The sequence below is a fragment of the Macrotis lagotis genome, chromosome 6 (genome assembly GCF_037893015.1).
Source record: "Macrotis lagotis isolate mMagLag1 chromosome 6, bilby.v1.9.chrom.fasta, whole genome shotgun sequence".
In the NCBI taxonomy this organism is placed as follows: domain Eukaryota; kingdom Metazoa; phylum Chordata; class Mammalia; order Peramelemorphia; family Peramelidae; genus Macrotis; species Macrotis lagotis.
The window spans coordinates 38,440,210-38,512,298 of record NC_133663.1 but is presented as its reverse complement, the minus strand read 5'-3'; the positions used below and the strand labels follow the sequence as shown (position 1 = coordinate 38,512,298).

The window sequence follows — 72,089 nt, the reverse complement described above, 5'->3', positions numbered from 1 at the left end:
AGAAAGGAGAAATGTTCATCAATGGGAATGATAATGGGGGAAAATGTTTCATAAAACAGTTAGAATCTTGTGACAATATCCCAACCAAGTTTCCACAGTCACTCATGACTTCACAACAGAATATTATTAAATGACTAGAAATCACTATTTATCTCCTTCCCATCAGAAATTTGGGAGACAAAGTAGTAGCATAGCTTTATAACAAATAAACTGTATTTTTGATCTTCTTTTTGTCTGGTTCCAATTTTTTATTTTAAAAGTATTTCTCTTGAAATAATCCTAACTCTGAATCCTGATGGACACCAGAGGACTAGATCTACATGAAATGTTTAAAAGAATATTTCATCCCATTGTTTCTACAACCAGATCTCATAATACTACCATAAGGCCCTGCCAGATAGAGAAAGATAAAAATCATTCATAATATGAAGTTATCTTCAGCTGCTACATCTATTGGGGCAAGGGGGTCTATGACACACTAAAATCCAAGACAAAATTTTTAAAGTAGTTAAAGATAGCAAAGTAGCTGGTGATATTTTCCCTTCTCTTATGCTATCATCACCACATCTCTGATTTGAAAGAACCTGAAGAGGCCATCTATCCCAACCCATCTCTAAACATGAATTAGTAATAATAATGATGATGATGATGATGATGATATTTGTATAGAATTTTTAAATTTACAAATCACCAAGCATTTATGCCAGTTTGTGACCTACAGGGATCCTACAAAGTCAGCTAGGTGGCACAGTGAATCAAGCACTGGCCTTGAAGTCAGGAGGGTAGGAGTTCGAATCCAGCCTTAGACAGTTGACTCTTAAAAGCTGTGTGTACTTGAGCAAGTCACTTCACTCTGATTGCCTCTCATCCAGGACCAGCTCCAGTCATCCAGATTTATCTCTGGCCACTAGACTCAGATGGCTCTGGAGGAGAAAGTAAAGGCTGGTGACTTACCACAGTCCTATTTCACCCAAATACAATTCACATGCTTGTCATGGCATCACCTCCTTGACATTGTGGTTTTCTTTGAAACTAAAGGATGAACAAGTGCTAAGTGCAAGGATCCTTTTGAAGCAGCTATTGCTGGGCTAGATTGCTATTTTACAATAGGGATAGCTAGGTGGTACAGTGGCTAAAGCATCGGTCCTGGAGTCAGGAGGATTTGAGTTCAGATTTGGTCTCAGTCACTTAATAATTACCTAGCTGGGTGACCTTAAGCAAGTCACTTAACCTCACTGCCTTTCAAAAACAAAAAAAATATATGTTCCAGATATCATATTTCCCACAACAAGATCTCCTCATTGAAGAAATCATAGATCTAGACTATATATATGTGTATATATATATATATTTATATATATATATATATATCATGTGTGCATATATAATATACTTATTTTATATGTAATATGTGTTAATCTATAGGTGCATATATACACATATAATATCACAGATTCATACAAAATCCAACCCCTATAAATGATTTATATTTATGTATATGTCTGGATTGATGATATATGACAGTGAAATACAGGAGCCTGACTAATGGAGAGTTGATTGTTAAATTTGTAATATGAACACTTATACCTCAGAAATCAGTAAACTATGGATTAGGACCTGACTTTCTGCTTTCTGATGTGTGTGTGTGTGTGTGTGTGTGTGTGTGTGTGTGTGTCTAGACTTAAGAAAGTGATGAAGATGTTAATGATGCAAATTAAATTTAAAAGTATACCACATATACATGCTTTCAGAGAATTCATTGTTCAACATTTACCAGAACTCCTCTGTGATAAATGTGCTTCTATAGGAATATATAATGTATGTACAGATTTATATAGGAATATATCGTGAAGCCAGGAAGTGTATAGTAGAATTTTTTTTCATCTGATGTGATGAAATGTAAAGTAAAAGTGGGGGAGGGGAAAGCATCTGGCTCCAAAGGGATAAATTTCAGTTATATGAAAAATAAATTCATCCAAGATAAACCATTTCCATCCTGTTCCAGATAAAAGGGGACACCCCTATATCAACTCTCCTGCAAAGAGTTTATTCTAAAGCATCTCGTTTTGAATGAAATGAAGACCTATTACTTTCAAGGAGTTGTGGTAATTTGCAGGAGATTACCTTAGTTTACCAACAAAAAGCCTTAGAGGAATAATTTTATGACTCAATAAGCATGATTTATAATTAGTGTGAGAGGAGTGTCCCATAATACTCAACTCCAATTAAAGTTAAGACCAAGACGATCTCTGCCTTGATGCCCTCATAGATGAGAATCTGGCTTTATTGAACTACAGAATCAAAAACTCAGTAAATTAACCGATCAAAGGTGTATCCTAACTCTTTCCAGGTAATCCCCTTTAATCTTCTGTCTAAGATTCCCATTCATTTACACTACTTATATCTTTGATGGATATTTTTATTTGCACATTGTTTCTCCCATTAAAATGAAATCTCTTGAGATCAGGACCAACTTTTTGTATTCTTGGCATGCCCAGTAAACATTGCTAAGCCAAAGAAAATGCTCAGTAAATATTTGTTAACAAACTGATTGACTACAATCCCTAGATATTCAATCAAAATGTAAACAGAGGGGAATAAATCCTTAATCAGTTTGGGAGGAGCAAAGCACTTTGAGTCACTAGATGAAACATGATTCTATAAGGGCACAAACCCCAAGAATCAAACAGAACAACACCTAAAATGAACTTCACCAAGTGCCACTAAAGACAAAAAGACTTTCATCCAATCATGAGCATCCCATTTGCTACAGCTATTCTCAAAGCTTAAACTCCCTTTCTTCTGAACCCTAAATGTACTTGTGAATTGTGGGGAGATGCTTCTACTCTAACTGTTCTTGCTGATCTCTGTACTTTCTAAAACATAATGTCTCTGGTTGGTCAACTGATAATTGATGAGAAGCATATTGGATGGAGAGAGAAGCAATGCTAGAAGCCTCAACCACCCCCTCAGTGTTATCCCCTATGACCTTGAGGAAGAAAATATTCAATCCCCTTTGGAACCCCTTAGCCCATCAAAGAGACTGGAGTTAGGAAAGCAGCCTTAGATTGGGTGGGGGGGGAGAGAGAGCAGGGTGCTAGTTGCTTTAACATATCTATTGTTTTTCCTCTGTAAAATTTTTAAGATGCTGAGAAAATCTTTTCTTTTTTTATCTCCTATCTAATTAATAGATTTACTTAAGAAGTCCCAATTTACAGCCAGAGAAATTGCACGTTTAAAATGGATGTAGATTAACTTATTTTTTTGAGTGTGGACATTTCTATAATTGTTTTGGTAGATGAGTCACATTAACTAGGGAGATGATTCAAAGAAGGTTATATACAAAGAACTAGTATGGTATAGTAAGATAAGGAATAATACTGAGTCAATAGATGTAAATTTGCAATCTTATTGTGAAATTTCTTTGCAGAGCCTGTCCCTGAGTCCTAGAATGCTCTTCTTCCTCCTCACCTTTACCTCTCTGTTTTTGTTGTTTAATTTTGTGTCCCTATGAACTGCTGTTTTGGCAAAAATACTGGCACGGCTGCCATTTCCATCTTCAATGACAAATGGAGATTAAGTGGCTTGCTCAAAATCACATAGCTAGGAAATTTTTGGGACTGGATTTGAACTCAGATTTTCCTGACTCCAAACCTAACCTTCTGCCCTAGGTCTTAGTAGCCCTAATAAATGCAAAACTCTGTTCTAATTCTTTCTCCAATATTAAGCCTTCTTTGACTGATCAGATTTTCAAGGGCCCCATGAATTATCTTATATTATTAAGAATTTATCTCATATATACTTTTTATCCATACATGATCTTCCTATAGAATGTAAACTCCATGAGAGCAGGGACTGTCTTCCTTTTGTTATTTGAATCCCCAGGTCCTACCACAGAATCTAGCAGAAGGCAAATAAAAATTCTTATTAATTAACTAATTATGAAATGACTCAAATGAATCTGATCTCCTTCCTATAGATATGCCCTTTAAGAATGCAGGTCACACCCCCATCTTTGCCTGCCCATCCTGTCCAACTCTTGTCCAAGTCTTTCCATAAGATAGTCTATTCAAAGGAGACCACCCTTACTTTTTCTAGCATTGGGAAAATAATACTAGAGGACTGATCATGAGTACTCATAAAAATAATGGTAATTCACCAGCTGTCAATATTATTCCTTTTTCCATCAGAGAACTGAGTCAAAAGATTTTTTATATTAAAGTTCCTAAACAAAGAAGCAGCTGATAAGGCCATTTTGTAAGATCTAGTAATTCCATCTTTGGAGATCCTGTGTCAAAAAGGACTGGTAAATTTAGGGTTAACTGTACCATTTGATTTTGCAAGCTGCTCTGAAAGCCCAAATATGTTTAGATTATGTTTAAACCATGAAGCAACGTGTGCACGTGCACACACACACACACACACACACACACGCACAGAACAAACATCCAGAAATGTTTTTGCTCCCATTTTACATGGCGCTTTTTATAGATCAATTTTCTTGTGAGGATTTCATTGTGAATGAAATGAATCAGGGATATTGCTTCCATGGAAACATGTTTCTTGGCGATTGGCTGAACAGTATCCAGGCACTCCAGCCATACCTTGGCAAGCCCAAGTCCTGTTAATATTTAACACAGCTTTGCCCAGACACATAGGCAGTAAAAACCTAGCAACCCCATGGTCGTTGTTATGTAATCCCCCATTAATAGCTCAGAGGGATTCAGAGTCTTCCTAACATTTTCTCACCCTCTAAATTTACCAGAAAGTTTTTTTTTCCTCCCTCTTGTTAATAGCCTGACACATGAACTGAAAAGCAAGAAATGGGGGTGCGGTTGGAGAGAAACCCTGAAAGTGCATATGGCATCAGCCTGTTTGTAACAGCAGGTACTCTGTTTCATTCTTCCTTTTGATGGGAACAGAAGCAAGGAGGTTTGCTCAGGGAGAACAAAAGCTGCTGTTGCTGCCATTTTCAATCTCATTAGTGAGAGAAGAAGTGTCCCTGCCTGGCTATTTATCCACCAATGTATATGCTGATGAAGCTAACTCAAAGCTAGAACCCAAAGGGATTACCCAATATTATTTGGATCTTTCCATAGGAAACCAGAGAGACCAAAAGGAGATAATGATAACATAGAAGTATTCTTTGGAAATTAGAATTTTTAGCAAAAGTTAAGGTTGGTGTTTAAGAATGGGGGAAAACCTGAGAGGTAAAAAGACCATTGGAAGAGAGTTAGAAGAAATTTCAGAACTCGTCTAGCCTAAATAATTTTGTCCTTCATTTTTGAAGAAGACCACAACATCAGAGAGGTGATGCCATGACAAACATATGAATTGGATTTGAGGGAGAGGGGCTGTGCTAAGTCACCAGTCTCACTTTTTTCCTCCAGAACCATTTGGATCCAGTGACCAGATATGAATCAGAATGACTAGAGATGGCCCTGGATGCAAGGCAATCAGGGTTAAGTGATTTGACTGAGTTCACAAAGTTAATAAGGAGTCGAATGTCTGAGGTTCGATTTGAACTGATGTCCTCTTGACTCCAAGGTCTGAGCTCTATCCACTGCACCACCTAGCTGCCACCTTGGAAGGGCCCAAAGATGCACAGGTATAAAGTCCCAGGGGTGAGATTTAAACTCAGGATTAACAGGACAAAATATCAGTGCTCTTTCTAATGTGCCATATCATTTAGTCCAAATTCCCCAATTTTCATATGGAGAAACTGAAGAACTATGCAATATTCTAGGCCACATAAAATGTCAAGCCTGGATGCCAACCTAGGTATGTCCTCTGACTCCAAATTTTGAGGTCTTTCCCTACCTCTAATATAGAGTTTAGACATTTGTGTGTCCATTGAAGGGGGAAAAGTGTGACAAAAATTTAAATTTATCAGAGAGAGAAATCTTTGGGTGACCATTGGCTTTACTCAATGATTCTTTACTGTTGGATCACTGCATGAAAGCTTTAAGTAGAATATTTCACTGAGGTATTTGAAAGACCTCTGCTCAGATGTCATATTATAGCATTCCCAGATCCTTGAAGACCATGTCAGCAGACTTAGACTTGGCCACTTTTAGTGAACTACAAGAACTGCAACTATGATCATCAGAATGTCTTTCCTCTGAAGCAGGAGGTAAGTCATTAACCCTGTTTACCTCAGTTTGGTAAACTGTAAAATGAGTTGGAGAAGGAAATGGTAAACCTCTGTAGTATCTTTGCCAAGAAAACTCCAAATGGGATCATAAAGAGTTGGCTGCAATTGGAATGACTGAACAAAAACAACAGTAATGTTTTGTGGGTCTCAATTCCCTATTGAGTGGACAAAAGCTTGATTTAGGAGTATGAGGGCCCTACTGAAATCACAGTCCTTCTGCTAACTAGGGAGTGAGTCACTTCACTTTTCTCAGCCTCAGTTTTTTTTCAACTGTAAAATGTAAGGTGAGGCAATTAAACTAGATGACTCACTCCCAAGAAGCCCCCTCCCAGTTCTAAGACCTAGGAGACATGAAAAAATGACTAGCCAGCTACTTCTTTAAAAATATTCAGAGATTCCTTGATAATGAATGACATAACACCATGGGTTTGTAGCTACATTTTATTTTCCAAATAGCTTTCATATCCATTATCTCACTCATTTCTCAAAATGTGCATCTTGATCCTTTTTCATATATAAGGAAACTAAGATCCAAAGCTATTAAGGAACTTATCCAAAGTTAGAACAATGTAATAGAAGGGGTAGAAATAGAAGCCACATCTTTTGAGTCCAGTGAAAAATTTTGAAATTCTAAGAATCATTGATTTAGGAAGGACCTAGAATTTTGGTTTTTTGAGTCTGGTTAGAAAAGAGCTCTTAAGATCATAGATTTAGAGTTGGAAGGAAGTTCAGAGGCCATCGTGTCCAAATCTTTCATTTTACAGAGGAGGAAACAGAACCAGAGAGGGAAAAAAAGGCTAAAAATGAAGAATTGGCAGAATCAGGAATCATACATGAGGCCCTCTGATTCTGAATTGCGCATCCATTCCATTTACATCATGGTACCTTATGGCTTAACATGCTGAATTCATAAATGTATAAATTACAATTTATAATGAATGACACATAGTAGGCTTGTTGACTCAGCACTTGTTAAATGATGGCTGGATCTCAAGGTACTCATGTCTTCATCTCACTAGACAAAGAATTAAATTTCCAGACTGGGCTAGAAACTCTTAATGGGTAAAGAAACTGTCTCTTATTTCTCATGTCTTCTTCCCTGGCACTTAATATTGTGCTCTTGACTTAGCAGTGTCTGGATAAATGCTTGCTAATTAACCCACTACAGTCAGAAAGTGCTCGTTAATATTGAACTTAAATCCTTCTGCTATAATTTGTGTGTTCCCTTTTGTGCTCTCATCTTAACTGAAAACATATTTTTTTTAATTTTCATTTGTGCTATATTTTTGTTCAGGAAGCAAGAGATTAGAATTGAGTTTCTATTCCAATATTTTCTTTCTTATCCATATTCCCCCAGAGTTTGGAGATTGGGGGTGGGAGATGCTTGGGGGGGAGGAAGCTGCCTTTCTAGGTTTCGGAGATATCTCAGGACCACTTTTAGACTAGGGGTAATAGCATTAGTGTTCATCTAAAGTCTTTGTCCATTTACTGAAATGGAGACTCCATGCCCTTTGCAGACTCTTGGGACTTTTCTTTCCTACTAGCATATGCAAATAAGAAAACCTCCCTTCATCTAAGTTTTTCTCTGATGTCTCATGCTGTGGGGGTGACACTGATTTCTTTGAGACTGTGCCCAGTTTTGCTGCTCCTACCAAACTGGAAAGACTTGAACTACAGTTCCAGCATGTTTTGTCTAAGCATCAATCTAATTAGTTTGGGAAAGGATAATTACTTTGTTGGCCATGAAGTTGGATTATTTTTGGCCATAGTGCATCTTGATGGCCATTTATTAAGACATATTAGGGTTAGTAGAATCCCTTGCATAAAAAAAATCTATTTTGTTTATTTTGCATATGTTAAGATACATATTTAAATATGACCCTATGGAAAATAAGTTCCATGGGGGCAGAGACTGTTCTATATTCGTCTTTCTGTTCCCAGTACCCGTGGGTTTTCACTAAATTCAGATGATCAATATCAATCTGAGTTGGTGAAGAAATAATAATAATAATAATAATAATAATAACAATAATGTTTGTCCTTCATTTTCGAAGAAGAACATGCCGTCAAGGAGGCGATGCCATGACAAGCAAGTCATAGTGTGGAGGGATGGGGATGGTGTGCTAAGTCACCAGGCTCACTTACTTCTGCAGAGCCATCTGTGATCCAGTGGCCAGATGTGATTCAGAATGACAGGAGATGGTCCTGAATGCAAGGCAATCAGGGTTAAGTGACCTGCCCATGGTCACACAGCCAGTAAGTGGCAAGTGTCGGAGGTCAGATTCGAATTCCCATCCTCCTGAATCCAAGGCTAGTGCTCTATCCACTGTGCTACCTAGCTTCCCTGAAGAGAGTATCCCTGCAGATGAAATCCCTTATCCTTAAACTTATCCGGGATAGGATGTATATCCTTAGAGGTTGAAATCCCTGGGTTTGAAGCCCACCTCTGCCATTTACTGATGGTGTAGACCTAAGAAAGTCCATTCCCTCTCAATGTTTCAAGCCCTTCCATAGAACCTCTCCACTAGATAATGTAAGTAGGTTGAATGAATCCTCAGGATTGGAAGGGAAAATCCCCCAAGTTAATGAAATCACATATTCATTGCATATTTAAATATTGTAATTATGAATTATCCTTTTGGGCATTTATTATATAGAGAGCCTAGGAGTCTTATTGAGACTTTCATTTCTGATAAAAAATAACCTAGTCAAGCAAATGACTTTGGAGAGCCCAGAAAGAGTTTGTCAAATGGAACCCATTTTGAAGCTTAAAATGTTAAAAAAAAAAAAAAAAATTTTAATATAGGAATGACTCTTTCTTGCCATTAATCCCTAAGTCTTCATTTTCTTACAAGACAATTAAATCTGTGCTCCCCTCATCTTCCTTATACTATAGACTTACAAATACACACAACTGCTTTGGACTCCTCTTTGTTTGCCAACAGTCCTCTTGAATTCCACCCAAAAGTTCTGTTAATTAGAATCCAGCAAAAACGCTAGCAGCAAAAAACAAAAGGAGACTTGGGTCTAAGTTTCTTAAGGATCCTGAAACTTGGCCCACGTTTGCTGGAGGTTCTGCCAAGGTTTGACATAGGTCAAGATACAAACCCACAGACTTGAACCTGACTTTAAATCCCAGGATTATGGATTGGCATTTGGGCTCATTGGCCATGAAAAACTGGAACAAGGGGTTGGTGCCTAAGAAAGTGAAAGAAAAATCTATAGTGCCCTATTTTCCAGGTCTTCAGTATGGAGTCTTCTGAGTGCACTTGAGAAACAGATCAGCCATCTGACAATTGACTGTGCAGCTGAATTGTTGATTGTGGTCTCTAGGGCAATGATAAGTTCTCTTTTTCTCAGACACTCTCTATGGTTTTCTCCTGCTGAGCTGGGAATTTGCCGAGAATCTATTTGTCTTATGGCTCAATAAATGAAGACTCCATTTGAAGGGCTCCCAGCTTGATACCACTAAAGATCCTAGAATGGTATGTCTACAGTTCCACAAGATTATGTTCCTGATAGAAAAAGAAATACTCTCATTTAGATATCATGTTACAGTTACAATTTTTTTCCCAATAACCCTGAGGAGGTAAATTCCTCAGAAATGCAAAGATTATTATCCCTATTTAACAGATGAGGAAACTGAGACTCAGAAAGGCAAAAGGCACTTGTTTGTGGTCACAGACATAGTAAGTCCTGAACCAATGATTTGAATGCATGGTGGTAAAATCAAAAACACATGAGATTTGGAGTCTGAAGACCTGAATTTGAATCTCAGTTCTGCCAGTGACATCCTCTGTGGGATACTGGCCAAGTTACTTGTTCGCTGAGCTTCAGTTTCCTCATCTACAAATGAGGGGGTTGGACCAGATGATCTCTATATTCCCATTTCCTTCCCTTTTTGTTCTCAGAACATAAAGAAAAATGCTCTTGAGCCCAAACACAAGTTCATTCATTGCAGTCAATGAACATGAACTCACTTTGGCCCTAGCCAGCAAAAGCTGAAGGATTGAGAAGCAATCTTTTGAAAGAAAAGTATTTTTCAGATTCTGTGGATACTACAGTTACAAGGTATAATGGAGAGAGAGAGAGAGAGAGAGAGTGTCAGTCAGGATTGGAGTCAGAATTAAACTGAATTCAAATCTTTCCTCTGACAGTTACTAGTTGTGTGAATCTGGAAAAGTCACTCAATGTCTCTCAGCCCCAATTTCCTAATCTCTGAAATAAGGATAATAACACCTTGTCACGAGGAGCAAATGAAATAATACATGGAAAGTGTTTCACCGATCTTATGTATGCTAATTCTTCTTATTAGAAAATAACAACAAATTATGGAGCTTTTCTTCTTGGGAGTTTCCTAAAAGAAATGTTGAAAATACTTTTCAGAAGCATTTTAATTTTATTCCAAAATAAAATCTTCAGTAGCTCCTTATTGCTTCTAAAAACAAAACAAAAAGAAAAAATAAACAAAAACAAGAAAACTGTAAGCTTTTCTGTTCCACTTTAAAAGTCCTTCCCATTCTCAGTTCAACCAGCCTTTCCATAGGTCGTATATTCCAATCAAAATGGGCTCTTTGCTGACCTTGAATTCAGTGTCTCATTGTCCATCTTGGGACTTCTACATGGCCAGACAGCTTGGATGTAATGCACTCTTTTCCTCACTCTAATTATCAGAATCCTTTAATATTCAGCTCAAATGACACTCCTGAAGGTAGCTTTTCTCCATTCCCCCAATTGCTAATGCTCCATTTATTCTGAAATTGTTTGGATAGTAAAACATAAACTCCTTGAAGAAAGAAATGTCTTCTTTTATTTGTCTCTGTTGAGAGGCAGCTGGGCTTAGATTGGACTGGCCCCTAACATTTGCTTGTTGTGTGACCATGAGCAAGTCGCTTAACCATCATTGCTTTAGGAACGCTACTATAAGCTATTTTGACAATAAAAAAACAATAAAAACAATTTTAATTATGTTTATAATATGGCTTACTAAAAACATACAAAGAGCAATTTTAAAAGAAGATAGAAATAAATAAATTAAAACTAAAATAAGAATGCTTCATTTATTTATTAATTGCACAAAACCATTTTTACTTTCAACAAAATATTCACATTTTAAGCATAGTGTGATTAAATATGTTTTATTTTTTAAATGTATGTGTATCCTGACAAACAGATCAGATTTATAAATAACAATTGTTTTATGAATTAGTTATTCAGTTAAATTGATTTTTATAATGAGCCAATCATGGAGATTTTTTAAGCTACTTTATTGAAAGATGCACAAGACAATAATCAATAAACGGGTCATAAGTCAATGAACATTTTTATATTAAATGGAGCGATTGTTTTTAGAATAGAGACTAGAAATGGGAGTTCATTGGAAATTCCCTGTATCAGTATAGACCTGATGGTTCTTTGAAATTTAGAGATTCAGAGAATTACCTGGCACACTTGGGAGGATTTAACTTGCTAGGGTCATGCAGCCTATTTTTGTCAGTTGAAATCCAGAGCTTCCTAGCTCCAAGGCCAACAGTCTATTTACTTTGTCTTTTTATTATACCACACTGCCTCTCATAAATGTCCTTGTTTTTTATATGGTTTCCTCAGTGGAATTAGTTCATTCTATTCTTTATTTGAAATTGTGTATTGTTACTATTACATTTGGTTTAGAGTTAGTTTTATACAATTATTTTCCCAGACAGGACTAGGAGTGATTCTTCATATTCTATCTGCTATCTCCTGCCTCGGTTTGTATAGTCTGCCCCCCCCCCACTCCTGACTTGCTCTCTCCATCTCAAACCTGTCAAAAGATTTCTTTTCATATCACATACTTTGACCCAGTAATATCACTACTAGATTTGTATCCTAAAGAGAAAAAAAGAAAAGGACACAGAAATATACATTTAAATACAAACATACACACACACACACACACACACACACACACACATAAACTTACACAAAGACATATATAACAGCTCTTTTTGTGATGGTAAAGATTTGGAAATTGAGGGGTGATGCTCACCAATTGGGAAATGGTTGAACAAATTGTGCCAAATGGTTGTGATGGAATATTGTTGTCCTGTAAGAACGGGCAAACAGAATGGTTTCAGAAAAGCCTGGGAAGACATACATGAACTAATGGAGAGCAGAACATTGTGCCCAATAATCAACAGAAAGGCTTAGCTACTCTCATCAATACAATGATCCAAGACAGCAAATTGCTATCCACCTTCAGAGAGAGCTGATGAACTCTCAATGCAGACTGAAACATAATTTTCTCACTTTTTTTTCTTTGCAATATGGCTAATATGGAAATATGCTTTGCATGACTTTCTATGTAGAATCAAAGTCAATTTGTTTGCCTTCTCAATAGTTGGAGGGGCTGAAGAGAGGGAATTTGGAATTCCACATTAAATTTTTTTTAAATAATCATTTTTTCAGCTTAGGCATTCTTTCCTGATCCTGTTAGCTATGTTTTCTCCCACCTAAATTTTTGAGCTTTTCGTATAACTGTCTGACTCTCATTATAACCCACCCTGCATTGTAATTATTTGTGTATAAATTATAATTTGCATGTTATTTGAGGGCAGGGACTGTCTATTTATCTTTGTAAAGTCATTGCCTAATCAATAAGAATGTGTTGAGTCTGCAATGCGCTATAGATGCAATATTCAAGAGAGACAGCTGTGTCTTCTAGCAACTCACTTTTCACTAGAGGGAGGCAGCATCTCCACTGATGAGTAAATACAAATTATAAACAAAACAAATAAGCAGTAATTTTGGAGAAAAACAAGGAATGAAGAAAGACCTCTTGTACGGGAGAGACTTTAACTGGAGCTTGAAGGGTTCAAAGATGTGACAGTAAGGAGGGAAGAGAGCAAAGACTCACAGAAAGAAGATGGGATGTCCTTTGTTATATTAAAATCTGGGAACATTTAACATTTTAATTAATAATTATAATATGATTAATGTTAATAATTAAATAGGGGCAGCTCGGTGCAGTAGAATAGAGCACTGGCCTTGGAGTCAGAAGGACCTGAGTTCAAATCTGTATTTGGACACATAGCTCATACCTACTTAGCTGTGTGACCATGGGAAAGTCACTTAACCCCATTACCTTGCCAAAATAAAAGATAATAATAATAATTAAATATTGCTCTTTGTAGCATAAACTCTTTTGTCTGAACACATCAGTTTTTATGTGTTCCTGTTTCTTAAAATTTGTCAACCATGGATCATTTAAAATTTCTGGTCATTTTATTGTGCATAAACATGTTAGCTCATCATATTGTGAAAGACCATGTTTTCTATTATGAAACATATTACAATCAAGACTGAATACTTTACATAAAAGCCAGAACATTTTAATTTTGTATTTTTGTGGTTTTTAAAACTGTAAAAAAAGGAATAGTGAAATTTTAAAATGAAAATATTGTTCCAAGCGTACTTCAATAATTGAAATCTAATTCACTTATAATTTTGATATTTTTTTATGTAAAGTCATTTTTATTTTAAGAAACCTTGCATCTGAGGTTTCAAAAAAGGCACTAATGAAATGTAAAGACAGTATAAACATTCTATTCTCTTATTTATATTGTCAATACCACAAATAATTTTTAAAATAACAATTAAATTTGTGATGAAACAAAATTATCTATTCTATGAAAATAAATGTTCTCAAAGTCTTCTATGAAAACTTTCTTTTCATGTAAAATATGCTGAAAGTTCTTTTCTATGAAAAAGACTATTCACTGTGGTATTCTTTGACACACATTCAAGCAAAAGGGACATTTGCAATATTTCTTGGGATGTATATTACAGGAGAATGACAGAAGTTTGTTGGATAGATAATCAGTTATCAAATAGTGCAGAAAACACTTCCTGCAAATAAAACTATGGATATCTGGTGGCTTACTGAGTACTGCAGGCAGCATTTCCTTGGAATAGTCAATGAAGAGCTGGAAGGGGAGGGAGATATTTGCAACTTAACCATCTGTGGTTAGAGCCAGAATTAAAACGTGAATGATCGTATGGCCCACAATAATAACCCCAATCAAGAAGTTATTTCAGCTCTACACAGTTCAGTGTTTTAAATCACACTACTTCTTATGAAAATGTGAATGTTGTAAACTAATGATACTAGTCATCAATAATACCTCACATGGGTCCATGAATTTTGTAATGCATTTTAATCATCATTTTTTGGAAGGAACTTTCTTTCTCTTGCCCTCTCCCCCATCAATCTAGCTATCGAGCTACAAACATATGTATTATATATACATGCATATTACATTGACTGTATATAAATATATGTGTGTGTGTGTGTATGTATATAGTTCTAATTTGCTTAGGGCTCCACCTCCCTTAGATTTTACCTTGCATGCATCCATTATACATATGTTTAGAGACATGAAGGGTTCCCCTAAAGTCTTATTACAGTTTTAAGAGATCACAGTGATTTTAGAAAAAATATATATATATGGACAAAATTTGCATAAACACAAATACACACACCTAAAACAATAGGTATCTATAAATGTATATATTAATATAGATGCATATAAATACATTGCATATGTATATATATCAGTATGCATTGTGTGATATATATAGCTATATATAGGTTTATAAATATAAAATATGTGTGCATATTTTATATATATATATATTATAATAATAATAGTAGCAGATATTTATATGGGACTTTAAGATTTTCCAAAAACTTTACTAATATTATCTCATTTGATAGAGTTATTATTATCCTCAGAAAATGAGGTAGATACCAGTTAAGTGACTTGCCCAGGTTCACATCATTAGTATCTGGAACAAGATTTGAACTCAGGTATCCTAAATGCCTAGCCAAGGGTTATATGGTTATATACATTATACCATCAGCTATCTCTGCTGCTAGTTTTAAAAACAATAGTCTTCACTCTCAAGGACCTTATATTCTACATAGAGATAAACTATATATATATATATATATATATATATATATATATATATATATATATATATATATATGGTAGTGGTAGTAGTAGTAGTAAGTAGTAGTGGTAGTGGTAGTATTAGTAGTAGTGGTAGTAATACAATGATTATAATGTTTTTAACATTTGCAAACCATTTCATTTATTCTCTTGTTTGATTATGTCCACAGTCTGGTGATATAGGTATTCATCTTATGTGAGAAGAAACAAATCAAGAGAGGTAAGTGGTCAAATGTGACAAAGCTAGGAAACCTCTGGAGTCAGATTTGAACACAGGTATTTCTGGCTCCAAGACTAGAAGCTCCTTTTACAGATAAAGAAACAGAAGGTTAGAGAGGATGAGGAATTTGCCTTAGTCCCCAGACTTCTCCAAACTATGTGTCCTCCCAAGTACAAAGTGATTCCAAAAAATCTATGGGACTATCTATGGGACTCAGGAAAGGATTAGTAATGGAAGCAGCACCTGACTTGCGTTTTGAAGGAAATAAGAATTATCTAGATATCTTCCCAAATTTCAAACAGATGTGAAGTTCTACTCCCAAAATAGATGTCAACAAATGCTAACCTAGAGTGTCTTCACTCCCCTGGATTCCCCCAAAAGACTGCACCATATTCTCATTCTACATGAAACTCTTAAGACCAGCCCCAGAGAAATGCTTGTTTCATTTTCACCAAAATAAAGTGGTAATTATCACAAAAATCAAAATTCATCTACTGTCATCACAACCCTGATTCATGTCTGCTGGGTTTGACTTTTTCAGGGTGTGAGAGGGAGAGAGAAGTTTCAAAAGAAAACAAAGTCTGGCCAACTTTCAAAATGCCATCCTCTAGACTTGATTTCTTTTCTTTTTTAACCCATGGCCTCAACCCATATAAATTAATAGCAGAACTTCTCTGTTTCTAGGCTACTTACGTTCATGTCAGACCACAACAAGCCTGTTGTGGAAACTCAATCAAGCTTGATTTCTTCACCAACTTTCCAAATTCCCATTGCTAGTGGGAGGAATGACAAGTTTTTTTTTTATCTGATGACCTAAGTTAGCCCTATATATTTGAAAAAAAGCAGAAATTGAAGAAAAAAAGAGAATGAACCCATGAGAAAAAATCCCTGACTAATCTCGCTCTTTGCAATTAAATTAACAATAAAGATTTTACAATTTTTTGAGCACGGCCAATGACACACCTCAATAACCACTGTGTGTGTTTACTAGACCTATGATTTCATTGGTGAGGGGAGCCCTCAGGGAAGGAACCCTCTATAAGGATAATAATGGTTACAATTTTGAAAATACTATACTTAATCTTCACAACAGCACTGGGAGATAGATGGCATTGCCATCCCTATTTTACAGAGGAGGAAACTAAGGCTGGGGGTGGTGCTGGTTCATTCTCCTAATAAATGTCTAAGATTATTTGAACTCAGGTCTTCCACATTCTGTCTACTTTACTACCTGGCTCCCTCTATCAGAAGAGACCTATACTAGTAATTTTTTGACTTAACAAGTTAACTGGGACACTTAAAGAGTAATGTGACTTGTTCACTTGCTCAGTCAGTATATGTGAGAATAGGAACCTGACCCTAGATCTTCCTGACCCTACAATCAATTCTCTATAAACTCTACCAGATTGGTTCTCTATATTTAAGAACAAAAAGACAAAAATTTCCTTTGAAATAGATCTAGGAGTTGTTCTGTCTTTACTGAATGTTTTTTTTCTTGGTTCTACTTCACTCTGCATCAGTTCTTGCAATTCTTTCTATATTTCTCTTTCTCCATTATACTAAGTCCCAACTAAAATCTCATATTCTAGAGATGCCTATCCCAACTCCTCTTAATTCTAGGATCTGACCTGTCTTAATTATTTCCCTTTATCCTGTATATGTCTTGTTGGTACATATTTGATAGATCCTTGTCTCTCTTATTAGATTATGAGTTCTTTGAAGGTAAGGGCTGTTTTTTTCTTCTTTTTGTATCCCCTCAGAGTTTAGCACCAGATGTTTAATAAATGTTTATTGACTGGCTGAAAGTTGCAAAATTATATAGAATGATCTTAGTCCTAAAGAAGATATAAGAAGTTATTCCTCCCTACTCCTTTGCAGAGATAGAGCATTCATGAGTGTGGACCTTGACATTTATTATCATAGTTTTTCTATTATATAGATCAATTTTCCTGTTTCTTTTTCATTTGTTCACTTTGCCTTTGTGTATAAAAAAAGCTTTCATCTTTGTTCTGCATGATGGCTTTTGTGGGAGGATTGGAGATACTAGGAGAAAATTAGATCATGTAAAAACAAAGACTATCGAAGTTATGTTTTAGAAAGAAATAGATTTGAGGGTGCTAATAGACTGAAGTTTAAAATGAATTGAATGAGACTGGACAAACTGGAGAGAGGTCCAAAGTTTTATGCCATATGAAAACTGGTTAAAGTAAGGATTCTTAACCTGGTATCTATGGATAGATTTCAAGGGGTTAATGGAACTGGATGGAGGTAATCCCTATTTTCAATAACTTCAAACCAAAATTTAGCATTTCTTTCCATTATGAATGTCAGCAAAAATCCACATAAAAGGGTTAAAAACGTGTCTCTTAAGGGGAAAAAGGGGTGGAGTTTTGTTGTGGTTTACTTGGTACCCTTGGTCTCCCTTTTGCCTAGGGTGAGCTCAGGTCCCTCCTTAGAAACCCAATCACAACAGAAGCAGGTTTTGGCACTCCCTGGGATGGACCCTGCAGGAGTTGAAGGTTGCTTTCCAAGGAGCTGAGGTAGGATCAACAGAAGAGACTGGCAACCTTAAAGCTGATTCTTCTCCCAAGCCATTCAGCTCTATGAGTTAAGGACAGGGAATGAAGCCAACTAGATGATGAAGATCTGGGACAGCCCAGCCCACAGGCCTTCCTAATTGGTCTGGAACGGCAACCTGAGGCAGAACTTGAAATTCAATAAATCTAGGAAATTTTTAAGGGAGAATTAATTAAATTATTAACCAAATATAGCAGGTTAATTTTTTGTATGACCCTCAAATGATGTTATTAAATATCCAAATGACCCTTGGAAGAAAAAAATATTCCCCACTCCTACTTTTAAAAACTAGTGATACTTAAACTGGAGGCAAGAAAAATTAAAGGGGATAGAAAAGCTAGATTAAAGCATTTGAAAGGCATTCCTGCAGAAGAAGGATTTAACTTTCTCTGTTAAGTCCAAAGAGTAAAACTAGAATTATTTGCAAGAAGAAAGATTTCAGTTTGATGATGGAACAGATTTCTAACAATTAAAGCCATCCCTTAGTAGAATAGACCACAATTGGTACCTCTCACTGGAGGTCTACATGTAAGGGCAGGTCAGACCCGCGTCAGACGTACCGCAACATGAGTTCTGGATTGGGCCTGGGTTAGAGACCACGTGGACTCTCCCAGCTCTGAGATTTTGTGAATTTGTAAGGTTATTCATCCAAGAAATTCTAATAATTAAAGAACAAGATGGAAACAAAGACTCAGTAATTTTGGAAGGTAAGTGCTTTTAGGGCAGGGACCATTTAATTTTTATCTGTTTCCCAGATACAGTCTGACTTGTTCAGCTGAATTGTAGGAAGGCTCATTGAGCCCAAATACCACCTAGGCAGCAGATAGGCCACAAAGAACAAACAAGTATTTTCCCAACTTGTTTCCAAAATAACCAAATTCCAAACTTGTTCTATCTGAGAGTGATCAAGAAAAAACAAAGATTATGGAATCCAAAAGTCTTGTTTATTAGTCATTCACCAGTCACATCTGATTCTTCCTTGTCCCATTTGAGATTTTCTTGGAAAAGATACTGGAATGGTTCCCATTTCCTTCTCCAGTTTATTTTAAAGATGAGAAAGCTGAGGCAAATAGAGTTAAGTGACTAAATCCAGGCGTCTAGGCTGAATTTGAACCTAGGACTTCCTGACTCCAAGGCTGGTCACTCTATCCACTGAGCTGCCTAACTGCCCAGATGCCCTAAAAAGTATTCACTGAAGCCAAATTATTTTTGGTAAATAATAAATAATAAAAAATAAAACATAAATAAACAATTATAGTCAATGTGACCCTTTCTGGTTTCTGATGGTATCTACAAAGTTGGGGATAAAGAAAAGGAATAGGCAAAAGGAGCCATTAGATACTCAATTGGGATCTTTGACTCTGCCTGTCTCTTTGTACACTGGATTAGAGACATATAACTGTCTCCTCAGTTTTTCACTCCTATTTATGAGCATTCCATAAACTATCCAGGGTGTCTCCACCCCATCCCTCTGAGTTCAGCAGGCCATCTACCAGAATATCATTTCTCAAGGGGCAAAGTTTGTTTAGTTTTTGTAACCCCAGAGCTTCCTAATTTCTACATATTCTCTCATGTTTATTTCTAATGTGATCTAATATGGACAGGATGATTTATAAAAGGAGATACTCAGAAGGAGATCTCAGGACACTGAAAAAAAACAGTTTTAAAAAAAGAGAAAAGAAAAAAACCAGGACAATGTGACAAAAATAGACCGCCTTGTCACCCAAACCCTCGGGCAGCTCTCACAAATGGTGCAGTTTTTAAAACTGAATAAATAGATTTTGTCTCCATGGCCTGGTTTTGGAAGACAACCTTTCCCAGAGAGCCCTTCTCTCCTGGTGGCTGCCTGTTCTGAGGCAAGGGAGCAGAGCCTTTACTAATTCACAAGCTGACATGATCGGCACATTGGAAGAAGTCATGGCTCACCTACAGTCTTCAAGAAGCCTCCAAAACCTCCCCCCTCCTCAGCTCCTTTGATCAAGTTACTGTAATAGGAACTGGGCATGTGAGAGAACTGGACTTGATTTGTCCTATGGCTGAGACTTAAACAACAGGATGGCCTAGAGGATTGGGAGCCATCCAGGAAACTGAGGGCCACAGAGGTGACCCAAGTTGCCAAATGCCACTCAGGTAAGTGGCAAAACCCAGTCTTGGACTCAAGCCTTCTGGCTCCATATCTGGTTTTGATCCCACCACATCCAATTGTTAGCAAGGAGGGGTCCTTCTTTTACCTCCTGCCACTAGCCAGGTATATACCAGGCTGTGGATGACCAAAGGCTGAAATCATAAACCAGAAGTAAAACTGTCCCTCCCCACAAGGAGTTTACAGTCTACAGCCATGTTTGCACATAAACACATAGATACCTGTATATAAGACTATGTTATTCATATTTATTTTTATTTATTTTTATGTTTATATATGTATATTTATTTATATATTTAATTGTTAGTATATTTAAATATATGTTTATATATTTACTTATTTGTTAATATATTTATATATTTGTTTATGTAGTTTTATGTTTTTATTTGTATGTTAATATATTTGTTTATATTTATTTATATATTTATATGTGTACTTATATGCTTATATATTTATTTATATTTATGTATATTTACATATATTTACTTGTGTGTTTATATATTTTTATATATTGACATTTATTTATATATACTTATTTGTATGTGAACAAGCATATATACATAAAAGCATAGACATGTTTATAATCATATGTACACAAATGTATATAGTCATAGATATTCATAGAGTCATACATATATTCATGAATGCATTATTACATACATGTCTGTCTGTCTATGTGCTATATATGTGTGCACACAAATATCCATTGTACATTCTAAGTTTATAAACACATATATGTATATACATGTGTGAATATGTATGTATCCTGCCATTGTTCATAAATCACTTTGTATCTATATACGCCAAAAGTTGTATGTGAAATATGTTCATCTATTGTATGCAAAATGATCTATGAGCAAAGACAAAATATGTGTCTTATATAACCACCTTGCATTCATTTTGCACATAGTATATAAAATTAGTATCACGTGCTATAACATATATGTACGTATCCTATACATATATATGGTAGAATATATGCATTTGTATAATATGCATGCAAACATATAAATATACATTTGTCATTCCATTGTTTCAGTTATGTCCAACTGACCCCATTTGGGATTCTCCTGGCAAAGACACTAGAATGGGTTACCATTTCCTTCTCCAGCTTATTTTACAGATGAGGGAAACTGAGGCAGACAGGGTGAAGCAAACCATCCACAGTGTCTGAGATCAGATTTGAACTCAGACAAATGAATCCTCCTGACTTCAGTTCTGGCTTTCTGTGCACTGCAACCACTTAATTGCAGATACACATATGCAGACACATACATATGTACATATATATGGATATATGCATATAGAGATGCCCTTGTATGTATGTGTAAAGATAGACATCTTTAAATGTATATATGTATGTAAAATTCCATTTGTGTGCATATGTATTTGTATGTATCATAGCATAAAAAATGATTACGAAATAGAAGGGAGGGGGACCAGGAGGCTTTAGGTAAAGAGGAACTACATGAAAAGTGTTGGCTTTGGAGTCAGGAAGAAGGGAACACAATCTTGCCTCACTCATTTGCTAACTGTGGGATTCTAAACAAGTTATTTAACCTTCTATGACTTGGTTTCCTTATCTAGGATTGTTGTGAGAATCACAATAAATCAAATGTAAATCACTCTATACATGCTTGCTCTAATAAAGAAGGTAGCTTTGGAGTCGAGGTTTGTTGGAAACTCGGAGCTCCAAATGATAGAGTGAGGAGGAATTACGTTCCACCATGTTAAGTCATGGAGAGTAGAACAGGAACCATCTAGCATGGCTGAATCCAGACAAAAAGGAAGAGAAGTGATGCATAAGAAGACTAGTGAAGGAGGACTGACTGGTTTGAAAAGAACTTGGAATGTCAGTTTATATTTTAACCTCAAGGTAACAGAGAATCAGCAAAGTTTGTTTATTTTTTTGTGAGAATGAGGTCAGAGTTCTACTTTAGGAAAATGGTTGGAATAACTGTATGGGGAATGACTTGGACAGAAGAGAGGTTGGAGACAAAGGAAAAAAATCTACGAGAATAGTAATGTAATGTGATAGAAAGTGATGTCTGTCAGTGTGAAATGGAGGGAAGTATATTGAAAATGGACTTTACTATCTGGGTGTTGAATTATTGTTCATTACTCTAATAGCAGCAAGATCCTGGATCCCTACCCTGCTTCTTCTCAGTTTGCTAAAAAAAAAAAAAAAAAAAAAAAAAAATCTAGCTCACTCAGATACCCATGTCTTATGGCTTCCCTAATTGTGGGAATGGGAAGTTTCTTTGCAAGTCTCGAGACAGGAGGCTATGATTCTGGACACTCTGTGACTACTATGCTTCTATGTCTTCACCTCTGACCTTAACCTAAAATGTTCCACTTATCTAGTGTCATTTATATATTACCCATGGCCTCTGGAAAACTTCCTCAGGCTTCACAAACTCCCTTACATTTCAAAGCTTTTCTGGGAGGCAAATCCCAGACAGCATAGATATGTCACAATAAAAATATTTTAAATTTCTTGGATCCCAATGGAGTATGCAAGCTGCCCAAGTATTGCCCTTTGTTCCCTTCTTGCAATTGAATCATTTCCTTTTCTGATGATGCATTTCCTTTCTTCTATTTTTTAAATTTCTTGTGAACAAGTCATTTTTGGCAATATGTGCCCATCTACCATTCATCATTCCAGTGTCCTTTGAATCACCCACAACTTTAATGTTCCAAGGATTGTGGAGTCCAATAATTCATAGACATATTGTATCACTGAGATACTATATTGGTATTTAAAGTATGGTATATATATTGCAAATCTTTCTCTCCCTTCCACATGATCAGTGCCAGGGACTGACATTTCCTTTCTCCTCCCCTCTTAGCAATGTTATAGGAAACAATCCATTTGAATAATTCAATTCATCTACCCAGAGAAAGTGAGGATTTGGGACAGAAAGGGGGTGCTCCCAAATAAAAACCTCTAGACCAAGGAGAAAGTACTCATACTATTTAGACATAACTATACCACCACCACAAAGAGTTCATGTAAATTGACATGGAGAACAACATGCACTATAGGCATTTATACTAGTTATTATATTATATATATTGAACTACACAAAAAGAGTCTTCTACTATTTGTTTTGATGTAATAGCTGGCACCTATTGAAAACTAAAGAGAGCTATAGGGAATAGAGCTTGGGGAACAGTAAGAGATCATTATTGGGGAGCAATATAGCAAACCTGTAATTCTTGCTAAGAGGAGACATTCCATTCAAAGTCCACTGGTATGCTGGTAAATGTTTAACAAATAATTTTTTTAAAATGTATAAAAAAACATGATTTTAAATTTTATCTGAGCTATCAACATTTTTTCCCATTGCATTTTAAGTCTAGACAAATCGTCTTAATTTACAGTAATTAAAGATTTCTGAAGTAGGAATACTCCCCACCTAAGAATTTAGTAATCAATAATTGACTCTCAAGTTGGTTCCATCTGGTTCTAGCACAAACCTTGGTTGAATCAGATAGGTTAAATGAAGGAGAATACTGATGTGGAAGAAAGAAAATATTAACCAGCCATTGCCAACTTAATAACTGTAAGTCAAGGAGACTAAATAGGTTTTGGGGGACAGCTTGACCTCTTGCAGCAAATGACCCCTTTGGATGGGGTTTGGATATTAGTATTACTTGTTTCAGTTTTCATATACATATATATATATATATATATACTGGAGCTTGGGACTATTCTTGGTGAAGGCTGGTGGGAGGAGGAAAGAAAGGGATGTCATGTATTACAGTTCCCAGATCATCTGGATCTGGAAAATAAACTAAATAAATAAGGAGTTCCCTCAAACTGTGCTCAGTTCCTTCACCTCCAAAGCTGAAGTTTTGTGCTAGGCAACAGCTTAGAATTTTTAGAAGTGCTACAAAATTCCTCCCAGGAAATTCTAACTTATTCTCTTCCTCTAGTTCATCCTACCTTTATCTTGTTTGTCCCTCATTGTTTGCATGTTGGCTTCCTTTTGGACTATTTAAGAGCAAGGCCATTTTTTCCCCCCTTTGTATCTCCAGTGCTTAGCATGATGCCTGGCCCATGCTAGGTGTTTCGTAACACCTTGCTGACTTGATGCGGATTAATGACCTACTCAGATAATATGATTAGTCATGACAGTAAATCAGAGATTTCAAGTTCAGGGTCAACTTGAAAACAACAATTAAAAAGTCACCAACTAGCCCCAGATTTATGAGCTAGAAATGCTGGTCTGCATTTGCCCTAAAAGCTTCGCTGGAAATAGATATTCATTATATTTTTTTGGACAACATAATGTTCTGACTCCAGTATCTTAACTAAAAAGTTCAAACTGGAGTAAGCAGCTGTGCAGCAATGGATAATTTCATTATATCTTGATGGGGCTTCCTGTGTGTATCTATCTTTTCAGTCTTCTCTCTGTTGGGAATACACAGGCTTTTTATCATCATATTCATCATCATCTAATATTTATTGAGTATGGGGGTGCTCTAGAGGCTGTCCAGAACACATGATAGGCAGAGTCTCTGGCTAAATTGTTAAATGGAAGGAGAGGCCTTATATCTGCAATGAGCTAGAGTTCACCCAGCAGGCATTTGAATCACTTCAATAAAAGAAAACTCGCTCTATCTCTGACAGCAAGATTAAAAAGAAAACTAAATTGTATAACCATCACAAGATCATAGATTTAGAGCTAGTAAAAACATCAGAGGCCATCTAACATAATCCTTTCATTTGGCAGATGGAGAAATTAAGTCCCAGGAAGATTAATAAACATGTTCAATGTCACACACAAGTCCTAAGCATCAGAACCTCTTTCTTTTGAGGCTAGGTCATTGCTCTTTCTACACACACCATCATAGAACAGAGCTGAAATGTGCTATGACAGCTTATGGAGACATCTCTATAATTGTTTCCTTCAACCATATTCTGTTTTGGTTTTAAATGTTTACAATACTGAGGTGGGAACAAAAGATGTCAGACAGACCAGTCTGCCTCTTTTAAAGAAAGAAGCACTTGATATCGTGGAAGTTAATGAAGGGAATCAAAAGTCCCTTTAGCTAATGAATCCTTAACAGGAGTCCATAAATTTATTTTAAAAATGTTGATACTATATTTCAATTTAATTACTTTCCTGAGTGATTTGACTTATATTTTATGCATCTAAAAGAGTGATTAAGCTCCACCAGACTGGCAAAGAGGGTTCATAACTCAAAAAGGTTAAAAACCCCTGTTCTCATTGGTGAGAAATCCTAAAGATCATGGAATCATAATAAATGATTAAAAGTTCTGTACTGTTGGGGTGGCTAGGTGGTGCAGTGGATAGAACACCAGCCCTGGAGTCAGGAGTACCTGAGTTCAAATCCGGCCTCAGACACTTAATAATTTCCTAGCTGTGTGGCCTTGGACAAGTCACTTACCCCATTTGCCTTGCAAAAGAAAAAAGTTCTGTGCTGTGCAGCCCAAGAGAGCCTTGATCTAAAATTCTTTAAAGCAGTTTATCTATGCTGAGAAGCTCCCATATGAGTGGTTAGAGCTCAGGATGACAGAGTAATGATTGGAAATAGTAAGTTTAACTTCTTGGCCAATAGGCAGTCACAAATAAGTTACAGCACAGATCAGACAGATCCAATCTGTGACTGGGTCCTGAGAGATTCCCAAGTGAGATGAAGTAAGAAAAAGCAAAGGTTTCAGGAACCAAAGCTTGATGTCAACTCAAAAGAGCAGCAAAAATACCTCGATTATACCTAGAAGTTAGTTTATCTTAAACTTTGTTTTCAAGGAGATATAAAGCATTTTGGATCATTATTGAATTGCAGACATTGTATTTCAATACTCATGGATCATTTGTTTTCCAAAATTCTGAATTTTCACAAATCTGCTCTGCTCAGATTTACACTATCTATAATGCAGCCATCATTCAGTTGTCTCAACCTGGATCAGATCATATGTCGGATTCTAATGTTGCTTCCTCACTTGCAACCAGTGACAAGTCAGTTCCCACACTGCTCACATGTTAACATTCCTTCCAAATAGTATCATCTGATGGTGATTTCTATCCTTTTAGAGCTGAATTTAGAGCTGGATAAGACCTGAGTTCAATCTCATCATTTTACAGGTGAGGAAACAGACACACAGATGTGAAGGAAAGCATTGCTGTGGACTTCCTGAATTAAATTGGTGACAGAAATGCCAGAGATTGTTTTTCTTTCATTTATCTGCCTTGTGATAAGACCTCATTATCCTATGCAGATCTGTCCCCATCTTGCTTTTTATAAGCTTCATTCCCTATTGCATTTTGCCTTTGTGAAGATATCTATGAGAACTGGGGAAATAAGAAAGGAGAGTGGGGAAAAGATATTTCTCCTTTATGGGATTTTGTGTTTGGTTTTAATTTGAAAGAAGCATGTTCTTGAGTTTAACTAGTGTTCCTGAAAAGAATCATGGAATCATCAATTCAGGGATTTAGAGCAAGAAGGAACCTTGAAGTTCCTCAAAAATAGCCATTGCTTCGTTCCATATTTTTCCTACACTAATTTGGCCTCATCAATTTATTTTCATCGGATCATGGATTTATAATAAGAAATGACCTTAGAGATTACTTAGTTCAACTCTCTCATTTTATAGATAAAGATTAGAACTATAGATATAAATTAGAACTCGAAGGAATAAAACAAGTCATCTAGTCCAGTCTTCTCATTTGGAGCAAGGGGTAGACTGACTGCAAATCTCTGGGATTTGGAGTTCTCAGCTAGGGAAGAGGAAACTAACAGGAGATCAGCCTTTGAAGGGTGTTGAATAGGAGGTGGAGATTTGACTGATGGTAACAATGTGAGAAGAGAGGAAAGAAGGATGGATGATGGCGGCAGTATCATTGAAGCGACTGGTGATCTTGATACCTCCAGTTCCCTTTTTTAGAGCCCTGAAAAGTGAACCCTGCATGAACAAATAGAAAAGTGTGTGATGAGAGGTGATTTGGTGGGGGAGGGTAATCATCTTCGGAGCAAGAGTGCTAAAAGAAAAATGGCGGGAAGAAAAAACTACTTTTGCCTGATTTCTAATATTAACTATAGACAGGCCTGTGGTTGCTTTTAAGTTGCTTGGCATCTTTTGTGACATGAAGACTTGGGAGAACAATGGGACCTGCTCAGGATAAAGGGGGCTTTCTTAGTACAGTCTACATGAGATCCAACTTAGTCCCATCAGCCCAAGCACATTCATAGATGAAACACAAGGGAGATCAAAAAATACACCAAAATGGAGCAAATCTCATGATTCTATAGTGAGCTATTTTCATGATTTGGCATTTTTAACATTTGGATTCCTAAGTCCTTAATATATTGGTTTATGTAGTGAAATTGAAACTTTTACACACATAAGATGCCTATATTTGACTTCCCATAGTTCCCATTGCCTAGCATCCAACTTGGATTTGGGTTCTTTTGCATATACATCTGTGATTTCATAGATGTTGGGAATTCCTAGTGAGGAAGCATCTTTACTAATACAGTTCAAGATTGCTCTGCAAATTATAGTCTTAGAGAGGTATTTGGAGCAATGAGAAGGTAAGTAAGTGATTTGCCTGGACTTATATAACTAGTATGTAACACAGATAAGACAGATTAATAAATGATGTGTTGATTCAATAGAATTTAAAGATTTGTTTTGTTTTGTGAGAAAAGGTCATGCCAGATCAACTTTATTTTCTTTCGGCTAGAACAACAGAATAATAAAATATTTTAGAATTATAATTTTTTAAAGATACAAACATAAGGAAAAAAAAACCCAAATGGCTGGGAAAATTCATTGATATTGTTACTTCATAAAAGGGGATGCAGAAGATGGTGGCTTTCAACTATTTGGACTCTATGAAATCTTTATGAGAAGGATGTGCACATATAAAGAAGGTATTTTGCTTTGTAAAAATCAGCAAAAGAATAGTCCGGCTTTTCCAAGTCATCTGAAGAATAATGGGGAACCAAGCTTACTATTAGGAAAAACCTGGGTTTAAATCCTGCTTCTGTATCTCAGCAGCTACAGAAGCATGAATAAATCACTTAAACTCTGAATCTCCATTTCCTCAGAGAAAAAGAATAAAATTCCTTGCAGGGTAGTTGTGAGGGAAACAGTCTCCCCAGAAACGCCATTTGGTGGGGGGGGAAACTATAGCCATCCTTTGCTCATTTTCTCTGACTCTCCCTCTTCCTGACATGCTACATAGCCTCCTGTATCACCCCTGTTTAGACACTGTTCAACATGCTCCATGCTTCATCATTTTCCAGTAGTCCAATATGACTTCATGTGATAATATCTTTGCCTTTTAGCACAAACAACTTGAGATCAAAAACTTTCTTTCTTACTTGGATTTGTATAATCGGCACTTAGGAAGCACATGGCACATAATGAGCATATAATCAATGCTTTATTTAGCTATCTAAATAAAATTGTTTTTAGCACAAGATCACATCATCAGCAACACACATTGAATTATAAGGTTCAGAGAATCTGAAATCCTATTGTCTATTTGATTTGGTGACTTTTTAAAAGGCATTGGTATGATAAATCTATCTCTCCTTCAACAAGGGAAGAGTCTTCCATTCATATTAACATATTAACTTTAAATATAATTACTGAGTATCTACTGTATGTTCTATAAATATGGAAAGTAAACTCCTTGGGGGCAAAAAATCTATCAAGAATCTATTGAGAAGGTCCTCAGTGGCCATTCTAGTCTAGTCCATACATTAAAGGAATCCTCATTATAACATTCCTGGCAAAAGTCAGAGCACCTCTGCTTAAAGATTTTCAAGAATGGAGGAGTTCATCCCTTTTGAAGGCAATACATACAATGGTGGACAGCTCCCATAGACTTCAGTCATTCTTTTTGAATGAATGGATAACTGAATGGATGGATGGATGGATGGATGGATGATGTTTAGTTGTATCAGAACTTTACTATGAGTAAATGGATTTTGATGAGATTTTCCTGAATTTTTAGATATATTTGCTTAGGGCTTTCAATACCCTTGAGAAGTTTTTCCACACAAGCTAAACATAAACAAACAAACAAAAAGATTAGCTTCATCAATGCTATGGGTATATACAGGGGGAAAGGGCAGATTGCAAAACTGTTTTGCTTATGTAATCAAAATGGAGATATTTCAGCTAGCTGGTATATTTTAATTTGCTATTTAGGAAGAGAAGACTGGCTAGAAAGTCATTTTTCATTGTGAAAGTTATCAGCAGATGAGAGTTATTCATTCTTTCCTTTCTTAACTGAAAAGGAAACCAAGAGAAAGATCTTTAGGAAAGGAACCCAGTCAAAGGGTTCAAGGTGATTCTGCCCAAGGTGATTCAAAATAGCATTTTGAATATATAGGGAAAAAAGAAGCAAGACATTACAAGTTCTTACTCCATCACTGCTGGATGGTCCAGGAAAGGGAAGGAACTAACCTAATGCATTATGAAAGCTATAGAAAATGGACATAGTATATCAAGTCCCTGAACCTCAGAGAGCTATGATTTCTTCATTGTGAAAAATGACTCTAATATTATCTTCACTAACAACCTCAATATTTTTATAATAATGGTTAACATTTTTATAGAACATTAAAGTTTGAAAAGCACTTAATATGTGGAATCTCATTTGATCCTAACAACCCTATAAGTTAGGCTTTAAATTATCATCATTTTACAGATGAGGAAACTGAGAGCAAAAGTTGAATGATTTGCAGAGTCACAGCTCTTAAGTGACTGAGGCAGGATTTGAATTTGCATCTCTCAGGTTTTTTACTCTAACTCCTGTGCCACTAGCAGCCTCTGTTATATTGTCATGAGGAAGGCACTTTGTAAACATTAAAGCTCTATGCAAATGGACATTGTTACCATTCATGTTATCAATCCAGTTCCATTCATATGACCATGTGTAGAAACCAGGAAAAAAAAGGAAGGGGGGGAATCACTGTATTGCCAATCAAATAACTTAGAGTCTAATCAGAAAACAGAGTATACCCAAATAAAATAATGACAATATAAAGTACAATATGATCCCTGTCAGATGAGTGGGTCAGATAACAGCAGTAATAGCACCAACACTAGCAATAATATATATCATTATATAATGATTTAATCTGCAGGTGCTTTATATAAGTTATTACATCTTATCCTCACAAAAGCTTGGGAAGAAGACAACATCATCCTCATTTAATAGATGAGAAAACTGAGGCAGATTGAGGTCCTTGTCTCAGGTCCCATTTGAATGTAGGTCTTCCTGATTCCAGGTTCAGCTACCATCATAAATGTCATAAGAATTCACTGGAAGGGAGAGATCTAAAAGAGCAGGGAAAGTTTGCAAAGATATCAAGAAAAACTTTCTTGAATTTATTACTGATTACCTATATCTGCAACAATCTTTTGATTCACCCATCTAGCAATGGAATAAAATTGGAAATTTCCTTTGCTGTGATTTGGTTTTGGTGAAGCCTTTCTGGCTCCTGATGATCCCTGTTTCAATTTTCTTCATTTCAGAAGCCTCTGAAGTTGGAGTGAGTCACCTTTTTCAAGTGCTCACATCTTATTTGCTAAATAATTCTTTCTATAATTTTGCTGGAGAGGGATAGCAAGCAGAAGTCTATTTAACTATCTATATAGGACAATAAATTTAGAGCTAGAATAAGCACCCAGAAACCATCTAATCCAACTCCTTCATTTTGTAAGTGAGGAAATAGTCATTTGCTCAAGTTTAGTGGATAAGGCGAGATTTGAACCTTAGTCCTCTAATCCTAAATCTAGGTCTCTTTCTGTTATTACACCCTGACTTTGAAGTAGCTCACTTTTCTGCAGTTTCTTGAATCATCAGCCTCAGCTTTTTAAGAAAAATTGTTTGTTTAATTTAATTAGAAAAATTATATACTGTTTTTTGTCAACTTGACTGTTCTTCATGCTTGTCCAGAGTTACTAGGAGTGGTTCTGGAATATATTTCAGCACAGAAGTCAGTCAAAGAGCTAGGTCCTCCCTAAGTACTTTCTCAGAGGTCATCCTAAAGAAGAACTGAGATCTGGAGAGAAGTGACTATCCCATAGTTACAAAGATATCTGAGTTAAGGTGATCAAATCCAACTGATTTATTTTACAAAAACAAATGGACAGAAACATGAGACAGATCATCCCCATTCACCCAGGGAGTGAGCAGCAGATCCAGGTCTCAAGTCAGGATCCAATGGATTTAAAACCAGTTTTCATTCCCTCAAGAATAAATGTGGGAGGCTAGGTGGCTCAGTGGATAAAGCACTGGCCTTGGAGTCAGGAGTACCTGGGTTCAAATCCCGTCTCAGACACTTAATAATTATGTAGCTGTGTGGCCTTGGGCAAGCCACTTAACCCCATTTGCTTTGCAAAACCTAAAAAAAAAAGAATAAATATTTGTTCATTACCAGCTATGAGTCAGATATTGCATTGTACAAATGCAAGGGCTCTAACAAATATAAAGAGGGGGAAAAAAGAAGCAGCAGAGTATAACAGAGCATTGGACTTGGAGTTAGGGGGACCTGAATTCAAATCCTGCCTCAGGAAGTTACTGGTTGTGTGACTTTGAGCAAGTCACATAACTTGTTGGTCCCTCAGACCCCTCATTTATAAATTGAGGAAGAAATGTAGATTCAGTAGCTTTTATGATCCTCTCTAACTCCACTCTTTGAAATGTGAAATGTTAGGTAGAATTCTTGAGTGGTTATATACTCGCAAGTGTGAATAAAGTCTCAATGCCAAACTGGATATAAGTTTCCTATCTGGAGGGGTTATGTTCATGCTGGAAGGATAAGCTAAAACTATCAAGAATAAACTTAATGGTAAAAATATAAAAACTTCCACTTGCATATGAGAACACACACATTCACACTTATACACACACAAATACACATACATACACACTTATATATCATACACACACACACACACCCCTGAAAAATTGCAGGACAGTCAAGGATTTTCACTTTGACTGCATGAACAATTTGAGTTAATAAAATGTTAGGTTCTGTAAATAAAGGGCAGCCTGCAGAATGACAGTGGCAATTGGTTGACTTTTCCAGGTCTTCCTGGGGTAAGCTATCCAGTATTGAGTGCCACATTTTAATAAGGACTTTGATCAAATGAAGTGTGAACAAAGCAATGAACAGTGGAGAAGCCACGTCAGGAAGAAGGGAATGGAGAATGACTCCAAAGGTTTTCTGATTACATTTACTTCTGTCCATTCTTTTTTTGTTGTTCAGTAGTTTCAGCCATGTCTGACCCTACAAGACCCCATTTGGGGTTTTCTTGGCAAAGAAATTAGAATGACTTGTCATTTCCTTTTCTAACTCATTTTGATCATCTCGATATGATGTTTGTCCTTCATTCTCAAAGAAGATCATGACACTAGGGAGGCGATCTCCATGACAAGCACATGAACTGGATTTGAGTGAGGGAGGTGCTGTGCTAAGTCACCAGCCTCACTTTCTCCTCCAGAACCATCTAGATCCAGTGGTCAGATATGAATCAGGATGATTCCGGTCCCAGATGTGAGACAATCAGGATTAAGTGACTTACCTAAGTTCACACAGCTAGTGAGTATCAGGTGTCTGAGGCTATATTTAAACTCCTGTCCTTCTGACTTCAAAGTCCAACTCTTTTTACAGATGAGGAAACTGAGGCAAATAGAATGAATTGACTCATCCAGGGTTCCATAACTAGTGTTTGAGGTCAGATTTGAACTTAGGAAGAGAGGTCTTCCCGACTCCAGGTCTGGCACTTTATCCACTGTACCACCAAGCTACTCCATAACACATCCAGTGTTGTTGCTGTTGTGTTGCTGCTATTATTATGTTGCTCTATGTGCTAGCCTTGTTGAGGAGACAGGACGGGGCATTTTGATTAGTTTAAAGGTTCCCCTTTTCTTCCTATAGCTAATGATAGTAGACACTAGGCAGAACTGAGGTTGGTCAATATTTTCCATTCTGATTCCTGATAACCTAGAAAACAGTAAATATAGATGAAAGAATGCTTCTCCCCAAGGGCTGACTCATGATTTTTAAAATGTTCTTTTTCTTTTCCTTTTTTTCAATTTCTCATTCTCTTCTTCCATTCCCCCCAGTAGGTTGAAAACTTTCCAGAAGAATGTCTTCCAAGTTGTCAGAGCTCCATGACCCTTTGAAGAATTGCAATATATGTTTACAACCGAGTCGGAATTAATCCAATGGCTCTGTGGGTAGGCTTTGACTCTCCTTTCAGTTCTCCTGCAGTCTCCAACTGAGAGAGTCTTGTGAGCTGGAAAATAAAGATCCATAAGGCTCAATTCCCTAGGTTGGGAAAGAATTGGGGTGAGACGAGAAAGGGCTTTGTTCTAGGCATCCTTCTGCTAAAGATTTATGGAAAATCAAAGAAAATAGAGGATGAACCCCAGCCAGTTGTCTATTGGAGGGGGTGGGGAGAGAGAAAGAGTTCAGAACTATGATAATTAGCAGCTCATACATTATGCAGATGGGGAAACTGAGGCCCCCACAGAAAGGTCAACTGGCTTGTCTGAGATCACAAAGGAAATTAAGGACAGAAGTCAGCTGCTTCAATTTACATTTTTTTCTGAGACACTCTGGGAGATTCTGAATCTTTCCTTAGGTCACACATACAAACGAGAAGAACATGAGTTCAGGTCTCCCTGTCCCTGGCTACCATCAAGTCCCATGGTGATTTAGGATCAGGAAGTGCCTTCCTCCAATACAGAGATTTTTTGCATATTTTTGTTTCTTGTGATTTAATGCTATTTTCATGTCAAAATGCTGAGTGCCCCACCCCCCCCATCTGCACCCAAAGTTTCTGAGCTGCGGCAAAGATCCCCTTTTGTCCATTCATAAGCAGCCACGGCAACCATCCAGAAAGAGCAGAGAGGGACAAAAGAGCAAATGATGGCTGACTCATTCTTAGCAGTCTTGTTCACTATTGAGTGTTTTTTCCTGTGTACCTTGGGGCCACTAATCATCACTGGATGGTCTTCAAGTCTATTATCTGGGGTTTTCTTATGAGAAAAAAATCCAACAAATATTGGTTATGACCACTGGCATGGGAGATAATGAGGGAACTTATCACCAATTCTCAACTCTTTGCTTCCTACTACCACTTTCTCCTTTGAAGGGCTCAGAATGCAAGGCTGTATTCATCCTAGGTTGGTTTTTCAGTGGGTAGGTGCTAGGAAGAAATATTCTGGCACCAAGGACCATTGGAAATCATTGGAGGCAAGGCATGGGGGTGGGGGGGATGACATTAATATCCCAACCCTTTGGTATGAAGCTGGGTTCTGAAAATATCACTGACAGATGCTGCCAGGCCCAGGAGCCGCCCCCAGCTGTGGCTGGGGACAAATCCAGGAGCTGTTGTTTATTCCCCTTTAACAGCCAGTCTACAGCCGGGTGACATCGCCCACGGCTTGGTTGCCAGGCAGCAGGCTGGGGCGATGGAGCAGAGATGGCAGGGGGATGGGAGATAGGCAGGAAGCAAAGGCAGTCATGTCAGGAGACTAGAGGCTGGCTTGGCTCCCAGAGGTTGGGGGCCTGGAGGATGGAGGATGGGAGCCAGGAACTGGGGAAGGTAGGCTAGGGATGGGATAGGGGCTCAGGGATAGAGGATAAAGGATGGTGGATGAAGACTGGAAATAGAGGGTTTGGGTTAGGTGATGGAGGATGGGGGCTAGTGGCTGAGAATAGAGAACAGGGAGGAAGGAGGGGATAGGGATTCAGGGATAGAGGATAGAGGATGGTGGGTGAAAGCTAGTGATAGAGAATTTGGGTTAGATGATGTGGATAGGTCATTAGTGACTGGGGATGGAGGTTGGAGATGGGGGTAGGGGCTTAGGGATAGAGGATAGAGGATAGTGGATGAAGGCTGGAGATAGAGAATTTGGGCTAGATGTTGGAGGATGGGGCTAGAGGTTGAAAATATAGGCAAGTAATGGGGTAAGGGATGGGGGATAGAGAATAGACTGATGGATGAAGGCTAGAAGTAGAGGTTTTGGAATAGTTGATGGAGGATGAGGGTTGGTGACTGGGGATGTAGGCTAGTGATGGGGTAGGGGCTGGCCTAGACAGGATAGTATATGGATGGGGTTAGTAATAGAAGATGAGGGTCAATGATGGAAATGGAAGGTAGAGGCTAGGAGTTAGGGGATAGAGGATGTGGTATAGGAGATGGGAGCTAGGAGATGAAAGTTAGGGGGCTGAGAACAGCTGGAGGAGGATGGAAGCTGGGGTCTGAGGGCTGGAGGCTGCACTTCTTTCTGACCTCAGATTTTTCATATTCAGCCAATATTCTAAGTCACTGAGCAAGAATGGGAGAAATGGCAAAGGAAAGAAGGGGTCCCAATTCTGTCCTAGGGCATCTGGGAATACTCTATCAGGAGGAGGCAGGCTTCCTGCCTCATTCTTCCTCCTTTGAAGACCTTTGAGCAGTTTGCGAGACTATTCACAAAGGAAATGAGGTGCTTCTCACTGTTTTTGATCTGCTTTCTTGTCTCCAAACAATGGAGATGTGAACATACACATGGGCACATATATGAAAACATGAATATTTGCACAAGTTCATATAATTTGGGAAACAGAGAGATGCATGCATGTATAAATTCATTGCAAATATGTATATAGCAAAACTATGAGTAATGTGTCCATTTGGATCTACATATGAGCATGTATGTACATGATACATGTGGGTACATGTGTATTCACAAACAACATGTATAGATTCATGCATGTGGGCACATGGGCACACCAGGCCAAACCTGTACATAAACACATTCCTAGAATGCCTGCATCCTATACATAAGACCATGATGCATGCTTGTATTCAGAAATAGAGAGATAGATGCTTCTGCAAATATATGCATAAATAGTCTTTTCCACACCATAAACTGGAAATCCAGTTCCCTTTGCCCCCTCCCCATAACCCCAATAGAGGGAGTTTGCATTTGCCTTGAAGTAAAAGTAGCAATTATCCTTTCTGAATTCTTAAACGTTGGGTAAGGACAGATGGCAGCAGGGGTCTACCTCTCCTAATGGGGATGCCCCCCTCTCCACCTTCCCTTCCCTGCTAGTAACTCTTCATTGTTCTCCAGTCACCCAAGCTTCCTAAGATAGGGAGGGATGGTCTTCAGGATGTTTTTTCTACCAGTGTCCTCCATGTGTGATTTTTCTTATTAATCAGAAAGGCTGAGAACAAAAGAGTTGATGGTGGAGGAAATTGGGTATTTAGAGACGCCAATTTTAAGATTATAAGGAGCATAATTTCCTGTAAGGTGGGCCAGTGGACACAGATTGAGGCTCAAATGTCACACATTAGTGAGTAAATAAAGGGTTACAATTCACCCACTAATTTAATTTAGACCAGGGTTCTTAATCCAAGTTCCCTTGATTATTGACATAAATCTCCAAATATGTCTGGGTGCATGTAAGAATGAATATGTACACGTGGAATATAATATAGTTAATATATATTTTGTTTTCTTAGCAACCCTAGTTATTTTGTGTTGTTCAGAAAATAAGATGATGGGAAGGACCTTAGCAGATTGCCAAACAGTTTGATGACCCTTGTATGTACCATGAATTAAAAACACATCTTTTTCCAATAAGTATTAAGAAATCCTGGTTTAGCCTCAAGCAAGTATGAAATGACAGGAGTAAGGAATTTGAACTACCATTGAGAGCAGATTGCCATAGAGGTTTAGGGAGGTCCTCTCAGGGGCTTTATTAGAAGATGGGGGATGAAAAAGGAATATGAAGGAAGTAGAGAATGGCATTCTTTATTTCTCCTTGTCTCCATTTCTGCAAAGAACTGCTTCAGATCTACAAAACCATAGGTGTTTAAATGATAAAGCATGGGGGGGGGGGGAGAAAGAGAGAGAGAGAGAGAGTGAAATAGAGGAAGGAAGGAGAAAAAGATAAAAGGAAGGAGAAAAAGATAAAAGGAAGGAGAAAAAGAGAGGGGAATAGAGAGAAGAAAGAAAGAGAGAAGAAAAAGAGAAAGAAAAACAAAAAAGAGAAAGGAGAAAGAAGAAAGAGAAAGGAGAAAGAGAAAGGAGAAAGAAGGAGAAGGAGAAAGAAGAAAGAGAAAGGAGAAAGAGAAAGGAGAAGGAGAAGGAGAAAGGAGAAAGAAGAAAGAGAAAGGAGAAAGAGAAAGGAGAAAGAAGGAGAAGGAGAAAGAAGAAAGAAGAAAGAGAAAGGAGAAAGAGAAAGGAGAAAGAGAAAGGAGAAAGAAGGAGAAGGAGAAAGGAGAAGAGAAAGGAGAAAGAAGGAGAAGGAGAAAGAAGAAGGAGAAAGAAGGAGAAGGAGAAGGAGAAAGAGAAAGAGAAAGGAGAAAGAGAAAGAGAAAGAGAAAGAGAAAGGAGAAAGAGAAAGAGAAAGGAGAAAGAAGGAGAAGGAGAAAGAAGAAAGAGAAAGGAGAAAGAAGGAGAAGGAGAAAGAAGAAGGAGAAAGAAGGAGAAGGAGAAGGAGAAAGAGAAAGAGAAAGGAGAAAGAGAAAGAGAAAGAGAAAGAGAAAGGAGAAAGAGAAAGGAGAAAGAAGGAGAAGGAGAAAGAAGAAAGAGAAAGGAGAAAGAAGGAGAAGGAGAAAGAAGAAGGAGAAAGAAGGAGAAGGAGAAGGAGAAAGAGAAAGAGAAAGGAGAAAGAGAAAGGAGAAAGAGAAAGGAGAAAGGAGAAAGAGAAAGGAGAAAGAGAAAGAGAAAGGAGAAAGAGAAAGGAGAAAGAGAAAGGAGAAAGAGAAAGAGAAAGGAGAAAGAGAAAGGAGAAAGGAGAAAGAGAAAGGAGAAAGAGAAAGAGAAAGGAGAAGGAGAAAGAGAAAGGAGAAGGAGAAAGAGAAAGGAGAAGGAGAAAGGAGAAAGAAGGAGAAGGAGAAAGGAGAAGGAGAAGGAGAAAGGAGAAGGAGAAGGAGAAAGGAGAAAGAAGAAAGAGAAAGGAGAAAGAGAGAAAGAGAAAGAGAAGGAGAAGGAGAAGGAGAAAGGAGAAGGAGAAGGAGAAAAGGAGAAGGAGAAGGAGAAAGGAGAAGGAGAAGGAGAAAGGAGAAGGAGAAAGAGAAAGGAGAAGGAGAAGGAGAAAGGAGAAGGAGAAGGAGAAAGGAGAAGGAGAAGGAGAAAGGAGAAGGAGAAGGAGAAAGGAGAAAGAGAAAGGAGAAAGGAGAAAGAGAAAGGAGAAAGGAGAAGGAGAAAGAGGGAGGAGAAAGGAGAAGGAGAAAGAGGGAGGAGAAAGGAGAAGGAGAAAGAGGGAGGAGAAAGGAGAAGGAGAAAGAGGGAGGAGAAAGGAGAAGGAGAAAGAGGGAGGAGAAAGGAGAAGGAGAAAGAGGGAGGAGAAAGGAGAAGGAGAAAGAGGGAGGAGAAAGGAGAAGGAGAAAGAAGGAGAAAGGAGAAAGGAGAAAGAAAGAGAAAGGAGAGAAAGAGGGAGGAGAAAGGAGAAGGAGAAAGAGGGAGGAGAAAGGAGAAGGAGAAAGAGGGAGGAGAAAGGAGAAGGAGAAAGAGGGAGGAGAAAGGAGAAGGAGAAAGAGGGAGGAGAAAGGAGAAGGAGAAAGAGGGAGGAGAAAGGAGAAGGAGAAAGAGGGAGGAGAAAGGAGAAGGAGAAAGAGGGAGGAGAAAGGAGAAGGAGAAAGAGGGAGGAGAAAGGAGAAGGAGAAAGAGGGAGGAGAAAGGAGAAGGAGAAAGAGGGAGGAGAAAGGAGAAGGAGAAAGAGGGAGGAGAAAGGAGAAGGAGAAAGAGGGAGGAGAAAGGAGAAGGAGAAAGAGGGAGGAGAAAGGAGAAGGAGAAAGAGGGAGGAGAAAGGAGAAGGAGAAAGAGGGAGGAGAAAGGAGAAGGAGAAAGAGGGAGGAGAAAGGAGAAGGAGAAAGAGGGAGGAGAAAGGAGAAGGAGAAAGAGGGAGGAGAAAGGAGAAGGAGAAAGAGGGAGGAGAAAGGAGAAGGAGAAAGAGGGAGGAGAAAGGAGAAGGAGAAAGAGGGAGGAGAAAGGAGAAGGAGAAAGAGGGAGGAGAAAGGAGAAGGAGAAAGAGGGAGGAGAAAGGAGCAAAATGCCCTTTTTGTGTGCTCAGCCCTCTCCTACTAGTGACTGAAGCATTCATATTCTCTTTAATCTGGTTTGGTCCCTTCATACCCGTTTCATTCAGGTCTGCCCCTCTTTTTCTTCCCTACCAGCACTTTCTCTCCCTCCTCTTCAAAGGAAGCCGCCTTCCCCTCTCCTGTACCCAAGTGTCTGGAAAGCAATTGCATCAACATACCTCTGTGCATGGTTGGTAGGAGCCAAGTATGCTGTCCTGGAGGAGGTGAAGCATTGATCACACCTTGAGCAAGAGTGATGAATAATGCAGTTTTCTAGCAGGAGTGTGGGCTGAAAGAGCCTCCTGGCAACACTCTTCCTAGTATACCCCATGGCCAACCTACCTAGAGTCATCCTGGAGTTGAAGTTGGTGCAACTTGGAACCAGGGAGGCCCAGAGCTGGCTTAGCTCTCTTTACAGTAGGAAAGGGGCCAGTTCGTCTATTGGTAATCTTCCGACCATGAATGCAGTTGCCAAGAGCAGTCAGGGTACTGTGCAATCTACATTAAGAAACAATATTTAAGGGGCAGGCATGAAGAGTGGCAAAGATAGAAAGACTCTCCCTGATTGTCTCCCTTGCTCAAAGGAATCAACAGCCATCTTTCATGCATGAAATGGGAAATGCAGTCTATTTGATTCTGAAGGGTCCAAAATAAACCAATTTGACATGAGGAAAGGCTCAGGCTACAGACCATGGATACTTTAATTTTTGCAGGGACAGATGCTTCCATGTCATTTGACTAATGAATTCTCCCTCCATTTATTCAGATTGCAATCTGTCTATGTAAACCCAATTTGTGCCATCTTTATTCATGTTTTCCCATAAATCCTTCATAGGGTAAACCACCTGATAAGCTAGGAGTACAATAGGAATTCTTCCTCCACTTGTTTTGCTTTTTTTCTTTTTCTTTTTTTTTTTAGATTTTTGCAAGGCAATGGGGTTAGGTGACTTGCCCAGGGTCACACAGCTAGGTATGCTGTGTAGTAAGGATCTGAGGCAAAATTTGAACTCAGGTCCACCTGATTCCAGGGCCAGTGTTCCATCCTCTGTGCCACCTAACTGACCCCCCAACTTGCTTTTCTTGGGGTGATTAGTTGAGTCAAACTTGCAGAGCAGTCACACATATAATTTAAAGGTTGCTACACTGTCTCAGGATGTGTCACAATCAACCCCATGTGGCCATCCGAATTAAAAAGTGGTGGGTTTCCCTGAATAACTTCAAGCAGAGGCTAGAAGACCACTTATCAGAGATGCTGGAGTGGGCATTGCTTTCGTGTCTAGCTTGGACTAGATGAACACTAAGCTAGATCCCTTCTGACTCTCAAGTTCCGTGATTCTAGAAGGATCCTCTTCCAATAGGATTCTTTATTGGACATTCACTACAACCGTGGCAAATTTCCTTAGACAAACTTTTTTTTTCCAGTTCTATGTGTCTCCTGATATTGATTATCAGAAAATCATCAACCAAAGTTATCTCTGTTTTCACCATCTTTAAGAAATCTTGTCTGATTTTGTTGTATGTCCAGGAGAAAACTGGCAAGAAGGGAGTCTAGAAACTGGTGATTTGTTCCATTGGGCCAGTTGTTTCTTTTTTATAATCCATCACAGCACAGTAAGATCCAGGATTCTCTACTCTAACATGGCCCTTGGGTGAACTAGTGATTCCCTTATAAAATCTTCATCAAATACTGTTGACTATGTAAGATCACAAATTCCATCTTAATTAGCTATCACTAATGTTGAAAATAAAATTCTTGGAATAGAGTCAAAAAAGACTTGAGTTCAAATCTGGTTTGACAGTAATCTGACCCTTGGGCAAATTGTGTAGCTTCTATCTTAAATGTAAAAACAACACCTGCCTTACCAGACTGTTGTGAGGATTGAATGAATTATTTAGCATAGGGACTAGCACTGTTCTGCTCTTACTTGGCCAGACCATTTTCCTTCCCCCAGTGGTAGATTACTCATTATGGAACCTTAAGTCTTTACATCTCTCCCTGAGGTTTCTCGCTATCCCCCAAAAGACTAGGTCTTTAAAAGGTAGTTTCAGAACACTTTTCAAGCTCTTTGTCTTAGAGTATATTTTGTAGAACTTGTCTAGGTGCCAAAATCACTAGTCATGGCTCTGTTGGAGAGTTTATTCCTACAACAGATATTATGATATATTAAGGGATCCCCCATAGAGGGCATTTTACTAGCTCGATTAACTTGACAATAATTCACACAAAGCCATTACTACCTAGAATGGGGAAACCTCCAAACCATGGACTTATGATGCTCTTTTCTGAAGAAATAAAAAGTGGTAGTGAATTTGTTAGATGAGTGAGTGGTGATTATATGAAATATTGGTTTTACAAACCTTAAGGCTAGGCCCAACCTGCTGCCAAAGGCACACCCGGCCATTAGAAAATGGGGAGGTACCTTTTGTTTGCCAAGTTCGGGATGTTTGGCTTCCCTAAGGAAAACTTTTCCTATTTTCAAAATTCATTTACTTCTTGGCAAAACAGGTCTAATGATTTTCAGAAGGGAATCCAGAAGTTTGGACATGGAGTAGATTTTTATTAAGCAACAGCTGTAATGATTAAAATGCAAATGAATTTAAATTAGATGGATTACATATCTCTTTAAAATGTGCAAGGGTCTGCAGATACCATGGGGGAATTGATGCAAGGGTTTTCCTATTTTGTGCTTGGGTTTCCTTATTGAATAATGACGAGCCAGAGCCAGAGATATTTGATGAGCTATAAGTCAAACCAGATTCACTCTGCCTAACTTATTTTATCTAAAACATAAAAATTGATAATCCTTTATGATCCTTTTGTGTAGACAAATTAAGCTATCTGTCTGTAAATTGCTTCTCTGCCTGCTCTGTCCCAAGGAAAAATCATCTCAATTTCTATAGGTTTTCTTCATAGAACTCATTTTCCAATGCCCTTGAATAATTTTCTTTCTTTTCAACCCAGTTTACCCTGGGTCAAATTCTCTAGATCAGTCCCCCTTTCTCCCCTCTCACGGGGCCTAAACCCTGGCACAGACCCTCAGCTCCTCTAAATTGGACTATCTCGATAGCCTCCTAATCAGTTTCCCTTCCTGGACTCTCCCTTCTCTTCAATCCATTGTCTACTCAACAGCCAAAGTCGTTTTCCTCAAGCACACACAACCCTAAACATGTCTCTGATTTGTTCAAAAAATTGTAGTTACTGCTTCTTGCCTCTAAGATGATACATAATTCTCGCTGCCTGGCATTTAAGGTTCTCCACAATCTGAGTCCAGACTACCTTTCCAATTAAATTCCTATTGCTTCTTTTCATGTACTTCTTTTTCAGTCATTCTATCACTAGCATGTATGTTTTTGTAGACTGTCACATCTGCCAAGAAAGCACTATCTTCTTGTATCTGCCTCTTAGAATTCCCAGTTTCCTTCAAACCTCAACTCAAACACAACCTCTTATGTGAGAGATTTACTGATTCCCCTTAATATTGTTTGTCCATTTTTTTTAGGTTTTTGCAAGGCAAATGGGGTTAAGTGGCTTGCCTAAGGCCACACAGCTAGGTAATTATTAAGTGTCTGAGGTCGGATTTGAACTCAGGTACTTCTGACTCCAGGCCCTTGTCCTTCATTTCAGAAGAAGTTTACCCCACCCTCCCCAAGGGCAGCTAGGTGGTGCAGTGGATAGTGCACTGACCTTGGATTCAGGAAGACAAGAGTTCAAATCCAGCCTCAGACATTTGCCATTCACTAGTTGTGTGACCTTAGGCAAGTCACTTATCCTGACTGTCCCACATCCAGGGCCGTCTCTAGTCATCCTGATTCCTATCTGGCCACTGGAACTGGCTCTGGAGGAGAAAGTGAGCCTGGTGACTTAGCACAGCATCCCCCTCACTTAAATCCAATTCATGTGCTTTTCATGGCATCACCTCCCTGTTGTCATGGTCTTCTTCGAAAATGAAGGACAACCATTATTATCACTGATTTTCCCCCAGCTACTCACAACTCCTCAATGTAAAGAAATTAACCTTATATATTGTTCATATGGACTTACATAATTCTTGTGTTTCCCCAATGCCTAGCATGGTACCTGAACACAACAAGCACTTAATAAATGTTTGGTGATTGAATTGAGAAGCCCAAGATTGAACACGGAAGTCATATTTGGGTTCCATTGAACTTCTCAGACATTCAGGGATTCTTGGATCTCCTGACACATGAATCTGGAAGGTTGATATCTCAAATGAGAACTTCATTTTGGAATACCCTGAGTTTCTCATTACCCACCTGCATTATATTTCTGATGGCTAATAGTTCTTGCTTGTATCCTCTTCCTATCTTTCAAGCAAATACAAAGCATCCCACATTGTGCTGCATTGGAAGTCAACTTGAAACAATGTGGGGGAAGACTAGTTAGAAGAGATTCTTTTAGCTAATTTCTATGAGAGAAGGATCCAGATTTTTTTGCCTATATTAACTCATTTAGGAACTCAGCCTAATACAGACTCAGAAATCATATTTTTGAATTGGTCTCAGTCCCATGTGGATAAGAGCTAGAAAAATAGGGTTAACTTTGATCATGAAGCACAGGTTGCAAGCGTCTGCTGAGGAGAGAAACCAAGTGAGCAGTCAAGGAGGTCAGTGGTAAGAGATTTGGAGTTGGACTAAACCTTAAAGACCATATTGTACAACTCTTTCACTTTAGAGATGAGCAAATTAAGATTCAGACATATCACAGAATCCTAGATTTAGAGAAGGAAAAGATGCCAGAAGTAATTTAGTCCAACATTCTCACTTTGGAGATGAAGAAATTCAAGCTCAGAGAGGTAATATGATAATAGAGTTAGTGCTAGAAGAGATGTTACAGGTTATCTAGCCCAACCCCCTCATTTTATAGGTGAAGAGATTTTAAGGGTCTTTGGTGATCATCCAAGTCTAACTTCTTTGTTTTATAGATAAGGAAATTGAGGCTCAGAGAGGATCTTACAAGTCATCTATTCTAAATTTCTATTTTCTATATTCTATATTTCTAAAATTCCCATTTTAGCGAGATCAATATCTTCTCATAGGTTTAAATCTCACCTCTAGCCCCCCCCCCATCCCTCAGGCTTCACTTTTCTGGAGAATTCTATGATGTTTGTCTCTCCAATTTGATTTTAATCTCCTGATGCCTTTGGCCTTCTTTATAGGTTATCTCTTAAGAGATAATGTTATATAATAGAAATTGTCCTGATCAGGACAAGTCAGGAGAGACCTGTACTTGAATTGTGCCTCCCACATACAATACTTATGTGACTGTAAATAAGTAACATATCAGGGGGCAGCTAGGTGGCACAGTGGAGAGAGCACTGATTCTGGAGTCAGGGGGACCTGAGTTCAAATCCAACCTGAGACTTAATACTTATCTAGCTGTGTGACCTTGGGCAAGTCACTTACCCCATTGCCTTGCAAAGACTAAAAACAAAAATAAATAAGTGAAATGTCCTCCCTATTGTGGTACAGTTAGCAATGACTTTCCCCCCCTTGATTAAAACCTCAGAAACAGCACCCCAAACAGCCTTCATGAAACTTATCTTCAGTTAAGAGAGTATAAGAAAATTTCCCCATGGCAGCTTAGAGAAGGACACTTTAGGATACACTGTCTGAAGCAGAGCTAGGCAGATTATGAGGAATGCGGGACTAGAGAAAGAAGCTTAACAAGGTTGGGATAGGAAATCACCTTAACCTGCTGCCTGTTGGTTTTCTAATTTAACTAAATATTCTTCTTAACTAGATGATGATTTCTGAACATTTTTTTGCTGCCAAAGGATGACAAACGCTGTTGATGTCTCTGAAATTTTGCACCCTGAGGCAAAGCTCCAGTCACCTTCACCTTAGTTTTCTTATCTGTAGTGTTATAGAGAGAGACAAGACTAGCTTTTGGGAAAACCTGGCTTCCAAATACCACCTCTGATACTTAGTAGCTAAGGGACCATGGGGAAATTTGTACAAATGGGGATAATGATACCCATATTCCCTAGCATGCAGGGTTGCTATGAGTATCAAATGAAATAATGTATGGAAAGCACTTTGCTGCCTTACAAACACTATATAAATACTAGTTATCATCATCAACAGAATTGGAATCCTAATATCTGGAGTACATCTCTCATAGGGATCAAATGAGATAATGTATATAAAGAGCTATATAAATACCAGCCAGTATTAGCTAGACATTTTTACTGCTCACAAGGGATTTTGTCATATGATTTAATTAGCTGGGCTGCAAACTAAAGATCTGACCAGTATAGGAGTTGGAAATTTCTCTTTTAGCTATATTTTGCCCTTCTATCTTCTAGGTTACGTCTGAGAGCTTCCAGATAATGACTGGGAATAATAATTCAAAGCCTAATCTGGGGTTTTGCACAATAACAGGATGCCTTGAATAAATTCTTGTTGATTGCCTGAATAATAGCGAATAATTACAGGTCACCATGGTTTTGGCCATCGTTGATTTTCTTGATCTAAAATCTCTTCTGCTAGAGGAAAAAATGTAAAGTTCAAAAAACAATAAAATCTCTTCTGCTGAAGTAGAGTGATGCTACTCTCTTTCTGATTCGGAGAGACTGTCAAGCAGAGTGGAAATCAAACAACCAACACCTATTTATTAAGTGAGTACTAGGTGCCAATTGTTGTGAGATTGAAAAGAAAGACAAAAACCAGTCCCTGCCCTCAAGTCACATGTGCATAATGTGGGAGACAATATGTAGACATGTAAGTATATATTATATATTATATATATATATATATATAAAATATATTTGAAATGAATATAAGGTAGCTATAGGCAACTAGCAGCCGGTGGCAGGTGATGGTGATGCAGAAAAAAGGTTTCATGAAGAAGTTGACATTTGAACCTTTTGATGGAGGTGACTAGAACCATCAATGAATTTTAAAGACTGGAATCTGGCTCAGTGAATAGAAGGTTGCACATGGAGTCAAGAAGACCCAAGTTCAAATTTGCTTCCTGGATGACCCAATGTGTAGACTGTTTAACCTCTAACTGCCTCAGTTTCCTCCTCTGGAAAACAGTGATAAGAATAGCACTTACCTCACAGAGTTGTCAAGAGGATAAAATGATATTTGCAAAGCCCTCTACAAAGCTTAGAACTATTCACATGCTAACAGTGTTGATGATGATGATGGCAAAGTACAACAGTTATTCCTATTCCTCTTATACTTTTCCACCATCATCAACATTGCTAGCATGTGAATATTTATCTAAAATAATCAGCAACTACTATTTGTAATGGAAATGAGTTAAATGCTGTCTCAGTAAGATCAGCATTGAAGGAAGGATGCCAATTATTTCCACTATTATTCAATATTGTACTAGAAATGCTAAGTGTAGCAATAAGGGTGGGGGGAATAATTGAAGGAATTAGAATAGGCAATAAGGAAATAAAAGTATCCCTCTTTGGAGATAATATGATAGTATACTTAGAGAACCCTTGAGAATCAACTAAAAACTAGTTGAGAAAATGAACAACTTTAACAAAGTTGCTATATAAAATAAGTTCACACAAACCATCAGCATTTCTAAATATTAAAGTCCAGGAGCAAGAGATAGAAAGAGAAATTCCATTAAAAATATCTATACACTATAAAAAAATACTACCTGCCAAGTCAAACCAGGAACTATATGAACACAGTAATAAAATACTTCTTCATACAAATACAGGTATAAACAAATATAGAAATATTAATTGTTCATGAATAACCCAAGCCAGTATGAGAAAAAAAGTACAATTCTACCTAAATTATTTTACTTAACCATAGAGATCCAATCAAACTACCAAAAAATATTTCTCTAGAGTTAAAAAAATCCATCTGGAAGAACAATAATTCAAAATATCAAGGGATTTAATGAAAAAAATGTGAAGGAAGGTGGTCTAGCAGCACCAGATTTCAAGTATCTCACAAAGTGACAGCCATGAAAACTCTGTTAAGTAATGACTAAGTAATAATAATGGTGTATCAACAGAATATACTAAGAACTCAATACACACTAGTAAATGACCATAGAAATCTACTGGTTCATGAACCCCAAAGATCCCAGCTTTTGGGATAAGAACTCATCTGACAAAAAATTCTGGAAAAACAAGAAAGCATTTGGTAGAAACTAGGTATAGACCAACATATACCAAAAAAAATATTGGTATATGATTTAGACATAAAGGATGACACATAAATTAATGAAACAGAAAATTTTGCCTCTCAGACTTAAGGATAAGGGCAAAATTATAACCAAACAAGATATAGACAGCATCATGGGAGTTAAAATGTATAAATTTTGATTATGAAACATTAGAAAGGTTCTACACAAATACAACCAATTCAGTTAAGATTAGAAGGAAAGCAAGCAACTTGAGCAAGAAGGGTGAAGAATTTTACAAAATATTTCTTTAATAAAGATCTTGTTTCTCAAATTCATAGAGACCTACAACAAATCAATAAGAATACAAATTATTCTTCAATTGGTGAATGGTCAAAGTATATAAGCAGGCAGTTTTCTTTTGAATAATAATTTTTCCTATTTATTTAAAAAAAACATTTTAACATTCTTTTTTAAAACTTTTGAGTACCAAATTCTCTATTGCCCTCTTTTTCTTCCCCTTCCCTGAAATGGTAAGCAATTTTATATAGGTTATACAAGTGCAGTCAAGCAAAATATATTTCCACAATGGTCATGTTATGAAAGAAAATACAGACTGATTTTTTTAAAATCACAAAAAAGTGAAAATAGTATGCTTTGATAAGCATTCTGAATCCATCAGTTCTTTCTCTGGAGGTGGATCGTATCATGAATCAACAGCCAGACTTCAAAAGAATAAATTAAAATTCTCTATAGCCATATGAAAAAAAAAGATGTTCTAAATCATTATTGATTAGAGAAATTCAAATTAAAACAACTCTGGGGTTATACCTCACATATCAGATTGACTAATATTATATAAAAGGAAAATGACAAATGTTGAAGGGGGAGTAGGAAAACTGGGACATTAATGCAATGTTGGTAGAGTTGTGAATTGATTCAACTGTTCTGGAAAGCAATTTGGAATTCCTCCCAAAGGGATATAAAATTTCGCATATTCTTTAGCCTAGCAGTTCCACCCCTAGGACTATATCTCAAAAGGATCAAAGAAAAGGGGAAAAGGACCTATATGTACTAAAATATTTATAGCACTTCTTTTTGAAGTGACAAAGAATTAGAAGTTGAGAGGATGCCTATCATCTGGAAAGAGCTAAACAAGTTGTGGCATGTGTCGAATACTAATGTGTTATAAGAAAGATGAGTAGAATAGTTTCAAAAGGAGAAACCTAATTGATACAAAGTGAAGTGAGCAGATCCAGATTATTGCACACAGTAGCAGCACTATTATATGATGATCACTGTGAATGAGTTAGCTATCCTGTGCAGTACAATGATTCCAGAAATTTCTGAAGCATTTATAATGAAAAATCTCACCTCCAGAGAGGGGGAAAAAACGGATGGAGTTTGAATGTAGATTTAATCTTAATTTTTTGACTTTTTCTAGTTTTTTTGGTCACATGGCTACCATGAAAATATGATTTGAATGATTTCACATGTACAATTATTATCACATTTTGGCCTTCTCAATGAATTAAAGGGAGATAAAAGAATTCAGGATTCATTTTTTTTAAATCCTTAAACTAAATATTTTGGGGGGAATGATTTTTAAAAAGCCCTATGAAGTCAGCTGTTGTCCCTGTGTAATGTCCCCCTCCCCTGCTTCCTAGAGGGGGGAAAGAGAATAGAACTAATTTTCAAGTTTAAATGTTCCATGTCAGCTTTTGGAAATATTAATAATAGCTTAAAGTTATATAATACTTGAAGTTTGACAAAGAGCCTTCCCCCACAATTCTGATAGACCTAGAACACAAAATTTATTCTCATTTTATAGTAGAACAGGCTGAATCTCAGACAGATGAAGGGACTGGTCCAAATAATCCAGTTAGAGATGAGATTTATTACTTATTTGAAATTCAGTGTTCTTTTCTGAATTATCTGTTTTTTGTGATAATAGAAAATTAGGGTGCTTTACTCATTTGTTATAACCATAGATATTTATTCCACCCACTTCAATTCCTTGCAGAAACAATAGAAACAATGATACCTCATTTGAGTCAAAATTTGCCAAGATGGATCGACAACAGCTTTTTTGTTTTCTTCACAGTGACCGTTAAATGCTCCCAGAATTCCTCATCTAAGAGGAATTTCTTGCTTCATCAAAACTCTAATTTTCTCCCTCATTTTAGCCTAGAATAAGAGTCGTTGGTTTCCCCTATCCATGGTCACTTTGAGAAATCACTGTGGACATGACCAGTATCCATAATAATTTTTGGTTTCTCTACTTCAGGGACAGGAAACACCAAGCCCTCAGGTCAGCAAAATGATTTGGTCTGGTGCTGTCAAGGCAACTACAGGAAGGATTTGAAATTCAATAAATCTAGGGGTTTTTAATGGGTGAATCAATTAAATGTTTGATCAAATAAAGCAGGCTAATTTTTAAGTTGATTATTCATGCATGATCCAAAAGGCCCTTGGCAGAAAAATATTTCCTCACTTCTACTCTAAATGAATATAGTAGATGGCTCATTTATCCAGGATTCAAACAGCCAGAAATCTCATATAATTCATAGAATCCTTAAGTAATTTCCAAAGAGTTCTAACTGTTGTCTCTTCCATTTCCTTCATTTGACAATTGAGGAATCTGAAGCTAAACCTTCCTGGGTTTGTGACCTGGCACAGTGGGAAGGACTCTATCTCTGAGTTCAAACAATATAGGTTTAGATCCTGCCTCTGATATTTATTACCCAGGATACTTTGGTTAAGTCACTTCACCTGCCTGTTTCCTCATTTATGGAATGAAAGGACTGGTTTTTGTCTGACTCTAAACATAGGACCCTATGTCTTCTCAGTCACATTTTACCTTTGGCTACTTGGGTGATCAACAAAGGAAGGGAATTAGCATTTATTAAGTGCCTACTTTGTGCCAGATTCCTAAGGGCTTTACATATATCATCTCATTTGATCCTCACAACCACCCTGGGAGGTTGATAATTCTGTATTATTCATTTTACATTTGAGAAAAACCAAAGCAGACAGAGGTTAAATGACTTGACCAGGGTCACACAGCTAATAGATTTATGAAGTTAAATTTGAACTCAGTTCTTCCTGAGTTCTGGATAAGAGCTCTATCCTGTAAATAGCTAGCACTTATAGAAGATTTTCAAATGCTCTACAAATACAACTTCATTTTTCTTCTTCACAATTCCTTTGGGAGATAAGTATTTAGCCTCAATTTAATATGAGGAAAACTGAAGCAGAGCATGCCCGGGGTCAAGAGGAGACTAAGTATCTGAGACAGGATTAGAATTTAGGTTTTCCTGGGGTGGCTAGGTTGTGCAGTAGATGAAGCACTGGCCCTGGAGTCAGGAGGACCTGAGTTCCAATTTGAACTCAGACACTTAATAATTACCTAGCTGTGTGACCTTGGGCAAGTCACTTAACCCAAATGCCTTGCAAACAAAAACCAAAAAAAAAAGGTTTTCCTGACTCCACAGTAAATCCAATTTTGACCTCAGTTTCAACTTCTGTGAACTAAGGAACATGGGATAAGATAACCTCTAAAAAATTCCTTATAGTAATAAGTCATAACTTCTTGAAGCCCTTTATATTTAGACTTTTTCTTCTTAGACATAATTCTTTCATTTACCCAGTTCTATTTAAAGACAAGAATAAAGAAATGAGAATAGATACAGATTTAGAAGGAAGCTTAGATCTTGAATTCAACTCTTCATTTTATAGAAGAGAGACCAAGGTTTTAGAGGCTTCTTGAAGGTCACACAGGAAGTAGGAGGTCAGGACTACTCAACAAAAGTTAAGGAAACACCTACTGAGTGCTACGCATTAGTTCCGGTAGTAAAGAAAAAAACAAAACAAAAAAAGCATTAAAAGTGGACCACTCTAAGGTAAAACAAGGGGCAAAGAATAAGAAAATGTCAAACCCAGAAGGAACCTTAGGGATCATCTCATCCAACTCTGATTCAGTCATAGAGTTGAACCAACTTGATCGATGGTTAAAAATGCCCAGTTCCTCAGGGTCTGACATTCCAATAAACTATTCTAGGCCTAAATACCTTATCTTCTTGGCTTTCAACTCTGGTGTTGGAGTCTTACGTTTGTAGAAGGAGCCTACAAATGTCACCACTATTGACTACTGTTCCATGGGTTGGCGGAGGGAGATCCATCATCTGCCTCCTATCATCTCTCCCTTTAGAAAAACCTCAAGACTCCCCCTGTATGGGGAAAACCCAACCCTCTAATCCTGTTCTCTCTAGTTCTCCCTGTACTGCAAAGACATACAACCCCAGGATTTTTTAAGATTCAGATAACTAGCCCAACCCTTACTCAATGACTGCTAGATATGTATAGACAAAATAAACACAAGTGAACCTGAGGAGATCTGAATGGAAGCACTAGTAATTGTAGAAAAGAAAAATAATACAATTATCCCTTCCACTTTGTGGGGATTAGAGGTGCTGCACCCTTGTGATCTGGAAAATTCACATTAAAATCATTTGGCTCTGTCTTCATATCAGAAAGGAAGTCTGATTTTTTTTCTTTTTCTTTTATAGGGTATTTTAAAATTTGGAATAACTATTCGGTCATGGGTTATATTGTGCAATGCTATCTATATTTTATGCATTTCTGAGTTTCTAAACTTTTTCTGTATCATGAGTTGGCCTTTGTGTATCATCTATAATAATGTTTGTCTTTCATTCTCAAAGAAGAACATGACATCAGGGAGGTGATGCCATGAGGAGCACTTAAATTGGATTTGAGTATGAGGGTATTGTGCTAAGTCTACCAGCCTCACATTTTCCTCCAGAACCATCTGGGTCCAATGGTTATATATGAATCAGAACAGCTGGAGATTGTCTTGGTTGGGCTAAGTGACTTGCCCAAGGTCAGCAAATCAGTGAATGTCTGGGATGAATTCAAACTCCTGTCCTCCTGACTCTAAGGCCAGTGCTCTATGCACTGCACCATCTAGTTTCTCTGTAGCTTTACCTAAACTCCCCAAAATCCCCACTTAGTTTCTTATGTCAACCTGTGATATATCAAAATTGTGAAGAGGAAAATCGACATGTGGAAGGGATGACTGTATTAAAAACATTCTTCTAAGCATAGAGGGGATGCCACTGAGAGGGGACTTAGCTGTGGTGAGGAGGAAAAGAATCCCATATGAAAACTGGAAATCAAAGGCAGATCTATCCTTCCTTGTTATTTGTCTAAAATGACTCTTTAGGGTCTATAAAACCCTGAGTCAGAATACTAGACTGTCTTTTCTGTGATGAGTTTGGTCAGTCCCAAATTCCTTCAAGCTTTAGACAATCAATCAGCAAATGCAGGTGGTAATATTGACCTGCCTCACAAGACTACTAGAGAAGTATATTTATCAGTGGGTTGTGCAAAGCTCTGGCCATTGCAACTAATACACTAATCCACCAACTAATACACAAAAATGAAAAATGGGAATGGGACAACATCCTGGGAAGCGGAGCTTGGGCGGAGATGGTTAACTCTAAATCCTAACCATGACGTTATTTCTTCTTCCTTTCTTCTGGCCCTGGAGAACTGTTTATCCCCATTCAAACATAATCATTAGCTTGTTTTTTCTACTTAACCCTAAAATGCAGAATAATGATCAATGGGTAGAAGGATTAGAGTCTGACTTGGAGAAAAACCTCTTAGAATGATAAATTCAAGGCTATAAAGAGACCTTACAAGTTATCAAATACAAACCCCTCATTTCACAGATGAAGAAACTGAGGCAGAGAGGTTAAGTGATTTGCTCAGTGTTAGACAGTAAATGTCTGAGGCAAGACATGAGTCTTGCTGACTCAGAGTTTATCCACTGAACTACCTAGCTTCCTGTTGTTAGTTTATTAGAGTTGGTCATCCCAGGAGTTTCCCATCATCACATTTTCAAGTGTCTTTGCTAACCATTTTGTAGGAACATTGTAGAAATGTAGGAACATTTGTTCCAGTGACCAGGGAAGGAAAGAGAATCTGAGCTCCCTTCTGATGTTTACATTCAATGAAGCAAAATCTGCCTTTTTTTATAGGAAGAATAGGCTAAATCATCTAAACTGTATGACATTTCCATTGTCTTAAGGGAAAAAAACAAAAGGTCCCCATGCCCAAAAATAACTCTACTGACCCTGACAGACGGCTTCTAATTCCCACAATTGCTTAGCCTTTTAAGTAAAGCATTGGAGGCATATGATGAAATACATATGACACTTGGAAGTACCATGGGGCCAAAGGATTGTAATCCATTTAGATATCTGCCTTAGTGTGAATCAGTTTTAGTCACTTAGCAAGGCTCAGAGGGAATGTGGCAAAGAACAGCTATGTTTTAATGTAAGAGTCATGAAAACTCTAAGGAATTGAGGGGAGGGGAAACCCACAATTGAGAAGCCTGGGAAACCATGGGAGTAATGTGAGGACCCTGGGCACCTTTTGGCTCTGGGATGGCTTTGAAGGTCCCCTTCAGCTCTAAAACTACTCTTCCCTGATGTGGTTGTCTTCTTTGAAAACATCATCATTATTATTTTTTTTTAAAACTCATGCATCAATGTCTGAACCACTGAGGATGGGAGAAGAAATGGGCAAAGAAAGGAAGATGAAGGATTCTAGAAGACAAAATTGGTTCCTTTCCCAATTTGCAGACCAGTTATTTTGAAATGTAGTTCTAAAACTATTTAAAGCTCACAGATCCCCTGACATACATCCACAGATTCCTTGGGGTCTGTGAGCCCCAGACTAAAAACTTCTACTCTGAAGTTACTCAGGTTTCACCTAAGTAAAGTGGGGGTTTTTTAATGGCGGTAACTTTCTAGAGCAATTCCAGCGAGTCTGGCTACTCTCTCTTTCTGTACATAGGCTTATTTTCTTTATTTTTATTGCTTAGCCATTTTTTAGTCAATAATGTCTGATTCTTCGTGACTCTATTTGGTGTTTTTCTTGACAAAGATATTAAAATAGTATGCTATTTTCCTCTCCAGTTAATTTTACAGATGATGAAACAGAGGAAAACACGGTTAAGTGACTTGCTTAGGATCACACAAGCTAGTAAGTGGCCAGATTTGTCCTGACTACAAGCCTAGCACTTTAACCACTACACCACCTAGCTGCCTATAATTTTCTTTATATTCATTTTCCAACCAAAGCCACTTTTGTCTTGGAATTCAGAGGGACCTGTTTGACAGAATGATAAGGAGACCATCAATTCTACAATTTATCTGAAGACTCCTTGCCATCCAATAGATGTGCCATATATAGCATCCCCAAAGCTTCTCTCCACACCTCCCTTTCCAGCACATATTAGCCCAGCCTTCACAGTCCAAGGCAGCAGCAGATTGAGTGAGTGTGCCTCAGGAGAATGTTACTTGACTTGCAAAATACTTGGCTCCAGAACAAAATGAGTAGAACAAAGACTAAGTGTGTGGTGTTTCACAAAGGACCCCTCAGAATCTTGCTTAGTCTCAGAATCAAAGAAAGCCACAAGCCATGTAAGGGTCACTCTGTTTTTTCTTTCCCCTAAAGAATGACCAAAAAGAAAATCTAAGGCTACAGATCCCAAGAGAAAAAAAACTAATTCCCATTAAGGAACAGGAAGTCTCCCACCATGATCTTATTTTGGTCATTGAGTCAAACAATGACCATGAACAACCTCAGAAAATGTTTCCCAATTCTCTCTGCTCTATTGGTATTTCTGGAGTGCGTGCTCAGATGTCACATGGGGTGCATGATGGGTGGAGAGAAAGAAGCCCTGAGGCCCCAATTCAAAGGAGAATGAACTTGAACTCATTTATTTAGATTTCAAAATTCTGTTACAGATGACCTGGACGGAGTCCAAAACCTCAGAAGCCCAAACGTCAGCCAAACATTTTTAGTCTTGGCAGTGGAGAAAGGAATCCTGTCCCACGTTCCCTCATTGTTTCTAAGGCAAAGTTCAAGCTGAAAATGATTTCCTCCAGAGTCTAGTGTGGAAGGTGTAGACACCTCTGTGAATAAAGAGAAAGCTCAAAGAAGCAAAATAGGTGAAATCGTGGAAGGGAGAAAAAAGAAGACCCATTTTCAGTTCCTATCTTGGTTTCCAGGTAGCCATTGCTTAGTGAAATCTAGAAGGCAAGAAAATAATCTAAACCAATCTGATGTCAAAGCTGAAAGTTTACAAATATAACAGATATTGAAGGTTGGGGTGGCAGAAGAGAGAGGGAGGAGCTGAACAGAAGATTCTAGTTGATGCACAAGAAAATAGCACATTAGTCTCTGAACAAAAGGGACACAAATTCAGAGAGAACTCTGCAGGGAAAGTTCAGGGAAAAAAAAAACACTATAAAGGGGGAGTTTGAGTCCTAAGATAGTGAGTGCTTTTTAATGACACTGATCTGCTAGTCACACCTTCTCCTTAATCAGAGGAAAGCCATGAATCTGTGGGTTCTGACACCATAACTCTTTGGGGCCTTTGGGTCTGTAGTCTTTCTAGTCCTCCAGACATTTCCTTCAACTCCATCAGTCTCTAATAGTCAGACTTCATATTCATCTCTTCTATTTACTATTAGGGTACTGTGTGATTATTTTGCCCAATGTGGTTTATGTTCCAGATGAAGTCACTGCAACCAAAGCATGCTATTTTCAATTTTTTAAATTTGTTTTATGCTCTGTTTTTCCCCCTTCATGGTTTTTTCTTTTGTTTTGATTCCTCTTTCACAACATGACTAATATGGAAATATATTTAGCATGATTCTATATGGATAACCTATATCAGATTATTCGCTGTCAAGAGGAGAAAAATGTGAAGCTCAAAATTTTCTAAAAACTGAAAATTGATAGCTATCTTTCATGTAGTTGGGAAAAAAAATTAATTTTTTTAAAAAGATAATCTCCCTGAAACAAGATCTGGTGAAACTCATTCCATCAAGGAACATTTATTAAACTTTGTGTCAGATGAGAGAAAGAGATAGAAAGACAAGAAACAGAGACAGGCAGAGATGACAGAGAGATCAAGAGAGAAGTGACAAAGGGTATTTTGGATAGAGTAGTGGGCCAGGAAGACTAAAATTTAAGCCTATCTTTGACACCTAATAGTTGGATGATCCTGTCCAAGTCTGTTAAACTTTATATGCCTTAGTTTCCTCCTCTGTAAAGTAGAAATAATAGCTTCTTCCTCCCACAGTTGTGGTGAGGATAAAATGCGATCATATATGTAAAGTGTTTTCTAATACTTATAGTCCTATATAAATCTTAACTATTATTAATTCTGTTCTACTTGCGCAGGATTTGATACTTAAAGAAAGTGGAAAAGGTCTGTCTCTCCCAATTTTCCAGCCTCTCGGTGAATGTTTTAGAATTCAGATTCTAGGAAACCTACCAAATTAGATTGATGCTTCAGGGCTTTCTACAATTGCCATTTCATTCAGCCTCCCACGTGTACACAACTTTGGACATCTGTACAGTGTGTTGCAAGTCAACCTGGATAGCTTCCAAATCCCTAGGTAGTCATCGATGACTAGAATCATGTAATATGGGGTGAACATGGGGAAAAATCTGGAATGGAAACCACTGTTTTCATAAAAGGGCATGTTTGATGTATATGAGGGAATCTAGAATTTCATAGCTGAAAGGGACCTCAGGGCCCATCTAGCACAGCATACACCTGAATAAGAAAAGCAAGAAGCATCGCTTATAAGCCAGACACTGTGCTAAGCATTGTATAAATATTATCTCATTTGATTCTCTCAACTCTAGGAGATAGGGACTATTATTATCCTCATTTTCCAGATGAGGAAATTAAGGCAGAAAAGTGTAAGTGATTTACTCAGGGTCAGTATCTGGGGTTGAATTTGAACTCAGGTCTTCCTGATGACAAGTCCACTACATCAGCAGCTGCCTCTTTTCAGAGGCAGAATCTGATGTGCAACACAAGATAGTAACGGTCAGCCAGTCTTTGCCTGAACATCTCAAATAAATAGAACTCCACTTTTCCAGTCAAACTGTTCCACTTTGGGCTAGCTTTCATTGGAAAGAAAATTTTTATAATACAAAATATAAATTTTTCTCTGTGATTTTTATACCTTATTACTAGTTCTGTCTTTGGGGATCATGGAACAAATATCAAAATCAACTTCTGTGGTGAGGGTCCTTCCGCTACCTGAAACTTAAAATACTTGAAATTATATTTTCCCAGAGTTTTTCCAAGCTGGACATTTGCAGTTCCCTCAGATTCCCAACAGAATGGTAGAGTAGATCAGGTGTCACACTTGCGATTAGAAAGAGCTGACAAACTTATTGTTTTAGATATACGACACTAATCGAGTTAGTTTCTCAACCTCAATTTCCTCTCCTGCAAAATGAAGATAATAATAGCATGGACCTTATAGGTTTATTTAGTGTGAAATGACATGTGAAATACTTCACAAACCTCAAAGAACTACATCAGTTCTTCCTATTGTTCACTAGACTTGTTCTCCCTTCCTTTATATCATGACTTTTTGTATGCTTCCCACTCCTCCTCCCTTAATGTTTTAAACTCTTTGAGAGAAAGGCTATTTTCATATCTATTTTCTAATCACTAATAACCAGTATTACTCCTTGAAAACAGGAGATGTTTGATAAATATTTGTTGCATTGATTTGAATAATTTAGGAATCTGGGCCCAAATCCCAATATTGCAACTTAATTTCCGAGAGAGTTTGGACAAATCACTTAGGAACAAAAAGTTATTATAGAAGGCACAAAAGTTATTATAGAAGAATTGCATATGGTCATAGAGTAAACCAACCCATTCAATTGCTTAAGCTTAGTATTTAAGAAACCTTGCAAGAGACAAGTTGGAATATCCTGTTTATTTATTAGGGTGGTGATATTCCCTGGGAATTTTATTTTTAAAAAAAGTCAGTTTGAGGGAAGTTGATCAACCTAATCGGAAGTAAAATGAGAGAGAACACTACAAATTTTCTCAAATACTTTTGAGAAAAAGTTTTTAAAATATGGCAGGAAATGAAATGACCTATTCTGACATAGGTAACCAATAGAATACTATATATCTGGAATAAGGATGAATCCCTAGAATAAAATCCAATGACCTCAAGCCTCAGCAGCCAAGGAGAGTCTAGAAGGATTGCAACAAGCCTGCCTATCCACTTAAGGGATCTCTGATTGGGCAAGGGCTTCATAAGACATTCTGGCATATGAGCAGATGGCAAAGCCTTTGTCTCAGCAAACTTTGGTTGATGGAATGTAAGGTCTAAGCTAGTCATTCCCCTATTTAAGGTGTTCCAATGACTCCCTATTGCCCAATCTAGCTACTAATCTCTATTTCTTTCTACCATCAACTTCATCTCAACATTGTGAGCAAAGTGCTTTCTAAAATGCAATATAATTTTAAAAAGCAAATGTTTATCATTATTAGGAATTGAAAATCAAAGGATCCTTGTATCTGTGTAGAGGTAAAGAAAAACTGGCAATTATAATATTACAGTCATCCTCTCTCCCTGCTCAGCTGCTTAAGGGAAACAGACAAAAATGGGGAAAAGACCCCATTTGGAACTGATAGATGAGATAAAGGAAGACCCCATTTAGAACTGATACCAAGCAGATGCACTCCAGAGGTCACTCCCAAGCCTTTCAGATTCTGACCTCTTCCCTTGGGCATTGATCTTTGTAATCCCATTCTTTCTAGAAGGAACCCAGAATTCCTTTCCCCCTCCAGTCCTTAGCCCTCCTTCCCCTTTCCCAACAGTAGTGGACCACTCCTTCCATGCTTTTCTGGGGCAGATCATTCGATGAATTCTAGAAAGATCTGGACCTTTCCATCTGACCTGCTGTTAAACCTTCATACGTATATTGTTTATTCCTTTATATTCTCGGAACTTACCATAGTATTAAATACACAGTAAATGCTTTCTTCATTCTTTCATTTATTCATGAAAGAATCTAAGGATTAAAAGAAAAGAGAACCAAATCTCCAAACTCCTCTAGACTCTCCTATTTGTTTTATTGCTTCTCCACTGAAAGCTGATTAGAGAGTCACAGAATTTTGGTATTAGAAGGGAACTCAGTGGCTCTCCTGGGGAAAAAAAACATACCTGAAGAAGAATTTCTTCTACCAATTTCCTACATGAAAGCATTTATAACTTGCTTGAAAACCTCCAATGAACATGAACCTATTATCTTCCATCCCACTTTAGGATAACTCTGTTTTCACATTTTGTTTGGTTTCCTTCCCCACCCCCCATCAAGAATGTATTAAGCATTAATTAAAATGAGTGAAAGATCCATTGATGATTGAGTATTATTTTGCTATTCAGAGATTTTGTTATAATGGAATTTAAGCTGTATCAGAAAATGAGCTTCTGCAAAAAAAATTACTGTACTGTTTTTACAATAAAGCATTATGCAAATGTCTATTGTTGCTATTTTGGACAGAACCAGTGATTTCATTGGTATAGGGAAATCCAACATAAATCAGCAAATTTTGTGCAACTTTGACTTCTTACAGCATTGAGAAGTGAAATAAATTGCACAGAGTTACACAGTCAGAATGTCAGGGTCACACTTGAACACAAGTCTTCCTGACTCACTGAGCCTCTCTATTCAGTCTGCCACATAGTCTATCATTATGAGTCTTAGGACCAAAAAAGAAGCTTAAATCTGTGATGTCATTGCTTTGAGAAATTTCCAGGTGAGAAAAATTACCTCTACCAAAACAGGTTGCTACCTTCTCTGAAATTTATTGATGTAAACAGTTACCCCATGCTTCAAGAAAACTTACCTAGAGTCACACTGTCATTATGTGTCAGAACTGGACCTCTGTCCCATGTCCTCTCAAAAGTATGTTTATCATCATCATTATGAAAAAGAAGGAAAGTAGTTTGTGTTACATGATGTTGAAGCTAAAACAACCCAGATCTCACCAAATATATAAACCATCCTTATATTTTGGTTTCTTGAGAGTTGGAAAAATCTGTAGAGATTCAACTCCCTCATTTGACAAATGGGGACACTGAGACACAGAGTAAAGAGTTGACATGCCCAACATCACTATAAGGACTTCATAAAGTATGTCTAATACAAGTTCTACCACATCCAGGAAGCCTTCCTTCATTCGATCAACCCTTATTAGCAACCCGTATCCTCTTAGAGCACTTAGACACTGTATTACATACCTGAGCCCTCAGGTATCTTGTACACTATTATTTTCTGACTATTACAGTCTCATCTTACCAGTTAGCTGGTAAGATCCTTAAGAGAAGGAACTTGACACTCTGCACATATTAAGCATTTAATTGTCTTTTCAGGTATTTGTTCATTTTTAAATCGATTCTTCTGTTTCTATACCAGTGCCTAGCACAATATTTAAAATATAGTAGCATTTGTAATTGTATGATTTATTGAACTGTTAGTAAATTTAAGGAAAGTTGTTTGTTGAGACCAGCAACATAACAAACTGGGTCTCTATGTACTATTTCATTCCCAAGAACATCATTATTTTTAACAATTGTCATAAAGTCACTGTAATGGAACAGAAAGAGCTGTGGTCAAAATCCCTTGCTGCAAATCCTAGCACTCTCTGCCTCATACAACCTGTGGGACACGATCAAGTTAGTTTCTGTGTGCCTTGGGATCCTCCTCTATAAGCTGATCTTATAACTCCATGACCTTTAAATTTCCTTCCTAATCTCCAGTCTCCCATGATATGCTAAGGATGCCTTTAAAAGGCAGGATCTTTACTGTATTGCTCTTTTTCAGTCAAAGATGGGTCTACTAGTTATTTCTAATTGGCAGCATGTCTAATACTGAAAATAACCAAAGTTCTTTTCATTTCAATTTCTATTCAGTTGGACAAAGATTTATAAATACCTACTACGATCAAACCACAACACTAGGCACTAGAAACATAGAGACAATGAAAATAGCTCTTGCCCTCAAGGATAGTCTTATAAAATTTTGTGTCAGTTTTCTTTAATGCAATTCCGCACCACTTTCTCTGTGTCCTATCTCCCTTGTACAACATGGGCTGCACGGAGCATGGACAAACATTTTCTTTCTCCTTCTGGGCAAATCCATAGGATAATGTAGAGTTGGTATATCATAGAGAGAAATTTTCCTGGATGCTTTTGGCCATGTGCTAAAAGAACATGGTCAGTCCTCAATGACACTTTGATCTCACCTCTTTTTCTTTGTGACAGAGGCAATGGAGGAGAAAGAGTTTCTTTAGGCAAGAGACAGTTTGAGCCTCAACTTCTTCAGTCTTCCAGGTGAAATCACATAATTCTGAGGAGCAGAGAAGAATTAACCTATCTTCAGATTCATAGTGACCTCACCCACCTGGAAGCTAGTACAGAGAGATAAAATAATCTTGTGCTTAAATTTAAAAAAAAAAAAAGCTTGATATCTTTTCTACTTCTTCATTGCTTCTTCTTTTGACCTTGGTTGAATGGGGAATGTATCCTAAGATGGGCATATTCAGGCTTGGAAAAGATATTGTCATTTCAAAAGGTCTTAAGTTCCTATACTTTTGGGGTCAGTGCTAAATGGTATCAAGAGCATGTGTTCTCAGAAGCTTCCCTAGTAGTCTTAGAGAAGACGACTACCAAGAGTCATCCATACACAGCAGTCCTTTTACAAGGAAGCATGTGCTAGAATTTGATTAGACAGTGCAGAACAACCTGAACAACAGTCCCACAAACTGCTTTACATTTAAATAGTCAAATATCAACCTTCTGGAAGGTCACATTAGCCCTGCCAATGATTGAGTTCCATTATTATATTTTTATTATTGTTATTATTATTATTAATTAATGTATATTTATGAGAATCCTTAATGCTTTTGCCCTTCTTTTTAATGTAGGAAAGAAATAACTATCTTGTGACTTGTCCATATTGAACCATTCTATTCCTTCATCATGATGGATATGAGCCTAAACTGAAAGCATAAAAGTCCTTTATAAATATTTCATCATATATATATATGTTTTATATATATATAGTTGCTAGCATTGTTATTACTTCATCTAAGTAGGAGGAGAAAGGAATGCACATTTATAACAACTATGTCACTGTGCTAAGCTCTGGGGATACAAAAAGAAGCAAAAGACAGTTCCTACCCTCAAGGAACTTCACATCTAATGAAGGAGACAACAGACAAATAAACTCAAAGCAATCCATATTCAGAATAAATAGGAAGTAATTAACAGAAGCTTTGAGACAAGTTTTCTCTCAAAATTGGGATTTTAGTTGGGATTTAAAAAACTCAAAGAAGCCAGTTGTCAGAGCAGAGGAAGGCGAGCATTCCAGGCATGGAAGACAACCAGGGGAAATTCCTGATGGAGTGTCTTGGTCATGAAATCACCAGGAGACTAGTGTCGCTGGATCAAAGACTGCATACTAGGGGCGGCTAGGTGGTGTAGTAGGTAGAGCACCAGCCCTGGAGGCCCTGGAGTCAGGAGTACTAAGTTCAAATCTGGCTTCAGACAAAAATTGCCTCACTATGTGACCTTGGGCAAGTCACTTAACCCCATTGCCTTGCAAAAATCAAACCAAAAAAATGATTGTATACTGGGGAGTTAAGTGTAAGAAGACAGGAAAGGGAGGAGGGGTTGCAGCTAGCTTAGAAAGAGCTGTGAATACCAAACAGGATTTTGCATTATCATCATTTTACAGTTAAGGAAACTAATGCTAACAAAGGTTAAGTGAATGTATCATGGTCGAATGAGATCGAATATGAGAAACACTCATTAGAGGTTCGATGCCCCCAGGGCTGAACTCCTTGTAGACAGAATGCCTGAGTCTAGAACAGATGGATCCTTTAGGGAAGCCCCTCTCCCCATCCCCCAATCTGGTGCCCAGGAGTGCTTTTTTATTATTAGCAAAGGGAAAAGTTACCTAGACCTGATTTCAATCAAGGTCAAAAGAAGCAGCAACAAGAATCTACTTAAGATTTCTCCATGCCCCTCCAAGGGAGGGGTACTCAGAAAAATAACCTTTCAGTCAAGATTATGTTGTACCAAGCTAGAGGGGCAATGATGACACTGTCTTTTTAAAAATGTGTTGTTTCTGGAAAGGGAAAAAAAATGAGGAAATAAACCTTTAAAATGAAAAATTCAGTAAGGATCTGTCTCCAGCTGCCCCTCCCCCAGCCTGCAAAAAAGTGCCCACATCTTTTTGATTAAAACCCAGCTGGGAGCCATTCTCAGGCAGGCAGCCAAAAACAAGCTTCAAGCTTAAGGTGAACTCAGTTATTTGAAGGTGGAACTCTTTGTATTTCAGTTAAAAGACCCACTTCCTATTTTCACTCAAAATCTATGGGGAAGCAGCAACCTACCCCACCAGAAACAAGGAAATGACCCTAGAATTGGGTAGGGTGGAGAGGTAGGGTCTTTGAGAAGGCAACCTGCCAGTGAGAAGAGGGACAAGCCCTCTCCCCTTTCTCTCCAGCCAGTTTTGCCTTTCAAAGAGTCTTACCCCTAGATATACACAGTTAAAAGTCCCCAGGACTCATAACATAAACTTAAACAAAAAAGGATTATCTTCTAGTTATAAAAAAAAAAATCACTCAGAGACCCAACATTCCCTTAGGTTGGACAGACCTTTTTTCATTCATTTATTTTATAAATTTAGCCTCTTGGAAATTCATTTCCTTGCTCTAGTGTTGAACTGCTGCCAAAGGGGGATAAATGTGGTAGATTGCTTATGGAAAGCTTTGCCCTTGGTCTCCATGCTGTAGTCACACACACATACAGAATCACTTCCCCTTCCCCTCTCCCCCACCATCCCCCTCCTGCCCCAGCCTTTTAGCTGGGAAAGTCAGCCAGGTCTGTCTTTTTAAAACAAATCACAGGGCTCAAGCACAAATACAGAATTGCTGTACTATTAAGGTTAAAATATAGCTTCTCTCTTCTATTCATCATCAGTACCAGAAGAAAAAGTCTTTTTTTCCCAATATCAGATGTTACCTGAACTAACCTCTCCCCAGCCAAAATTCCTCCACTTGCTAGAATTGCCTAAACTAATTCCTTAGTGCTCCTTACCAGTCTATTAAATAACTCCTCTGGAGAGTCTGCTTGTTGTCATTCTAAAGGTTTTTATTTCCCTTTTGAGAGCTGGTACTTCTCTGGTCAGATAATAGTAGGCCTCTTCTAATGAAAAGCAGCTCTCTAAAGCTTGGGGGAGAATTTCAGGGCCCCTTCTCCATTGGGAGTTGTTCCTTTCCTTGGTTATTCTTTCAGATACCAGTGCTGAGATCCAGGCCAGACTGATCAATATATCTGAGCCTCCATTTCTCACAGAAAAATAGGAACAGAAACTAGTAGCTTACTTAAGCCAAACAGGCCAGCGAGGATCTCTCCCTGATCTCCTAATTCAGGGGAGCAGACAAAGGATACCGACCTTCCTACCTCCTGCCTGCTTTTCTTGCAGTGATGCCAAGGTTTCTATGCATCTCTGAAGAAGGGATTCTTCACTATTTGGGGGGGATGGGGAGAAATCAAGTTCTCTTTTGGTGATCTGCTAAAGCCCATGGACCCCTCATAATAATGCTTTTAAATGTATAAAATTAAATATATATGTTATAAAGGAAACAAATGATATTAAAAATTGTAAAGACAGGCTCATAGACCCCAGGTGAAGAACCATTTCTTATAAAATAAAAATATTTCTGAAAACAGAAGAAAAATATGGATACCTCATGAATGGAGATGAAAACAAATCACAGATTTAATGTCCATATCCAATTTTCCTATGGGTATATATAAACAACAGAGAGAGAGACACAGAGAGTGAGAAAGACAGGGACAGAAACAGAGACAGAGACAGAGAGAGACAGAGAGAGAGAGAGAGAGAGAGAGAGAGAGAGAGGCATACAACCTGTTTGTGACTAGACCTCCTCCTTTCTATTTTTGGGTATCATCCTCATCTTTCTCCCATCAAAACTTTGGATTCTATCTGTGGATCTCCCATGACTGATAGGGAAGCTTTTTCCTTCTTTTACCAAGCCCAGGCTTCCATTTCATTTCTGAATTGTCTCTTTGCCATGCTGCCCCCCCGCACACACACACAAAACAGAAGGAAGGAAGGAAGGAAGGAAGGAAGGAAGGAAGGAAGGAAGGAAGGAAGGAAGGAAGGAAGGATCTCATTTCTAGAATAAGTGATAATATGAAAGGCCCAAACTGAATGTCATTACTCCTACCACTCTTTAGCAAGTGTCTGAATCTATAAAGGTTAGAAAATGATGACACGGATAGGAAAAGTCGGCCTGAACTGAGAGGTCAGGAAACAACCAGAAAATGTATTTGTTTTTGTTTTTGTTTTATTGAAAGAAGCATCCTGAGTCAGAGAGGGAGTGGAGGGGTCTGCTGATATCAGAGCTTGTACCTATCCTCTTGGACCCTTAAGATGCCATAGCCAGCTCTAGGTCATGAACATTTATGAAGAATAATCATGGTCCAGAGAATCCCCTCCTCACTTTTGTTTAGTTTTGAGATTGGAATGCATGGCAAGCATTTCCCCCAGGATATTTGCTTTTCTCATTTTATTTTCCTTGGGTTGTTAATAAAATGAGATTGCATTCCCTAAGTATAAGTCACCTGACACCCTGAGGGAGAGGCAACCCACAAAGTATGTTGGAGAGCAAGGAAAGGTCAGCCTAGGATTTAAAACTTGTCATGTTTGCTTCTCTTACACATGATTAGGAAGTAATAAACTTTCTGTGGAGCAAACATGTGTGTTTTGAGAACACTAGGGAGTACTCCTGGTTCCTGATGGGACTATTGCCCCTTCCCCAAATCATAAAGTTTGAGGATTGTCCCAGACATGATTAGACCTTTCAGGAATTCCTTTTAAGATCTGGCGCTCACCCCAACCCCCCAACAAAAGTGAAAATGCGGAGCTCAATAGGAATGCACACAATACTCCAGAAGCGGTCCAGACAAGATGTAGAATGGTGGAACTATCGTCTTCCTAGTCTTCCAAGTGATGCTTCTATCAGCACAACCTAAGACTGCCCTGGCTTTCTTGGATGCCACATCCTAGTGTTGAACCCAGTGGAACTCAGAGTCTACTAATGGAGAGGGAAATGGCAAAGTATTCCAGTATCTCTGCCAAGAAAACCCCAAATGAGATCATGAAGGGTTGGACATGATGGAAAATGACCTAACAACAAAATAGTGCAACCCGGGGATTGTGAGGTGTTCTGGGATCAGTGATATCATGGTAAGGGGGAAAGGAAATCAACTCTGAATTCAAAGAACTAGGGTTCAAATCCTTCCTCTGATGGGTATTCTTTAGGTGACATTAGATAAGTCACTTAATTTCCCCTAGGTCTTGGTTTCCTCCTCTATAAAATAAGGTTATTGGACTAGACTATTATCTAGACTTTAGATCTCTAATCTTATTCCTTTTTCCATTGTAGGTTTGGGAATGTGTGGGAACTGGAAGGCCCTAATCCTTGCATTGTTTTGTTCTGATTTTATGCAACATTTGACTTGATCTTATAAAGCAGCATTAGATGAGAAAATGAAGGTAGATATTTGGATAGAGGATAATCAGAAATGGTAAGAAATCCTAAGAACTCTATATCTAAAGCAATATCTTGCCTCTTGAGTTCTGGATCTGAACACAAGACTCAGTCCATCCCCTTTTTGACTACACCTTGCTCCTTAACTATTAGAAATAATGAGCAAACAGCCCCAAAGAAGTCAAGGACCTTTCCCAAGACCACATAGCTTGATACCTAGGAAAGACTAGATTCAAACCTAAGTCTCTGGCTACAAAACCCTTGCAATTCCATCCTTTCCTTCATGCCTTCATGCTAACAGTGAAGCCTCTCTCCCTACAGCTCTCAGGCCAGACTGACTTCTCCTATCCATGTCATCATTTTCTAACCTTTATTCTAGTTCTTTGTGCTTCTGTCTCCACCCCCTGATCAATTGTATTCTCATTTTTGGATCACAGTAATATAAATTCAGAGCTAAAAGGGACCTCAAAGGTCATCTAATTCAACCCTGTGGTCATACAGAAGAGGAAATTGAGGCCCCCTAGAGCTAAGTTATGTGTCTAAGATCATCTCAGAGGTCCAATGAGCATAGAATTATCTTCTCTCTTTTTTTCCTGCCTCTGGACCAAGGCTCAGCCCATATAAGGAAAATTGAACTGATTTTTCCTTGACCTCCAGCTACTTATCATCCTCTTAGAGTTTTATCTCACACACACACACACACACACATGCACGTGTGCACATGGCACATACACACAACTGACCAAGCAATAGATAAATGATATGGCTAATAAATTCAACAGGAGATGAGAAGAAGGAATTCATGAGATGGACAGTATCAACACTAGAGGTCATCTAGTCGAAACCTCTCATTTTACAGATTAGGAAACGGAGGCCCATGGATGTTAAGCAATTTTCACAAAGTCACACTATAGAATCAGAGTATCTGGGCCTAGAGCTCAAGGTCTCTGTTTCCAAATATAGCCCACTGCCATTTGACCTAGGTTTTTCAAAACAGATGGAATTTGTGAAAAAAAAATGAAGATGGTATTCCTAGGATGGGATATAGTGCTTACAAAAAGACAGGGAAGGCAGACTATACTTGGGGATGATAAATAGACCAGTTTAATTGGAACACAAGAGGTCAACAGCCCTAGGGCCCTTGGTAGAATAGGCCTGTATTTAAATCAATTTCTATTTGTTTCTGTCCTAACTTCTAACAAACTAAACTAATCCAACTGAGGTTTGATAGTTTGAAGTCAATTAAGCAGGAGCAAAGTATTTCTATTCTGATAATGATGTTTGTCCTGTGTTCATGAAGAAGAGCAGTACATCGGGGAAGTGATACCATGACAAGCAAGTGAATTAGATTTGAGCAAAGGGATGCTATGCTAAGTCACCAGCCTCACTAGAGCTATCTAGGTCCAGGGGTCAAATAGGAATCAGGACAACTGGAGATGGCCCTGGATGCAGCACAATTAGGATTAAGTGACTTGTCCAATGTCACACAACTAGTATGTGTATCAATTGTCTGAGACCAGACTTGAACTCAGGTCTTCCTGACTCCAGGGCTCTATTTACTGCACCACACCTAGTATCCTTCTGTTTATGGAATAGTCACAAAAGCTCACCTAGGACTGTGAGAGGCACCTAGAACCCCAAACTTCATCATTTCCTCCATCCACCAACTCAGCCTTTGATGAAGATGTGGGCTGAATGATTTCATATTCAAACCAAGTCATGTGGATAGCCTGTATGAGTAATATGGATGATTTAGACATTGGAGTTTAAAGGTGATGTGTGGCAAAATCTGCATAATAGTATGAAATCTCCATAATTTCTATTTAGAAATTAGTAGGACCTGGATTCATCATTTAGTATTTAACGAACCTGAGAGTTGGTCTCAGGAAAGGTCTAATTTGTCCTTCATAGAGAATCTTTTTATTGTTTCTATCTTTATGGAAATGGTAACAGTTACAGAGTTAAGCCTTCTACCATAGCACTGATTGGTCAATAAATCAATCAACAAACATTAATGAAGATTATCCCATGATAGGTATTGAGATACCAAGATACCAATGAACCAGGCCTTTCCCTCAAAGAACTCATATTTTATTGATAAAATGACACCAAACTGGAACTACATATAAACAGAATTAAATTAATGTTACAGAAGAGGAATGTTGCTGACATCAGAGAAAACCCTGGATAGTTGATTGTTTCTACTGATACATCTTGAAATGTAAATAATTTTAACACTCAAAGAAGGCTAGAGAGTTCTAGCAGTTTGGGCAACTCGGCAAGAAAACATCTGTGTTCTCAGAAGCATATGGCTCAGCATTTATAATAGCCTAGAAAAGAGGAAACCGTTGTAATTAAGAATTTGTGTTGGCCATTTTGAGTTACCTTATACCAGGGCTGCAGGGTTCCATCACCTTGGAAGGGGAGAAAAAAAGATTACGTCTTTAATTGACTAACTTCATGTTTCCATTCTAATACTATGGATTTAAGAATATTATTCTGAGAAAGTATCCATAGATTTTGTCTGACTGCTGATGGATGGATCACACACACACACACATACACACACACACACACTTAACAAAAACCTACTTTGGACATCCTAACATAGAAAATAACAATTTCTAACAATTGTCAGGATAAATTTTAATCTGTTCAAAAGACATTTTTTTCATCAATGCTTTCCATTGTCACAATGCAGGCCAGATTAGTTGAAGCTTCCTCCATCTTGACATGCTGTTTAACTTACCTTTTCCAAAAGCAATAACTAGTGAAGCAAATGTTACTTTAACCCAGGAAACTGCATTTATAGCAGAGTTGGTAAAGCCAAGTTAAGGATGTTTTTATGTTTTAAAATATAATAAAATTTTGTTTTTAAAATATGTTAACCATTATTAGCTCAAAAACAAGAAAAGGAACAGATTTGACATGTGGGCTATTTGCCAACATGTGATCTACAGAATCAAGAAAAATTTTAAATAAATGAAACAAGCATCCAATTCAGCCTCAATTCAGTACCCCAGTAATAGAATTAGTTAAAATATGAATAACACCCAGGTAGAAGCTAGGATAATCAATTATCCAAAATCAATTATTGTCTACAGTGTGCTGGATCTTAGTACTAAAGCTAATAAATAACTCTATTAACTTCACAAAGTTGATTGGTGGACTGGCTTTCAGGATTTCATGTTACTTATCATTGAGACCGAAACTGTTAAGAGACATCTCTGCCTTCTCTACATCTGTGGAAATGGGTACAAAGTGACATCTCTACTGCCTACAATTCAGATTTTTCTCCTTAGAGTTCAAATATAAACATAATTCTCTTTAACTGCATAAACTCTCCATTTCTTTCTTCCTCTTCAACCGTCTGACCACATATAGTGGCTGAATGACTGTTTGTTCATGAGCTTCCTGTGACTAAGAAATCTGTCACCGGTATCCAACTTTCCTGGTGTGAGTCTTATTATGTTTAGATTGGCTGGTCCTTGGGTAATGGACACAGAGTCTACCTCAGGACTGCAACCAAGCAGAACCCCTGGAGGTACTGCCTCCTTGACCTAGCATTTAAGAACATGAAGTCATTTTAAGACATAATATTCAGATTAAGCCCATTAAGCCTCATTTACTCAGGACTTGTCATTATTTTTAGAGAAATCCAAATATAGGACCCTGGCTCTCATCCTATGGACTGATGACCCTTGAGAATTCAGGTAATGTTCTTGCAAGGAAACCATCACATCCGCATGCAAACTGGCAAACTTTAATATCTCTAGAGAGAGAGAAAATAGCATAGGAGATCATATATTCAGAAAGATCTGAGTTCAAATCTCATGTATCTAGCTATGTGTCCCTGGACCAATCATTTGATATCTTTGGACCTCAGTTTCCTCATCTCAAAGATTAGAGGATTGGATTTGATTTCTGAGGTGACTTCCAGGTCTCTGGCTATAATCCATTGACCCTAAGTAATAAAGAAGAGGTCTTAGAGGAACTACATCCTCCAGAATTTTCCTATATTGATTAAATCATAAGTCTGGCCCCATCCCTATCTTCTTTAATATATGAGAGTCTTACTTATATATTCTTATATGTACAAAAATAAGTATTATATATGTATATATATAGATATCTAAACCCATGTAGTCTTACAAATATATTCAGATATTGGGGGGGGGGGTGCAAGGCAAATGGGATTGTGTGACTTGCCCAAAGTCATACAGCTAGGTAATTATTAAGTGTCTAAGGGCGGATTTGAACTTAGGTACACCTGACTCCAGGGTGGGTGCTCTAGCCACTGCGCCACCTAGCCGCCCCCATGTAGAAATCATAAAATACAATATCATTTAAAAGGGATGGGGACTAGATCAGTCCTTTAACTGGTCTATGCAGTTCCTAGGTGAGCAAATTCCCTCTGTCAATTCAGACCAACACTTTCTCTGCTACTAATAATCAAAGAAAGCTTCCTAAAGCCCTGAGAGGTGAAGTGGTTTGTTCAGAGTCACAAAGCCAATCTGTGGCAGTGATGAGCCTAGAAGTCAAATTTTGCTGACTCCAAGACTGGCTTTCTTTTAGTTGCATTACACTAACTCTCCTAATTTAAAAGGAAAATTCAATTCAACATAGCTTTTTGTCATTGGGTATTTTTGACATCAACAATAGGGAAGAGAGAAGAGAAAAGGAAGGTTCTGTGAGTCTCTGGATATTGAAAAGTGGTCCCTGTGAGATAGTAAACTCAATAAAAATTCATTGTAAGGACCATTTTAATATCATGAAATATCACAGTCTCTCAAGAACTGAAGTTGGGGATCATATCAGGAACAAGGGAAGTAAACACAGTAAGTGTAAATGAGCTGCCTAAGATAACAGATGAGGAACTGCAAAGAGGAGAATCAGAACAGTTTAGAACCGAAAACGGACCTGTCGAGTACTGAAAACGAGAAGTGTATCATGGATCATCGTCATCATTTTCATCATCAGCACCAGCACGTAATGTTTGCAAAGCATTTTAGGTATATTATACCATTTCATCTTTATGAGATCTTAAATTTGTCAAGAATCCCATTACCAGGGGTGGCTAGGAGGTGCAGTGAATAGAGCACTGGCCTTGGAGTCAGGAGACACTTAATAATTACCTAGCCTTGGGCAAGCCACTTAACCCCATTGCCTTGAAAAATCTTTAAAAAAAATAATCCCATTACCAGTAAATAGAGGCAGGATTTGAACTCAGATCTTCCTAAATCTAAGCCCAGAGCTCTGTTCATTTAAAGATGGTTGAGA

At 37.8% G+C, this 72,089-nt stretch overlaps 1 long non-coding RNA gene across 1 annotated transcript; it reads right to left on the bottom strand.

Annotated features, from left to right (window-relative positions):
* Positions 1-30,622: 30,622 nt before the first annotated feature.
* LOC141491616 (uncharacterized) lies at positions 30,623-60,156 on the bottom strand. The gene is made up of 3 exons (XR_012469668.1): positions 60,069-60,156; positions 39,511-39,666; positions 30,623-33,381 (listed from the first exon to the last, which is right to left on the bottom strand). It is a non-coding gene; the product is annotated as an uncharacterized LOC141491616 (long non-coding RNA).
* Between the last annotated feature and the right edge of the window lie 11,933 nt (positions 60,157-72,089).